This window comes from Mytilus californianus, unplaced genomic scaffold (assembly GCF_021869535.1).
Source record: "Mytilus californianus isolate M0D057914Y unplaced genomic scaffold, xbMytCali1.0.p SCAF_2, whole genome shotgun sequence".
NCBI classification, from domain to species: Eukaryota; Metazoa; Mollusca; class Bivalvia; order Mytilida; family Mytilidae; genus Mytilus; species Mytilus californianus.
In genome coordinates, this window is record NW_026262668.1 from 42,952,941 (window position 1) to 43,022,057 (window position 69,117).

General features: G+C 32.9%; 4 protein-coding genes across 6 annotated transcripts in view; 3 read left to right on the forward strand and 1 right to left on the reverse strand.

The window, feature by feature from the left end:
- Positions 1 to 805: 805 nt before the first annotated feature.
- Positions 806 to 11,316, forward strand: LOC127728783 (uncharacterized). The gene is made up of 4 exons (XM_052236399.1): positions 806 to 877; positions 2,058 to 2,141; positions 7,170 to 7,271; positions 10,973 to 11,316. The coding sequence occupies exons 1-4, from the start codon at positions 830 to 832 to the stop codon at positions 11,099 to 11,101; spliced, it is 363 nt and encodes a 120-aa protein (XP_052092359.1). The 5' UTR covers positions 806 to 829; the 3' UTR covers positions 11,102 to 11,316.
- A 1,617-nt stretch (positions 11,317 to 12,933) lies between these two features.
- Positions 12,934 to 31,881, forward strand: LOC127729868 (carboxylesterase 4A-like). Its single transcript, XM_052237795.1, has 5 exons — positions 12,934 to 13,071; positions 20,282 to 21,753; positions 22,606 to 22,817; positions 24,150 to 24,181; positions 26,706 to 31,881. Exons 2-5 carry the CDS (start codon positions 20,327 to 20,329, stop codon positions 26,964 to 26,966), a joined length of 1,932 nt encoding a protein of 643 aa, XP_052093755.1. The 5' UTR covers positions 12,934 to 13,071; positions 20,282 to 20,326; the 3' UTR covers positions 26,967 to 31,881.
- Positions 31,882 to 45,388: 13,507 nt separating this feature from the next.
- LOC127728002 (serine-rich adhesin for platelets-like) overlaps positions 45,389 to 69,117 on the forward strand; it is a 56,884-nt gene continuing 33,155 nt past the window's right edge. Inside the window, exon 1 of the mRNA XM_052235155.1 lies at positions 45,389 to 45,512. The gene's annotated coding sequence lies outside the window, so the exon portion shown is untranslated. The remainder of the gene's footprint in view (positions 45,513 to 69,117) is intronic.
- Positions 48,551 to 69,117, reverse strand: part of LOC127727986 (uncharacterized) — a 159,630-nt gene continuing 139,063 nt past the window's right edge. The window contains exons 1-4 of one of the 3 annotated variants that reach the window (XR_007993956.1): positions 58,048 to 58,456; positions 53,887 to 53,982; positions 50,073 to 50,220; positions 48,551 to 49,015 (exon numbers count right to left, since the gene is read on the reverse strand). The gene's annotated coding sequence lies outside the window, so the exon portion shown is untranslated. Of the gene's footprint in view, positions 49,016 to 50,072; positions 50,221 to 53,886; positions 53,983 to 58,047; positions 58,457 to 69,117 lie in introns of those variants that run through there. The other 2 variants (XR_007993955.1, XR_007993957.1) reach the window with 2 other exon arrangements.

Genomic DNA, 69,117 nt, shown 5'->3' on the forward strand with positions numbered 1-69,117 from the left:
CATTTAAACCGTCGGGACCTATAAGGGAACAGCCAGCAAAAATTTACCAACGAGACAACTTCACCAGAGACCAAAGGACGAGTATGTAAAAACTATAGGTCATTAAACGGCCTGTAACAAAACTTTAAATGACCCGTCATGATAAAATTGTCAAACAATTCAAGAGAAAACAAACAGCCTGATATCAATTAAAATTAATAAACGAAAAACAGATATGTCTGACATCAACCAACAACAACCACCGAATTACAGATTTCTTGCATTGGACAGATACATAAAGAATGTTGCAAGGTTAAACATGTTTGCGAGCGCTTAACTTTCTTCAAACACGCACGCAATATCCTGTAATTAAGTTGCGATATTCAAGGAGACCAGTAAAATAATTGACGAAAGAATTACACCTTATAAACTGTAAAGTGCATAACATGCCAAAATTTACTCTTAATCCAGCATATCTTTTCGTTCTTCTCACCTGAAACCATTTTGGGAAATGACAGTTAAATACATATCGGGCCTTATTTAAAAAACAGTTTAATGTTGATATGCATGTTAAACTTAAACCATGTAAATGGATTAATTTAACACTAATATAAAAAAAAACAAGGATAATTACTAGTAATCAAGTGACAAAAAATGTGAAAACTAGAAAACTAGAAAAAATCAAACGTTTTAAAATCAAGCAGTGTGAAATTTTTATATTTTCGAATATCATGACTAGATACAACATTCTTGTATGTTGGTCGATATTTGTTCAGCTGATAAGAAAACCATTACATATCTAGAAGATATCTGTCTTACGATTACTTACCAGATTGTATGTATAGCAAAGATGAGGTCTGTAATAACCGTAGTTGGTCTTCTTGCAAGTATAATTTTGGTAAGATCTTTTATTTCGACAGTTTTATCTATTTATATTTTTATGTTAATCATTACATGTAATTGAAAACAGATGTTGGGTTTCCTTCAATGAGACAGCAGCCAAATGACATAAAGAGAGCGACATCTATCGGTCAATATAATTACAATCGCGTATGTCAAGTTCTAATTTCTCTACGAGTCTAGAAAATTTGAAATCTTGAATGAAGACTATCTGCTATCAACACCAATTCCCTTTCGAACAAAAAAACGTCTAAGGTATGGCCATGACAGTTATTGGCGAGGTTCCGGACATGGAACACGCATACTTGTGATGTGTGGTAAAACTAGTTTTCTGAGCACTCGCACGATTTACAATCAGTACATAAGAGGCGCTTTCCTCTAAAATTATCCCATAAAAAATGCTTGGATTTGATACAAGAATCCTCACCGTGCTGGTATTAAAATTTCTTTTAAAACTGTTAGCGACTATACTTCGTTGTACATTTCATACAGCAACTTCATAAACAGTAAAATAAAACAATCTTGTGCTATACAAAAACTATCACGAAGAATTAAAGACGGATAAATAATCAATAAATAAGCGTATTCGTTCTTCAGAATGGTGATATTAGTTTGGAGAAATGCAGTAGACTGTTGGCTAATTTACGTGTACTAATATTATAATATGTCTGCACATGTGACAACTTTACGACAGAGGTTCTCCATCAGATAACTCGTGGTTATACAGGACTAACACCATAATTTATATATACACTTCGTCTCAAATTTAGCCTAACATTGTTAGATTCTGCAAATTTGTGTTGGCACATGTTTGTTCTTGCCTAGGCGGGATTCGAACCCTGCTTCTGTGACATTTTGGCAACATCGCCTGGATTCTGCAAATTTGCGTATGCACATGTTTGTTCTTGCCTAGGCGGGATTCGAACCCTGCTTCTGTGACATGTTGGCAACATCGCCTGGACTGTGACCATTCGACCAACTAGGCTATATAAAAATATAGATTTCGTAAGTCGAATAATGCCTTTTTTCGTCGACTTTATCTAGAGTTGAAACACAGTAAATGATGTATAATAGCAAGTAGACGGTGTACCTTTCGTCCCAAATCCAGCCATATATATGGGTTGAAGACACCCGATTGGTTTTTTTTTGCCTAATTATACATGCATTTTCTTAAACAGGCGACCAATGCTGCCATGACTACAAAGCATCCTCATGGTCACCATTCAGTTACGGGTTTATCGTTCTATTACGACATGAGTTCTGTGAGTTTTGTTTTGTTATTTTGATGAGCTTAGGGTTTTAACTTTTAAGGTTTCACGATTGCATCACGTTTAACTTAAAACTCGTTTGCGTGCCAGAAATTCAAATAATCTAAAGAGTTAATGTTTATTTTACTTTTTATATTAACTTGTTTTTATAAAATTATTTCAACAAATTTAAAAATATTGAAAGAATGGACTGGCCCGTGCTAATCATTGTCAAACAGATATTCTTATGATAGAAAAATGAGGAGATATGGTATGATTGCGAATGAGACAACTATTCATCAGAGTCCAAATGAAATTGATGTAAGCAACACGAGATACGGCCTTCAACAATGAGCTAAACTTATACCGTATAGTCAGCTATAAAAGGCCTCGACATGACAAAATGTGGAATAATTCATCGAGAAAACCAAAGGCCTCATTTAAACAAAAACAAATATGACAAACAGCAACCAACGACAACCACTGGCTTACAGGCACATAAAAAATATGGCGTGTTTATACATGTTTGTGAGCGCTCTAACCTGGGACAGTGATGTAACATCACAAAATATATGAACAAATCATAAAAAAATCAGTGGGGAATGCCTTAACTCATCAGATCGGCATGAAGCAAAAAAAAAAAACTAACATAAAGACAACACACAAAGTACTGATCTAAGTGCACTCGTATTTACTGAAAGCTAATTTAATGCCAATTACAAATAATGAATAGTACAAAGTAAATCAAGTTCTTCCAGAGTAAAGTATCAATCAGTACACAGCCATCCGATATATAGTGTAAAAGATGTCATTAACAGTCTGAGAAAAGCATGACCGTGTGCAATGCCAACATATAAATACATAATACGACATGATGACTTTTTAAATGTAAAGCAATTCATATGAAGTTATGTTTAAAATCAAAATAAATTCAATAATAGGACTTATAAAAACAATATTCAAAGATATTACTACGGTGTTAAAACGATAACCTTTAATGATAAGGTTGATTTTTTTCCATATATAGACCATTTTGATCACAAAAATCGTGAAAAGAAAAGGACGATTTGTTAACAAAAAATGATCAGCTTTTAAAAATCGAACTGTTTTCTCAAAGAAAAAGATGTCGTATTTTATGAAAAAATTCTGCTACACACGTGATCTCATTTATTTTGGAGTTCGTGCGATTTCCATTGTTTTCTCTTCTATGTTTTGGAAAAACATTACGTATGCATTAAAAAAAAACACCAAAAATAACCAATATAGCAGCCGAGGTAAATACTTCGTTGTTGTTGCTCATCTTGAAAGTTGCAAGAAGGACTTCAAAGAAAAAACTTAAACGAAAATATGCAGAGATGTGTGGTTTCTCACAGCTGCTTTAAAGAAACCATAAACTTGAAAGTAGCGTGCGACATATACATATACAAATATTTTTGCACATATATAACAATAACGATCGGGAAAGAGTATGGAACGCCATGGCTGTCTTCTGATGTTGATTGTTTAATATGTTCGGTGTTTTATGCATTATGTTCAGTAGTATTTATATTATGTTCAGTAGTTTTGACATTATGTTCAGTAGTTTTGACATTATGTTCAGTAGTTTTTACATTATATTCGGTGCTTTGGTTATTATGTTCAGTAGTTTCATTATTATATGCAGTGGTATTTAAATTATGTTCGGTACTTCTGACGTTATATTCAGTGCATTTTTCATTATGTTCAGTACTTTCGACATTATGTTCAGTAGATTCAATATTATTTGCAGTACATTATGTATTACCTTCAGTGGTCCCGGTTTCTTTATATTCGGTGGATTATTCATTATGTTCTGTAACAGCATCAGTATTATACTCGGTTCAATGAACTATGTGTTCAGTGGTTAACTTGTATCATTATGATGATGTAGTAAAAGTCGGGAAATCAATAACATTAAGTATTAAAAATGCTACCATTACTCTTCTGTAATAAATGGAAGCTTTAAGGTTACTTCAAATTTCAAATGAGGTACATAAGAAAACATTTAAAATATAAATTATTATTTTTAGTAGAAACTTGAAATTTTCTTGCAATGCTAGGCGGTGTTCTCGTAGAAGTGAGAAATAAAGTGCAGGTTCCAGTCTGGCTCGGTGAGGAAGTAAAGAATCAGATCTACTCTAACATCGTTAGGTTCATTTTCTAGGCATTATATATATATATATAAATCTTTATACATTGTTTTCCTCTAAAAAAACGAAATGCAAACAAATAATCAGAATTGAAAGTCGAATGATGATTAAATGTAACAATAACGTTAGAAATATGAAAACTTTTTATTTTAAACAAATCTTGTTTAAATGTTTTATTGTTAAAAAGTGAACGTACCGGTATATATGTATATATAAGTTTCATTCTATTCTAGCCTGTTGTCATTTTCTTGATTTTGTTCTAAATGATATAGCTCTTACATGTCTCTGGATAAAAATAATTGAAATATAATTAATTACATTGGCAATTTAATTGTAATGTAATTAATTACATTTGAAAATCAATGTAATTGTGACGTAATTAATTACATTTAAAAATCAATGTAATTGAAATGTAATTATTTACTTCGGCTTGTAATTGACCCCAGGTCTGCTTCATTGTGGCAATGATTTGGTCATTCTTAATCGTGGCAATGATTTAAGCATACTTCATCATGGCATTGCCGAGACAGCGTACACTTAAAACAGCTTTTTGAAGAATAATTTACATGTACATTTATTTTAACTCAAACAAATATGGGTCCTTTATTTAGGATGTTTTCTACGAGGCCCGTGTCGGGCCCATATGGGCTGAATATATATACATAATAGAAAAAGAACGGATATGGTGAAACGTAACAAGGTCAAATGCCCCAGCATATAACATAAATACAAAATAGTAAATTTTCAGAGATCACCCTAAAGGTCTTCGATAAACGAAAACACACCTTGAAGTGAGCTCTGGAAGGCCCAAACAACAAAGTTATATTTAATCCGCGGTTACTGAGCGATAAACTAGTTTTATCAATCAATCAATAGGAAATGTATTGATAAAGCAACCTTGGAGAATTGTAAGAAACTAGACAGCATTTCGAATAGGTCTCATTTCTAATGGAATCGCAATTTACGCATTTTCACAAAAAATCGTAAGTGTAAAGCAGTCGTAAGTTACGACGTCACAATACTTAGATCTTTTATGACGTCATATAACATTCGACTATTTTTACCATAACGATTTTTTGTGAACAGCAGGCCCCTAAGGCAAAGAAAAATGTATGTTTAGGGTTACACTGGAAGTATAAATGGGATAGGTAGCTATGCATTTATCCGGTCGTTCACTGTCGATTTATTCAACTTCCCTACAACCTCTTTATTTTTAGACGTATAATTAACCATTTGAAGTTTTGTTAGAAATGAAAACCCTACGAGATTTATATAAATAGTCATCAATCCAAGAAAGGATATACTAGTATGAAGGGGAGTGTTGAGTACCAATTGGAAGAGCTGTCTCCAGATATCTCAAGCAGGCCCGGGCGGATCCAAATATTTTCGAAAAACGGGGATGTGGTTCCGATCAAGAAACTTATATAAAGAAAGAGTGTTCCATGCTGTTATTTTCCGCTGTGTTTTGGCCAAATCTTAGAACAAAACGGTAGCCCAACCCCCAAACAATCCTGATGTATCACCCGCTATATCGTGCATTTATAAAAATGGAACCTTTCCTTGAACAAGACCGACATGCTAGAATGAAACGTTTTATTATTTAATATTTTACGGTCATATTAGACATTTTTATCTTATATCCCTCTGAGCGAAAAAAAAGCCCGCCGTATCAAACAAACTAAAAACCGGCAGCTAAGTTGAAATGAAATTAATCTTAACATATTTTAGTACGGTTGATGACAAATAAAAATAAAATTTGCTTAGACGATGGCACATATATACATGTAGTAATTTTGATAGTGCATTTTTTTTAGGAATGGTGACAGTCTATAGACTGGTGATATTGCTTTTTGTAATATCAATTAGTTTGGCTATGTGGCCACGTGTTATGATAATAGAGCTGAAGGTGCTCCAGGGCTTTAAAAGTGTATGACTAATGTTTCCTGCACCAGACCTAATTGTTGAAATTATTTTCTAAGACTTTAGCGTTTATGTTAATGTACGCGTCTCTGGTCTCTGGAACTAGGTGCCCAGAAACTAAACGCTTTTTACATGACACATAGGTGTCTATGCGACAATTTGTAGCTTATCAACTGAGAAATGATTGTAGCTAGTTGAAAGGTACATGTACACAAATGTATCTTAGGACAGAATTCATTTGTCCATGAAGAAAACGTCCGTCAAAAATATCCGCGTTCGTTTTTTTTCGACAATTTCGGTTATTGATTTCCCGACTTTTACTGCATCATCATAATGATACAACCACTGAACATATAGTTCATTGAACCGAGTATAATACTGATGCTTTTAATGAACATAATGAATAATCCACCGAATATAAAGAAACCGGGACCACTGAAGGTAATACATAATGTACTGCAAACAATATTGAATCTACTGAACATAATGTCGAAAGTACTGAACATAATGAAAAATGCACTGAATATAACGTCAGAAGTACCGAACATAATTTAAATACCACTGCATATAATAATGAAACTACTGAACATAATAATCAAAGCACCGAATATAATGTAAAAACTACTGAACATAATGTCAAAACTACTGAACATAATGTCAAAACTACTGAACATAATGTCAAAACTACTGAACATAATATAAATACTACTGAACATAATGCATAAAGCACCGAACATATTAAACAATCAACATCAGAAGACAGTCATAAAAGAGACACAGGAAAAATATAACATTCATCAATAAAAGTCAAGGAATTCAATTGTTAACATATGTGTATTATGCAAGGGTTTTTTTTACAAATGAGTTTACAAATATGTTGCCACACTTGTACATGTTTAGTGCGAGAAGATTTAAAACAATTATGACAGTGAAACATGACATGTTTATACCTTAGAACAATATGGTGATGAAGAAAGATGGATACTGTTATTTCATGGTTTTAACGCCAGACCAAGAATCAAGTGTAAAGAGTCAAGATGGGTTAAGGTTAATTGAGGTAAATCACGTTTATCATTCGTGGGATACCAATTTTTGCGGATTTCGTAAGTATACGTGAACCACGAATTTAAATGTTCAACGAAGTACAAATTATTTTTTGGTAAAACCACGATATCAAATATCCACGAAACTATAATGTTTCTCTATCCACGAAAACAAATGAATCCACAGTATATCAAAATGGATTTTCTTCAACGGCATTTGTTACTTTGCTGTAAAATTTAGTACATGCGCGATGAGACATACGTGGGAAAATCTATTGATACGATTAAGTTTGGTTGCTGTATTAATATTTTTTTTTCTAATATTGGCTAAAAGACCATCCTTATTTAATTTCGTTTAATGCAAGAGTGGTTTAAAATCACATGTCAACGACTTGAAAACGAAATTATCAATTACTGTTACTTATCGCTGTTTGTACAATTCTTATTAATTAAAGCAGTTCGGATTGTGGAATCTTTAAGATATAATTCAAAAACAGAAAGGGTCAAAAGTATGTAATTTACTAATAAAAGTATGGTAAGAAATTAAAGGAGTAGGCCCGGTAAGACCGCATTTAAAAAAATTGTTAAAAATGTAAACTTTTAGCTATTTATTGGAAAGAAAAATACTTTCTTTACATAAATATGGGCTGTTTTTTGACATTACACTGCACATGCATCAGTTACTATCATCATTAATTCATGCAAAATTACTGAAATCTTCACAATTTTAGTATTTGTGTTAATTTCAGACGGTTTTTGTCTAAAATGGAAGTGGCCGCACTTGTGTTCAGTCTTAACATTTAAATATATGTTGTATTTATATAATAGTTATTGAAAAACTGGTCATTATCGTGATATATGGACTGCCCACAGGACAGTGGTATTAACTAAGACAGCGATAATGACTGAGCCGTCCTACGTTTATTTCATTGAGGAACCATGTTTTTAAAAATTCTCATAAATTCAAATTGTTCAAAGCAAACTCGAGTTATTGTACGAGTTCTACAGGAAAGAATGAAGACCAGTCATAGTGATAACTATAAGTCACTGCCATTCATTTAAGTGCAATTTTTTCAGTATATGAATACAAAATAAAGTTTTTTATAATTTTATAATTAACGAAAACATATGGTAAACAATTAAACAACTTCAATATAAAATTGAAAACAGGAAAATGTTTTATTAAAGAGACATCTCTCTTAACAGAGAAACCACGCCCCACCGATCATTAACATGTAAAAACAGAGAAACCACGCCCCAACGGTCATTAACATGTAAATGTCCTTTAACGACCGGTTTTCTGTTCCGTTTATTAGCTCACCTGTCCCAAAGGGCCAAGTGAGCTTTTCTCATCACTTGGCGTCCGTCGTCTGTCGTCCGTCGTCGTCGTCCGTTAACTTTTACAAAAATCTTCTCCTCTGAAACTACTGGGCCAAATTTAACCAAACTTGGCCACAATCATCACTAGGGTATCTAGTTTAAAAAATGTGTCCGATGACCCCACCTGCCAACCAAGATAGCCGACATGGCTAAAAATAGAACATAGGGGTAATGTTGGCTTATATCTCTGAAACTAAAATGTTCATCAGGTTAAGATCTATCTGCCCTGAAATTTTCAGATGAATCAAACAACCCGTTGTTGGGTTGCTGCCCCTGAATTAGTAATTTTAAGGAAATTTTGCAGTTTTTGGTTATTATCTTGAATATTATTATGGATAGAGATAAAGTGTAAACAGCAATAATGTTCTGCAAAGTAAGATCTACAAATAAGTCAACCAATTGGCCCCATTAGAAGTTATTACCCTTTAAAGTCAATTTTAACAATTATTCGTAAGTTTTTGTAATCTTTTACAAAAATCTTCTCTCCTGAAACAACTGAGACAAATTTAACCAAACTTGGCCACAATCCTCACTAGGGTATCTAGTTTAAAAATGTGTCCGATGACCCTGCCTGCCAACCAACATGTCAGACATGGTTAAAATAGAACTTAGGGGGAAAATGCAGTTTTTGACTTATATCTCTGAAACTAAAGCAAATGTATAACGGTTGCATTATTTCATGCATCAATTGTAAATAAAAATATCAGGTAAGCGACACAGGCTCCTTGGAGCCTCTAGTTTCTGTTAATGACCGATGGAAATTATTACTGAAGAATAAAGAATGTCATGTGGCCCCTTGTTATCCAATAAGAGAAGCTAATTCTTAAACGATATGAAATAATTGATGATAATACATAACATATATAAAGGTTGAGACTGAACACGAATGCGGCCACTTCCTTTTTAGACAAAAACCATCTGAAAAGTGACGTTTTGTGGCATATTTGATAGATTTTTCATATATAAGCTTGAATTTAGGCGTCTTTAATAACTAAATCAGTTCAAACCTTTTACAAAAACTAATTGAATCGACTGAAGAATTAGATGTACTTCAAATTTTAGGCCAAAATAAGCCCTTATCGGACCATCTCCTTTATTCTAAGACCACCAGGTTGTTGACATAAACTAATTTATCCTGGTAAAAGTTTTTTTAAGAAAGTTAATTACTAGTTTAAACTATTCCTTTTCACATATTTCAGTTAAAATAGAAACAAAATGGTCGTATCAGTTTAAAATCCAATTGAAAACAAAAATGTACTTATTCAATAGAAAAAAAAGGATATGGGGTATCCATCCATGACATAAAATCAGTACATGCAACGCAAAAAAACATACAAAAAGCAAAGGAAAAGCGCTTTTATTGCTGTTCTTTATCTCAAACTCACAGCGAGGCCTTTAACACGGAGCAAAAACAATCTCCCACCTCACTGCAAGTTTAAGACGGCCCCTAGCACCGGTTTGAGCGGAATTATTTGTATAGAATTGGGCAATTTTGATTTTGTTTCAAATTAGTTATTATTAAGGCCCATTTGCAGATCAGGCATAAATTTGTAAACTCGTGTATAAAGATAAAAAAAAAAAACACCTTAGGTACACGGCGCGGCTAGGGAGGCTTTTTAAGGTAAAGTTAGGTTGTAATATAAGTCTGCATCCATTCAGGTCACTTTTGTGATTCCGTACCCCGTTCTTTATGTAATTTCTATTCTATACGGCGGACTTTCGGGAAATTGATATTTCCATTTGTGTTGTTTTTGATATGCATATATATAGTACAGATAATACTTATATTTTCTCGCGGTTCGAAAGTAAAGCGGGAAAATATGGTATTGACGTTATGGGTAATAATATGTGTATGGTGAAATCAGAGGGGTCGATTTAGATCCGGATATTTATGCATGTTCGAGTCGTTTGTCTTTTTCTAGCTGCCGTTCGTACAGGCATGACTTATCTATACACATGTATATATAGTTGAGGTCCGAACACCTTTTTCCTGGAATAGACTTGTTCATTGTCATAACATCTTGTATGTTCATGCTTCTCGACCAATGAAGTATTGTTTGAGTACGTCCAAAATGAAAGTTTTCCTTAAAATCAATTTGGATGAAAAAGAGTCATACATTTTTACCTTGCTTGAGATTCAATCTGTTAAGTTACCTCACTATTAAATTTATATAATTTCTGCAAAATTATTTTCTTAAAACACATTAAAAGACAAAAAAACAAAAACAAAACCAGACAAAATAATTCATATAATTGTTGAAAGCTACAAGATATACTTTGCGCCCATTTAGAATAGAAATCATATTATTAAATCATTGATTTCTATTTCTTACAGGTTAGCATGTTGACTTTACATACCACGGCTGCTCATCTTGGAATGACAGGAACAGACCATGCCCATCTGTCACACTACATATACTCTCATTTCTGTAAAAACGAGCCTTTGATCAAGCTTGTTGAATAAAAAATGCAAGAAAACGTACTTTGGAATTCGAATGATTGTAGATTTGAAAATAAGTTGAACCATGTCTTTTAATTCTAGGGAAAAAAATATATGATATAGCCTGGGATCCCAACTCATTTCTGAGCAGCTATGCGAAGCTTACATTTAGCCGAAATCTCATGTTGTTTCGGGTGACAGTCTACAAAAAGCACTGGCAAGAAGAAAATGTGCTTCCACCGTTCTTAGTTCTTCTTTCTAAGAGTTGATTTAAAGTCTCAAAATATGAAAACCTTTCACAATAAATCAATCAACATTAGCTGGATTGGACTTTTTAACGATTATTGCAATCCATTGGTGAACAGATTATCCTTTTCCGTGCAACACATTGACACATCCTAATTTTTGGGAGTTCGCATTGTCCTAGTTTATTAGCTTAATGGTGGCAATACAAAGTCAGGAAACAAACTTAAAATTGGCATTCATAATTTTAACCAGGCTCTTTCCCTTGCTTTCTTAAAATAACGCTTACTATAAAAATAAGGAGATGAGGTATGATTGCCAATGAGACAACTATCCACCAAAGTTCAAATAAAGTGTCTTACTGTTTGTGTCATATATGTGAATATGTATGTTCCTAAGATTTGCTTTCCAATAGTTAAAATGGTGAAATATCATTTCGCTTTGTTGTTACCAAGGCAACACTCTGCATTCAATTGATATAAAATATTGCAAAAAAAAGTTGGTGGGGGGGGGGGGGTTAAAATGCCACAAGTGTCCCCAAAATTTGGTCCAAAGTAGAATTTCAATCCATTTGAGTGATACCTTTTCCGAAACCTTTGACATTTATCTATCAAGAGATCAAGTAAAAATCCATGCACGTCACCCATTTTCTCGTAAAATTGCATCGCACAGTTCTAGCCAAAGATATTTGATTTCTGGACGGTACGGATATGAAAACAATCAAACAGAAAATGGTCAATAAAACATGCAAAAAACATTCTTGATAATCATATAAACCCACTGAGGTGGACTATATTATTCTTTAGCTATTATCGTTAAATCAATTATATTGCACAATAACTTTCATATTTGAAAATTTCACAGGGGCCAAATGTGACCTGTGCATTGCTACTTTACGTGTTGTTTGTTGTAAAGAAAACACCGTACAATATGAATCCCGTGCATACGAAATATTTCTCCAAAAAACCTTCATCAGGTACACTTGAGACCAAAAGTTTCGATAGACACAAAAAAGCCCTTTAGAGCATACAATCCAAAAGAGCATCAATTAACAGCCAATTGGTATCTTCTGCCTCTTTTTTAATCATTACCCAACAAGGTAGATTCTAAAAGTGGGTCAACTTGGATTAAGGGCGGGAAACGTAAATCGAACGAGGTTGCGTACATAATACACGGCCAAACGGAAGTCTCCTTAGCAGGGGTCTTACTACTGGATAGAGGAATTCTGTGTGAACAATGTAACCCTTGCAGCTCCTTGCAATTTCGATATTTTGATTTTGTTCTGTACGAATTAGAAGATTTCTGATTTTACCCTTTTTAGTGTCACTCTCCATGAACAAAGTCATGATATAATTGTTTTTCGTGTATTCATTATCATAACATATTTATCAAAATAATGTACATTTTCATAGCATGATTGACATTGTCTTTAATTGTATGTAAACTCTTTATGAAGTTAGTGTGTGACACTTGTAGTGACAAATATTTAGCTAGAGGCTATCATCACCTCGGTAATACACATTAAAGGACCGTGAACTTTTAGAAACTAACATCTTTTGATATTATAAACATAATTATATATATATATATATATATATTTGTAAGACTAGAGATCTTAATGGATAAGACACAAGAACCTGTACATGTTAATATCACCTTCTGCAGGAAAAGGAGACACAATGTGCCATTTTTTAAATCTTATTTGTTGGATGGTAAATCAGCCGTGTGAAATGACGATTTGATGGCTGCAGGTAAGGATAATGATTAACTGTCTTATCTAGATTCCACCAGAAAATCGTGTCGTTAACTTTTTTATGCATCGCATGAAATGCACGGTTTTATTTAATGACTTACTGTGTAAAGTTTTACCAAAGCAGTACGGTTAAAATACCAAATGTCTTTTATACTACACTATATATTTGTGTTTTGTCTGTCCTGTCTCGCTATGTATTATCTTAATATGTGTCTAATTATATTGTCCTCTTCTACATCTGTATGTGTCTACCTCAGCCTGGACACATAACCTCTATGAATAAAATATTGATTCTAAAATCTTGAATCTTGTTAAAATTAGAGAACTAAGAAAATAACTTTACGAGACAGCTGATGGACATTGGAGCGTCCAAGATCTACAGCGGTAATCCATCTCGTACATGTCCATATTTGGACATAACGAAATAATTATTTTTTTTTAATTTGAGACTATCATCAACTGGCATCTTTGTGTAGCTGTATCATTTATGAAAGAATTTTCCGGTTTTTTTTTCTCATCTTAACTTAAGCAATCAAAGCTGACAATATATTTGAATTACTATGTTATGTTACGTTCTTTTTCTTCTTTATTGTCTTTTCAATATGGATAATTTGTCTCCAACTTCCATACTTAATCCAAAAATAATTTGACCGGCTCTTCCTCACTCTCCATCTACTACATCCTGTCCATTTTTTCTCCTTTTCATTTCATATTAACTTTATTACATACAACTCTTGGTCATGGCCCTGGTATAGCTTTTTGTGTTGCAAGGCCTAGGGCGTAAAACACTAACACTTAATGAATATCTGCTGATAAATTTGAATAAAAAATGGTAACAGTGGTAAATTTTATTTGTCAAATAAGTTTATCGTATTAGTACAAAACAGATTGGAAACTGAGAAAAAGAAAGAATAGAAAAATCATTGTTTTGTCCTGACTTAATGATTAGAATTAACAAACGCTCTAAATTGCTAACATCCGTATTTTTTAAACAAGTTATTGAAAAAAAGGTATTTACATCGATCATGCTATTAGTGTAATATCGTATATAGATAAGAAACTGGTCAGTTATCAAGGGAATGAATATAGAGTTACATTTTTTATCGTGAATATCAAAGACAAATCTTAACTAAGCGTAAATTTCTTATTACAGAATGTAAACTATTCATAGTTGAGTTTCTTACTAGAAAACAAATTATAATATCTTACGTTTTATTCAAAATAGCCACAGGTGACAAACTGCAAAATAACAAAATAATTCAAACATTCAAAATTTCAAGATGAAAAAACAAGCATGTATCCCTCCTGAGGCTGACTTCATACCAGAGCTTTGTAGGAAGAATGAAAAAAAGCTAGCATTATGCTTCAACTTCACTTCCACTATATAGATGATGTCCTCTCACAAAATAGTTCAAACTTTGGTGACTATGTTGAACGCATCTATCCCATCGAACTTTAAATACATGATGCAACGGATACAGTTAAGTCTGCATCATATCTTGACTTACATCTAGAAATTGATAATAAGGGTCGGTTGAAAACAAAACTTTACGACAAAAGAGATGATTTCAACTTCCCAATTGTGAACTTTCCATTTCTATGTAGCAACATTCCAGCAGCGCCTGCATGTGGAGTATATATCTCCCAGTTTATACGATATTCCAGGGCTTGCCTTTTCTATCATGATTTCCTTGATAGAGGGTTGCTGCTCACAAGGAAGCTATTAAACCAAGAGTTCCAAAATTTTACGAACGCCAACACGAGTTGGTTGACCATCATGAAATATCTGTTTCACAGATGACGACGGATATGTTCCAATCCAGTCGTAATCACAATCCCGTCCTTCTTTTCCCCGAATGTGACCTACCGAATAAGACTTATCAGCGGCTTTATACTTAGATTAAATGAACAACACGACGGGTGCCACATGTGGGGCAATATCTGCCTACACTTCCGTATAACCTGAGATCACCTCGGCTTTTAGCGGGGTTCATGTTGCGAGGTCATTAGTTTTTTATGTTGTGTTTTGTACTTAGTATACTGTTTTAAGTCTTTTGGCCTTTTTATTGTTTTGCCATGGCGTTGTCAGTTTTAATTTCGACTTATGAGTTTGAATGTACCTTTGGTATATTTCTTTCGCCTCTCTCCTACAACTTATCTATGTCCTGTGAAATGACTGCGACAACTCTAGGTGACATTTAAGAAACAAGCCAGACTGTTTTCGAGTTAGACTAGTGGGTTATTCTGTATGTACATGTGAGTCGCTGTGACGGATTGTACACAGCGCAGAGAAAAGAAAAGAGGAAGACTGTGGTAGAATTAGAGGTTTAAAGAAAGGAAGCTTAAATCGGTTAGGTTAAAGAAGATTTTTTAAAGCACAATCAGTTAGAGCTGCCTTTTAATTCAACTTGTGTGTTCGAATCCCTCTAGTAACTTGCATGGAATTTTCAGATCAATAACAAAACACCTTAGGTTGCAACAGTCCGAATTAACATTTGGGATCTTTCTAGCTGACAAAATGCTTAATTGTTTAGATGAAACTTCTGTTCACTTTTTCACTCCTTGAATTATTTAAAAGAAATAAAAAAAAATTAAAAAAGTTTGACAGCTTTTAATTCCTTCAACAATATTTTTCTTTAGAAATTCCAATTGTAATAAATAATAATTACAAATACATGTATGTTTCATTGGAAAGTGTAATTTTAGTTGGCTGACAACAATCGAGAGGCACTACAATAACATATTTTATTTTCGTATAAAATACAACAGCCATGACTGCACGTGCTATCCGTGACAATGTTAAAATAATGCATTGAAAAACAAACGAAAAGCTTGATTTAACTCTAAATTTCGTGGTTGCAGCATAAACTGTAATGATAAGCATTTACTACTAAGTCTTGTTCAATGCATTTGCTATTTTAGTCAATTACAGTTGTTTGATATGGAAAACTTTCATTTTGCACTTGTGTATTGTCAGATTATTATTTGAATATGCATCTACTCGAATATTGAACTGATCACTATACCCTTCCTACAAATAGTATTTACTATTTCAATAGAATCATATGATTATACAGTTTCATTATTCACGCGAAGAACATAACGAGAATTTATAATTTACTTTTCCGGAGAACCTGAGATCACCCACGGTTTTTTGATGGGTTTGTGTTGCTCAGTCTTAAGTTTTCTATGTAATGTCTAATATACTGTTGTTTGCCTTTTAGTCGTTTTTCGTTATTTGGCATGGCATTGTCAGTTCGTTTACGACTTATGAGTTGATTATCCCTTTGGTATTTTCTCCCCCCCCCCCTTTTTAGCAGAAAAATAAATTGTAACTCAAATTGTTTCGCATAGTATTAATGAAATGGGTTGTGCTATATAAATTGGATTTAGAATTAAAAAATATTTTTAACCGAAAAAAAGGTTAACATAAAAGAGGTATTCACCGCTCTTTACGTCTAGTATAACAATTATTTTTTTAGAATTATCGGTCATATTACACAGGCATTAATTTTGTCTCTCAAAGTAAGTAGTTATCGATTTTTTAATCTCGCAAATCCATTTTGAATATACAAATCAAGATAAACAAAACAAATCCTAGGGGAATTGCATGAACTCTAAATGGATCATTATTAAAGCAGTAACATTGATACCTGATACCCCATGTAACGCACTATTTAAGACAATATATTCAAATGAGGATAGATAGTAGTTGAATCCCGCGGCTAAGAGTTATGGCCAATTTTACCCCACTTTTTTTCACTTCAGGGCCGTTTTCATTAAGTCTTAATAACTGTTGGGTATTTTTTAAAATTTGAACAAATAATAAATATCTAAGAATGGTTAAACTGCAAATTTGACGGGTTTTGCTAAATTTGGAGTATTATTTATTAACAAGAACAGTTTTTACCAAAACCAAAATCCTCTCTGAAGTAAAGCTACAATTGTCGTTCTGATACAATTATTTGATTTTTGTTACAAATGTAACAACAATGTTCGATGTAAAATTTTACAAAAACATGTAAAATAAATATCGCATAAAATTTGTCTCAAACAACAATGTTAAGTATTGAATAACATGTTAATGTAGTGGATGTTTGTTCTTTAGCGTACAGAGAGTGTAGCACTCTCTCCACACGAGTCAAGTCATCAGATTTGACGTCCTCATTCTGACTAGACGTGGCTGCGAATTAATATATCCCGCACAGCCAAAACGGACGCCACATTGGTTAGGATTTTACTGCCAGTCGGAAAAGACCAAACATGACCATATTTCTATACCCCAGTCACCCTTGGGGTGTACTGTATGTGACTGGAATAATATCCAGATTTATAAAACAAATTGTATAACAATTTTCACCGTATAGACCTGTAATTTGCATATGTGTGCGTGTTCATATATATCTCTAAAGCATAATTTATTCACCTTTGAATTTATGATATCATTACTAAACTTCATAAATAACAGAATTATAGTAGTACGTTTAATACGGGGCACTACCGATTCGATTGTATATACTAAACATTTCTTTCTGTGTGAAATCACCATTATGTACATGTATTTTTACATGTTCTACATACGTACATGTGTATTGAATCTTCTCATTAATGTTTGTTAGCCCTTCGGTCCTAAATAAACAAACGAGACTCTTAAGCAATTAGCTTTTATGTAGGTGAAAAGAAGACTTATTGAATAACAAGTAAGATAAAAATAATGAACAACTTGTATCAAACGAAATTGACAACAGACGTCATGTTTATGAGATGACAATTTGTTAACGATAATTGTTGATTGCAAGAAACACTTCCCCCTTTTTATTGAAAATGATCTGTCAAGGTGTCATTTGTTGTATTAATTTTGATGTTTACGTATTTGGATAAATAGACATATGTACGTGCTGTATATTATATGTGTAACTACGAACTATCAAACGAAAATTAGATAGTAATAATGTACACAAATACTGGTATGTCACAGATACAAGATTTTTTTTAACATATTCTTGTACACTTTTATACTGCAACCATGCTATTTACGCAGTCAAACTGTATTAACGGTATGCTTCTAAAGCCTAATACTAAGAGTTTCTTTATTTCGAGACAATGTATATATTGTGTCTATGTAAATCATTTAAGATTTGTGTTGATTTCTGATAAAAAAAATCTAGTCCAAAACTACTAATCGTATTAAACAGCATTTTAATTATTGGACATACCACTAATGAAGTTCGTCTGCAGTGAATTAATTACTAGTATATATCAGGGGCCTGTTTATCACTAGGACATGTCCTCAGATCATCTTAGGACGTATCTTTGTCTTAAGTGCGTTTATCAAACATGTCGTAACTTAGGAAAAGTCATAGGAATCGTCCTAACTTTAGGACACCTAAGTAGGTGTCTTAAGATGGTCTTAGGATGGTCCTTACTTTAAGATATATTTTATGATGGTTAATTTGTAAACAAATACGACCGCCACCTATATATGGATCCCCCTTTTTCTAAATATTTTTCTATTTTACTTATTTAATGTCTTCTTGCTCTTTTCCAAAAGATATTGCAAAAACAACTTAGTATATATATGACACCCCTCTATTCATATTTTCCTCGTGGAAAATAAGAATAGAGGGGCATCGTATATATATATAAAACACATAAAATAAATGGACATAGGTTAAAATATTCAAGAATATTTACTTTAAAAAAAAGTTCAGAAAAAGGTGGTCCATTACCCAAGCGCATGTGATCCGTTATGGAATAATTTATGTATTCCGTATTTTTATGAAAGATGCCTCGATTTGCCTTTGAACTCTGTAAAGTATAACTTTCGAATTAAACTCAATCAAAAATATATAATTGTCTTTTATTAGTTTTCACTGTTACTGCTGTTTTACAAATAATTTGATCAATTATTATATAAAACGTTGTTACATTTTTTGTGTTTTTGTTTTTGTTTCATTAAGTTTGAATGTACCGTTATTCAGATAAATATTATTTCTTTTCTTTATGATAATACTAATAATATTTCTAATTTTTAATCTTGTAATTATTTACTACTGGTGAAATTCAATGCATTCTTTTTAAATTCATATTTTTCTTTACTCTAACACTTAGGACAGCGGTTAGGACATCCTAGCTAAGATAGTCCTAAGACAGCTTCGATGTGCATGCTGAGACATGTCGTAAGTCGGTCCTAACATTACCTAATTTATTCCTAAGAGAGGTCTTGGACAAATCCTAGGACAGCTTCGATAAACAGGCCCCTGAATAAATAATTGAAGATTTCGAATGTCGAAAAATATTCAACTATTTACCAACGACACTGATAATTCACTACGCGCATTCGTGAATAAATGTATATTACGGTCACTTTTAAATTTTTTGGAGAACTCTTTGATTAATTATTCTTTTTATTACATTTAAGTTTTAATGTTTTATTATCAAGTACAAAATGCAAAGAATTATTAGTATATTTTTTTCTACTCGTTCTCACTTCGTTTGGATACAACTTTTTCGACAAATCTTAACAACCCGTATGACATCATAGGCGTGCAAATACAGGTTTGATTAAATATGGGAAATATCCATTTGACTTGGAAATCATGATAATGTTTCATTGCAACTTACATAATGAATTTCATTATGAAACATTGTACGTCAACCCTCCCATTCCATTTACCCTGGCCACAATTAAACTGGGAAGTTGTGTAACACAGCAGCAACGTTTTTTGTTTGTTTGGTCTGTCACTTTTCCAAATACCAAATTGAATTAATCAGCATGACTGTGTGTCATCAAGATAGCATGGACAGTGCAGTTAGCTATCCTCGTTTTTCATTATTTAGTTTGGAATATCGGGAGAATAGTTTGGATAAGAAAATGATTTCCGAACGTTCTTTCCGTCATCCGATTAGGATTTATGTCAGTACTTCCCTTTCCCACGTTAGTAGGTACAGACATGATCAGTAACGAGATGTCCAAAACTTGATTTACTGTTTCTTTGATGTTTAAATGTAAACACAGTCCCTAATATATGATCATATCCAGGTTTCTTATTGAGAAAAAAGGAGTATTTATGTGTTCATGTATTTCTTAACATTAAAGGTTGTTTTAAACTTTTCAAAACATGTCAAAATCTATGAAGTAGAAAATTTCTCGTTAAACATTGTTGTAATCGGATCTTATAACATATAATACTTAATTTATATTTCAGTAAAAAACATGCACAACTTGTAAATTAATTGAATTAATTAGAATAATGGACTGGTTGCTTTATATTTATGGCTGTATCCAAATTTTCTACTGTATGGTAGACGCTGGTAGGACTTCTAAAGTTGTAGTTAAATCGAGTATGGGACCATTGCAAGGATTCAAGGTTTTATCAGGAAGTTCTGAAGTAGCCGTCTTTAGAGGCATTCCGTATGCTAAACCCCCAACAGGAAGTCAACGGTTTGAACCACCGGAACCTATGTTGCCATGGAAAGATGTATTTATTGCTTCTGGTTATGGTTCTGTATGTATTCAGAGTTCTACAATAGATAACAAAACTTTCATTGGAGACGAAGATTGCTTAACACTTAATATTTTTAAGCCAATGCTTTTCATGAAGGAAAACCGGAATATTCCCGTAATTGTTATGATTCATTCGGGGAATTTTATTTCTGGATCGGGCAATTACATTAATGGCGTTGAACTTGCAAAAACACTAGATGCGGTAATTGTCACGGTGAACTACCGCTTGGGAATATTCGGATTTTATTCAATGAGAGGACATATTAAAGAAAATTTAGGAATTTTAGACCAAATAGCTGCTTTACAGTGGATAAAAAATAACATTAGAGATTTCAGTGGGAATCCAGATAATATATTACTTGTTGCAGACCAAATCATGGCATCGGTACATTTGATGAGTTCTCGTAGTAGATATTTTTTCAACAGGGCTATTTCGTTTGACGGAGAGTCGTATCTAAATCCCATTGCTGGATATAATTTTAATTTCGAAAGCCATCGTACAAGACTAGAAAACCTTTGCGGGAGTATTGAATCAACCAACAATTTACCCGTTGAACACATAGTTTGGGTATGCTTGAGAAGTGCTGGAATTGAAAATCTGTATAACTTATCACATGAATTAACCGAACATTTGTGGCACCCCTTTCGACCTGTGTACGACGGTCATGTGATTAGTATTGACTCCCATATCGTTACAAGCTTCCTGCATTGTGATTATTTAGCTTTTAAGTCAGATTTGTTGATTCCAATGTTAACAAACAGAACTGAAAATGACACATCATGTAAAGAAATTTTCAGTGATGTTGTTTCTCATGTGTCAAAAGAGAGATATAGACATAATAATCATCTGTTAGAGAACGTATTACAATCATATTATTTTCCACAATTTTCAAACCATTTATTTAACTTCTGTAAAGCAGTAAGATTGTTGCTAAACGACTTAATGACGTCAGCTATCATATCATTGGCTAATCACCATAGTCGAACTGGATTGACATTTCTAAATTTTGTGAATTTCAATGTTGACGGAACGTCTTTTTCTGAAAGTTCAATTAATATGCAAACCACCAATATAGCTTGTATATTAACCAACCAAAACACAGCGTCGTGTCAACTTCCAGTAGAAATTTCAGCTGGAATAAATAAAGTAGTACGAACTTTCCTGTATCATGGGTAAGTTATATTATGTATTATTTCTTATAATATAACCACCCCTTTTCAAAAATAAAATACTATTGAATTTTTGTTTAAAGAAAAAATAAATATTGTTTACAATTTGAAAATGTGTCCAAGTCCATACCAAAAGCAAAAACTCACTTTGAAAGAGAAAAAAAAAAAACGAAATAGAAAGTGCACCATGGAGTTACATTTGTATGTTAGAACGATTCTTAGAAGGTTTCATTGAAATCAAAGTAGGAGTTTCGTAGGAGATGTTGATTCACGACACATAACACCTTTTGTAGATATGACAAAGTCTATTTTGGTTAGGAAAACTCAGAAGATCATTCTGAAAAGAAAGAAAAAAAAACATAGTAAATGCATGATGTCACTATATATACAGAGAGATTTTGTGAGAATGTTATTGGGAATTGAAAAAAGTCACTTAACAGGCGTAACTGTTACAAGATGCCTTCCTCTTTTTTTGTGCTATGGGAAACCTCCAAAACTATTCCAATCAAAAATTGAAATAGTACAATGCAGTGAAGTACTGCAGATTCTATGAAAGTTTCATTCAAATTATTTTTTTGGTTTAAGGAGAGTTGAAAGAGCAATTTGCAGCTAGTCGTAAGAACGATCGAATGGACGCAATGATCTATCGCTATTCATCGCTTGATTCATTAAGCGGAGTTATAGAGATTTATCAAAGCTGCAGTTATTTATTTTATATAAAATTTGGAGAGAGAAAAAGTAGTTATAAGTTATGACATTATGCAAAACTGTAACAAAATACGAATGTACACAACAAAGCTTGTTCTGCTATTGTGATAAGCATGTAGTCAATAATGTTTTACTTTTCCTTACAAGTTACCCAACAGTAAATTCCAAAGTAGTTTGGAGGCCTTACACTACTACAAGCAAAAATTATTTACAAATTACGGATGAAATGTTTTACACTGGAGCCAGTTCTAACTGGCCAGCTGAACGAATAGAACGTCTTTGGTTGAAGACATTACCTGACGTAGATGTTGCAACTTCATTTTCAACGGATCCTGATGTCAAAGTCATACAGCAATCGGGTACGTTCTCAGAATGATAGACTATGTTCTGAATTGTTTTTTTTTTCCATTTAGAGTCTGAGGTTAACACTGTGTCGATTGTGAAATGATTTTAAATGCGTACAGTGTATCTGCGTTTTTTTTTTAAAAATAAATCTGCATTTTACCTACAGTCAGATTTAAGATTCATATCTTTAGTTTTGCTAAGGTATAATGATGTAATGGTTCTTTTTTCTGTCTTCTTATCTCTTTCTAAATCTACCTATTTTTTTGTTTAAAATAACGTTTCGCACCTCTCTGTGCAGAACTTTATAGCTTTGAAAAAAAAACAGATTTACAAGATGTTTGACATAGAATCTCACAATTCTGAAACAAAACTATCAAGAGCCTTTTTATCACTGCTGCATCAATGTCTGACATCTTGAAGATATTTTATAAGGTTCATATCTGATTGTCAATGTTACAATGTCTTGGCTTTTGAGGAAACTTAACTTCTGACAGATGAGATTAATTATTATCGTATTGGAGATTGAGATCGTCAAAAGAGCACACAACAGCACATACGTCAGACAAACTACATTTTATGTAATTTAATTGATATCAAAGTATAAAATCTGTAATAATTTCACTTGAATGTTACATTTTGACATGACGACACAAAAGAACTGATAAGAAGAGCACAAAACGGGTGATATCATGAATTACTCATTTAGACAAGTGTTAACAAATTTAACGATGGTCAAGAGTCATTTATTGATGACGGTAAAAAAAATTGGTGACGGTCAAGAGTGAACCAATTAGATGATGGTCAAAAATGAACAAATTTGGCGATAGCCTAGAGTTAACCAATTTGACATCGTGTATGGATTTGATTGTTGCATGATTTTCTGTTTCATCGTGATATCCAAGTTCTGTCGATCCGTTGCATTGTATCAAAAGGTCAATAAAACTTTGGCGAAAAATAAAAATGTTTATCGTGACCAAGTGTGAATGATGGTACAGATGTTCTATTTCATTTTCGGTTTGCCAAGCCAGAACACAGAGAGGGACCTAATTTGGTAAACCAAATATATTCAAATTAAGGAATTAAAAAAAGAGGATCATGTTCCTTATTTACACACAATGATTTTGATTTAATGTTAGAAAGCTTCAGTCCGATGTTGATTGTGCTAAAAGTACGTCCTTTGTCTTGTTTTCTATTAAATTTTCATTTCATTTGGTCTCTCGATTTGTTTTCTTGTTTATTTACTTCTAAAAAGCAATGTCTGTATTAGTTTCTGAATTAAAATGTTTTGTTTTTTTTATTTATAAGATTTATTTTAAAAATGAATAGTTTCCTTTCTTATTTTACAGTTGGAATGTCTTGGGGATTAACAGAGCAGCAGGTAAAGTGTTGAAATCGTATTGGAATAGAGTAACATTGAAATGTGCGATCTGATATATATTTATTTTCAGGGGAATTTTTTAAACCGTTACAAATGGTATAAAGAAATGATTCCAATTATCTCCAATGATATGAAGATTGATTGATTGATTGATTGATTGGTCGGTGTTTAACGCCACTTTAATCACCATTATGCTATTTCGTGGCGGTCATTTTTTATTGGTAGAGAAAACCGGAGAGAACCACCGACCTTCGGTAGGAAACTGACAATCATAGTCAATTAAGATTGGAGTCGAGCGCACCTGCTCAGAAGAAATTAGTGTCTGTTGTTCATAATTGATTCATGTTTGTTCTATCTGTTAGGTTTGTTAGGAGTCTGTAATTCATTGGATGTTGTTGGTTGCTGTCTGTTTCATTTAATTTTCGTTTATGAAAATTGTAATGATATTGATTTATTAGGGAGCTACCATTTGATTTTATGGGGGGCTAGGATGAAATTTGAAGAAAAAAAGGCAGGACAAGTTTTGAGTAAAAAAAAAGGCAGGATGAGCAACTTGGCAAAAAAAAAGGCAGGATGACAAATTATGTATAAAAAGTCAGGATAACCTAATAAAAAAAAAGGGAGGACCGAGTAAAGTGAAAAATAAAAAGGCAGGACCGAGATTACAACTAAAAAAAAATGAAGGACACAATTTTTCATCCTAGCCCCCCCCCCCCCCCCCCCCCCATAAAAATCAAATGGTAGCTCCCTTAGTATCATCAGTTAATGACACATATGTAAATGCAGCATCATAAACTTTAGTTTTGAAAAAGAAAAGTTATCGCCCTTGTAATAAAAGATAGAGAACTAGAGCTAAAAACATGGATGTCTAATGATTGTCTTTTACTGAGGGAAGAAGTAAGGTCTCTTGGTAAAAGATTACAAAACGATACGATATTGTCTACCTTCGTCAAACTTATTCGAATTGTTTAAAACATTTTGATAAACATAAAATGAGGTTAAAAGCAGAGTTCAATAGGACTTTTATTAAAATAATTAATAATCTAGACTGCAAAGACTCAAAGTCGTTTTTGTAATCAGTAAACAATCAACAGGCACCCAGTTTTGTAGCAGTTCAAAGCAGAGATGGGTGGAACACTACACATCTTTGTTAAAATCAGATTTAGAACTTAAAACTTTCCGGTGAGCTTGAAAACACAAAAACAACCATTGTTCTCTGGATTACCCATTTTCTTCTAATGAGGTGAAAAAGGGGATCACATACCTGAAATCTGGCAAGTCTGGGTCGTATTGAATTGATACTGAATGAGTTTATCAAATATAGTGCCACTACTAATGGTTCTTGTTATTTTAAAACTATTCAATAAAATACTACAAGGTGGGAAATTTCCCAAAATATTGAATCTTTCATATACTAGTTTCTTCGATTTTTAAATCAGATGATCCTAACGATTGTTATAACTGTAGAGGTATATGTGTCTCAAGTTGCTTCGGTAAATAATTTACTTCACTACTGTAAAACAGATTAACCATATTCATAGAGTCAAAAGAATTACTCAGTGTTAATCAGGTCGGGTTTTGAGAAGGATATAGAAAAAGTCACCAAATTTTCATTCTGAAAACTTTAATTGATAAATATTTAAATGAGTGTAAGAAAATCTGTATAGCTACTTTGTGGACTTCAAAAAGGCATTCGACAGTGTTGGAAGGAAGGCATCCATGCACACATTGCTCAAAAATGGTATAGGAGGCCAATGGTATGACTTAATATAGAATTTGTATAGTAATACAGTATATTATTGGATGGTTCCATAGTGAATCATTCAAGGCTCATACATTTAGGGGTCAATCAGGGGGATAGCCTTAGCCTCACTCTATTTAATATTTTTTGTTGATGACATAGATTCCTATTTTAACTGATCATTTAATCTGAATCAAATAAATTTTAATCATCTTGTTTGCCTCTGTCTGTCAGTCCGTCGTTGCGGCTGAACGTCCGCAATACATACCTGTCATATTTTTCTCAGTAATGTCTTGATATTTTTTGGTTGAAAGTTTCATATATCTGATATCTACACTGATATCCCCCCCCCCCCCCCCCCCCCTTGGATCCGCCGATGGTGACACATGTTTGGATCCGTCACCAGTTATCTACTTCCTGTTTGCTGCATACATATATTTTTGACATTGATGCATGTATAAGAAAATGTAATCACATTTTTTTACATATCGGAGGGAGTTAATATTTGGTAGCACGCTCCATATTGGTAAGCTACACCATGTGACATATTTTGAGATTTGTTTGACAGAAAAACTTAATATGTAGGAATTTTAATATAAAATTGTATCTACCCGTTTTTTACCGGTGTACTTGACTGTGTTTAATGTAAATTTTGAGAGTTTACCTATGCTTTGTTGTTTATTAGCAATAATTGCAATTTTATCAGAAAAATCAAGTTATATATATATTCAATATTGTGTCGCTACATCTTTGTTATCATTTAATTTATTTTGTTTATTTCAGCTTGAAGCTCTGATTTTCAGCTTGGTTTTGTCATGTTTAGTTCTTCTTTGTGTGACTTTGACATTGTTTCGTATTGTCTGTTTTGTAAATGGGAAGACATTTTACACGAAAAAGAAGACACAACCAAAGAAAGGTGTTGTTTTGACAGACACAAAAAAGAAACGAGACCCAAACAGTTCCTTTGGTTGTAAAGTGTTTCATACACAAGAAAGTATTAGTTTGAATAGACGGACGAGTGAGCATGCTGACATCGATGCGTAATACTAGTATTAGTAATTTAAACATAATTACTCTTTAAATCATATGTATTTGAAGGACCAGTTAAGGGGGCATTTCAATACGAATTTTTGATTTTGTGAAACCTTGTTCCAATTTGAAAGTATATATATATATATACAAATGTTTTACCAATCTGTCCAGAACAATTGTTAAAATTAAGTGCGATTCACTTATTACTTTTCTTATTTAGAATGACTGAAGGTCATGGGTTTGATCTTATGTTGGGTTAAACAAATATTTTAAAATTGGTACTTGTTGCTTCTCCACTGAGCAAGTAACAATTGTAGAATTATGAGCAAAAGATAGTCGACTCGGAGTAAGAATAATGTGTGTTTTCCCCTTGGTATCTTTCCCGATTTTGCAAGTTGTTTTCGACTAGAACGTTAAAGTTAGACTCGATGATCGGTCTAGTATAAAACAGGGTTCATATTCATATCACATTATCACCCGTGATCAAGTCCTGAATATAAGTGTAATATTTGCCGACGGACGTTAAACATTCCATCAATTCATCATTTCTTAGATAAACCATTTCTCGGTTCGTAGCATATTTTTCATGCCCGATCAAGTAAAACTTATTTAGTAGTTGGTTACTTTACCTTAACATAATGCAGTATATGATAGTAATATTAAGTTTAATTTGATAGTAATATTCAGTTTGATCAATAATTGAGTTGATGTAGTAATAAGATACGTATGGGTGTAAACAGAAGATATGAGCCTTGGGAGTGTATTGAAAGATCAGAAATAGTAAAGTGATGGAACGTCAGAAGGTATGAATCTCGGAAGTGTATTCAAGGACCAGAAGTAGTATAGTGATGCAGGTCAGAATGGCATCGTGTAAAGTTTTGCTCTATATCACTCCATATCATATATATAACTTAAAGGATCTTGTCTTGAATTTTGATTTACAAAAGACAACCGAGTATTTCAACAGAGAATAAAAAAGAGTAAGCTGAGAAATGAAGCCGGCAATTAAATTTTCACTTGGAGCTCTATTTCTTGTCGGCTGCCAGTGGGTTGTAATTAATATGTCTATGATATATATATATATATATATATATAACATGTCTAGATATAAGTCAACGATCTTTCTTGCGAGGGTGCTATATCGTTACGAGTAACTAAACCTGTACCTATACATGTATATATATAATATATATCAATGAAAATAAATTAATTTTAAAACATGATACACACCAGTACAATGGACACACAGTGCCTGAACCTTTATATATTCAGGTAAATTATATGGCCTTCCAAATACCGTTTCGATCCCTAACATCACTGAAGAGACATTAATTGTCGAAATCCGGATATGGTGTTCAAATTTTTGCACCCCATGTTTGCGGTATACCATCTTTTCCACAAGTTTATTGTTTTCTGTTTGGTATTAAATTAATATTAAGATCCATTTTGTTAGATCTGGTGATCAATTTATTTGGCAATCGCCAATGGCAGTCGGCAGGGTTTAAGAACATCAGTTATTCGACCTGTTAGTCAAATGCGTTTTGTTAAAATAGACTTTTTCACTTTTTTTGGTCTTTTGGAAATTGTTGTTTGAGCTGTATTTAGACCCCTCTATCAAGAAATTTGTTTTTACATGCACACGTATAAAAATTGCGGTTTTTATCCAACGCAATCATAGGTTTGAACGTTGTTTTCAATTTAGACTTTTATATATATACATATATATATATATATATATATATGAGGTTTCGATAAATGAGTTGTAGAGTCAAAGTTAGAAGTAGAAATTTGTCAGTTTAGGTTTGAATCCCTGTTGTGCCTTTTCTTTAGTATTTCAGTTTTTCTTATTTTGTGTGTTATTGTTGATATTTTTTGTAATAAAAACTGATTTCCACGTTTATTTTTTGGTTCATTATTGACTATTTCATGTATTTCAAACGAAAACAACAACATCCATTTCGTCCATTTTTTTTATAAATATAGGGTGATTTCATCTGTTTTAATACATACCTTTAAATTAATTTTGCATGTTGGTAAATCACTATGTGTAAATCGTGATGTGCCTAGAGTTATGTTTCCTGCTAGAAATTCGGTAAAATACGTAAGATATATGCTTAAAAATTAGTTCGAATATGCCATATATTATAAAATACAGATAATATTCAGATTCACATAATAATTCAATGGAAATTTCAGTTCAGTATATCTATTGAGAGTGTATGCAATTTTGTTTTTAATATGTATTTCATGATTTAAATCCACTACATATATACTCCTAATTTTTGGTTGTTTCTTGTGAATTATTCAAGATAATTAGGTGGTTATTAAACACACTGATAAAAGGGCTTCGGATCGTGGTACCCTTTTAACGAACAAACGCTTATCCATTGTTTCATACGGTTTAATTTTTCTTGTTTCTCATTGGTTTATTTGGTCAAGTGTTTTCCAATACATATTTTGTATTTTTTCACTATTTTGATATATTGACTTGACGTTACTATTTTTGATCAAAGTACTAACTGAACATCGGATGACCGCAAGTTCTGGTGGATGGTCACAAGCACTTGTCTTAGAAAAAAAAATCATATCTCTATATCTGAAAGTTGGGTTAAGGTACATAGATATATTTTTTTTCTGAGACAAGTTCTTGTGTGGATGATGAATAAATGACAGGGAATTCAACCTCACCGTAATAATTATTATTATATTGTAGTGATATAATCATTTGTTATCAGTATACTCTGGTTTGTTGTTATATATTATATTAATATTTGTATAACAGTTATATATATAGCAGATCATCTTAATAACTCTACAGGCAAATTTTCACCCATTTATATATCATTCTATTCTACTATTCTAATGATAGTGCAGTGCAAGTGCATGGTGGACACTCATCTGTAATAATTCGTGTTTCTAATAGATTGGATTTGAGTAGGCATTCATATTTTCCCGCTTTTGTTGCAAAACGTTTTCGAGATATTCTTCCGCATGCGTTAACACATATTTTCGGTATTCATGATTTCGTTATTGATATATATATTCCTCACGACAAAACATTTTCACATCATTTATCCATGTTCTTAAAAAATATTTTCATGAATATTTATTGATGAAATTAATATATAACAAGCGATAAGGAATCTTGTTTTGCACTCGATAATATCCGCGTAATTACGTTCGCGGTTATCAGTCAAACGGCAAGGAAATTTCCGCGGCAACTAAACACCGGTATGACCTCTCAAGGTCACATCCGATGTAGAAATGCTATTGACTCCATGTTACTAAAAATAGTAACATTGAGTCAATATCATTTCCAAAAATAGTAACATCGAGTCAATATCATTTTCAACCTTACACTATTTACATATGTAATATATAAATTAAGGACTTTCTTTCAGTCAAACGTTATATATGGACCTGTTAGATTATATTGAACCTCGGACTTCGTCCTCGGTCAATATAATCCGAACAGGTCCATACAAGTATTATAACGTATTGACCTCGTCAAAAGTCCATAATTGATAAATATCGCACACCTTATGATTTTGATTTCATAAGGTTCAAAACAGTTTTCGACATCATTTTTCCCATAACAGATATATTTATAGAATTAGATGCTATTGAAATATGAATCAAATATATAATTTGAGTTATTTCCCTTAGAATGTAAAATCGAATTTGTGCACATTAGTTGTCGTGTCGCTTTTCGGAGGAGGAAAATAGGCTTTAAGTCGGCCATCAGATCTTTTTCAATTATATTCTTTATAAAATATTTTTAAATAAAATGAAATTGGTAATGAATAACCTATATTCTTCATATGTTTTAAATCTTGATAACGTCTCTCAACGTTTAAAATGTATTCCAAGGGAACGACCATTTAACTTCAAGGGGGAGAAGGGTTGTGGTTTTTTCCTAAAAAATATTCTGATCCCCAATTTAAAGAAAAAAAATATTGTGGTCAAGCAGATGACAAAAAAAAATATTCTGAATCCAGATTTTCCCCATACCTTATAGTGTTAAATTAAAAAAAAAATCTGACTCAGACAAAAAACCATAACCCCCACCCCTCTTGAAGTTAAATGGTTGCTCCTTAAAATATTTTACTATTGATATCCGTCTCTTTACAAAATATGTATTACTTTCATCATGTAATGTCAAGGTGTTAAACAATATTACTGTGGGTAAAACGAGAAAAAAAAACTGCATTGTAATATATGTATATAAGCATTATAAGTGTATATATGGATATGTAGGAGTTGGAATTGCAATGGGGACGCTGAAGTGCAATGGTCACGCTGAATTACGATGGTTCTTTCGCTGAAGTGCGATGGTTTGGCATGACACTTGAATATTGTGACGTTTTTAAATACAACGTTACTTTCGCACCAAGAACAGCGTGACCATCGCGGTTCAGAGTCCTATATATATAAAGAGAGTGCATAACAATGGATATATTATATAAAGTGCCTAACAATGTAGTTTTAACACAATATTTATTGGTGGCTTTGGGCTGTTTTCTACACTTTGGTTGGTTTGTTGTCTCTTTGACACATTCCCTGTTTCCATTCTCTATTCTATTGAAATGTTAAAAAAATGTTATATGTTGCTATTTATAGGCATACCGGTATATTAGAGAAATAAATATAGGTTCCAGCTCCGGTTGGGCAGGAAGTAAAGATATCAGATCTACTCTAACATTGTTAGGTTGATTTCTAGGTACTTTATATATAATATATATTCATATTTATAATATGTCATTGCAATTTATCTACCATTTCCTTTTTACTTGATTGCATAATTGTTCTTTCTTGCAACACACAGTGATAGAGGGTATACAATTAAGAAATGAACTGAATTGTAATTTTGGCATCTAAATTTATATGTCATGATTATAAATTGAGAAATAAAAAGATATCCTGCAAATTGCCTTGTTCTGTGTTTGTTCCCGTGGTACACATTGTTGGATTTATCACTGCTACTGTGCCACTGTTTGTTGTTATGTAGGCCTTGCAATCAGCGCCATAGTATGTTTTTACTTTGATGTTCTTAAACAGCGAAGTGTTAGACTTGTGTGCTTCTACCAGTACTGGTCCAAAAGTATATTTCTTGCTTGGTGTGGCCTCTATTGGTATGTTTAGAATGAATGAATAAATAAATATGTTCTTCTCGTTTAAAATATCAAACTCAAACGACCGAATATTGGTGCGGGAGTTTCTCACTGCATTGAAGACCCATTGGTGGCCTTCGGCTGTTGTCTGCTCTATGGTCGGGTTGTTGTCTCTTTGACACATTCCCCATTTCCATTCTCAATTTTATTTTTTACAGAGTTTGTCTTTAGTGCCGTGTGGAGACAGTAGAGTGCCTCCCCGTGCTTCAGGTTTATGCTCTTATACTATACTAGATTATGGAGTGTGTGTCCGAGCGAGAACTTCTCTATGTTCATTACTTTAGGAATATTTATCAAAAAGTAGTATTTCACATTCAGCCCCATTCTTCTATTTAGTCAGACGTCAGTCGCTACCCTGATATACCCGATCTTTTGTTTTATTTTTCGGGTAATTTATGACGGATAGCGTTTGACGTCTTTAGCCGAACAGTTTTATCATATTCACATAATTCAATTTATTGTGTGCTGGTTCATATTCTGGACGCCAGTCTTTGCTCCTTTCTAATAAAATCCACATAACAAAAAACAAACATGAAGCTTAGAAATGGAAAAATATTAAATACTAAACTCGTTCAAAGGGTATCTACACGTCTCAATCTTCAAAATCGCTTATCTAAAAATACTACCATCGCTAACATTTTTAACAATAAAAATCGTGGTTACCCTTCTATCGACAAGTGTCATGCCAAAAAATGACTTACATGTCCCCGTCTTTCCACCAACAATACGGTAAGGTCTACGTTTAATGGTCGCAGATTTTCTTTAAATTTTGAAACTGATATAACTTGAAAAACAAACAGTATTATTTATTTACTCACATGAAACAAACCGGGATGCGGTATTCAGTACGTAGGTGAAACTGGACGATATTTATCTAAACGCACGCAAGAACACCTGTATCGTTTTAAAAGACCCAATAAATTCAAAAGTATCATTTATCAACATCTTAAAAAGCACAATCATCCTATTAAATATTTAACAGTTCAACCTTTAGAAGTAGTAAATAAGCAGCCTGGTGAATCTCATTCAAAGTTTGTACGATCACGGAAAATAATTGAATTAAATTGGATTAAAAAATTACAGACAGTCTACCCTCTCGGTCTTAATGATAATATCATGGGAATTGGTAATATATCAAGATCCGATTCTGTTAACATTTTGGATATAGTTTCTAAAACCGTTCGTAAAAACCGTTCTCATGGGCGTAGAAAAAATCGCAATCAAAGAAAATTTCAGACCAACCATACAAATATTTCGGACCTAATTTCTATTTCAAAAAACAACGGCAGACATTATCTATTAATCAAGCTCTGTTCTTTACCTATAAATAAATTAAGTAAAATTTTAGAGGATTGCAACACAATTTCATATTGCAGTCCTAAGTATGAAATCGTTCAAATTATAATGGCATATTGTTATTCTAAACTGTTTCCAAAAATTGATCGCCCTGAAGATCATAAAAAACATTTTATTAAAATAAAGTATGTCAATAAAGGTTTTGATTTTGTAAATATTGCGGGTATTTTTAACGACCATTCTGTTAAAGAACAAATTCCTGGATATTTTGATAATACTGAACTCCCACTTATTTGTTATATTTACAAGAAATCTACCCGAAAATTTGTGTTTAATTATATCCAAGTCTGTAAAGATGTAAATATGAGTGAAAATACACCTCCATCATGTAATTGTAGTAATTCCGAATACACTTATGGCCCCATTTCCCATGTTATTACAGGAGACCTTAACATCGTTCGCGACCGAGAGTTAAAATCATTCCTCAGTAAAGGACCTAAATATCGTCCCCCGTCAATTATTAATTGGAATGAGTGTCGTAATATCATCCACGACTCACTTCGTGCTTACTGTTTGAAATGGATAAAACGGGAAAAACTTGACAAAAAATCTTTGGACTCTTTTTTTAATTCAGTAATGAAGATAGTTGATATACGTATACTACATTTTAAAGAACAGTTTACTCTTAACAACAACCAGAAAAATCCTATTTCTCGTATCAAACATAAACTAAAAGAACTAGCCAAGGAATTTGTTTTTGTCCCGGCTGATAAAGCTGCTAATAATATCATTATAGTTTGACGTAAATTTTACATTGAGGTTCTGCAAAAGGAAATCACGAATTCACCAACATTCCAACTGACTTCATTTTCAGAAAACGATATCTGTAACAAACATAAACTATTAGCTACTTCTTTACAAGCAGAACCAAATACAATGAAAGTCCCAACTATGTACTGGCTTCCGAAGCTACACAAATCACCTTACAAATATAGATTTATTTCGTCTTCAAGTCATTGTTCCACTACTAAATTGTCTATTCTACTTACTAGTACACTTGGTACAATCAAAAACCTGATAATAAATTGTTCAAATAAGGCCTTTGAAAATAGTGGAATTAACTACTTTTGGAGTGTCAAAAACTCGTTGGAAGTACTTGATAAATTGCATGCATATATTGGTGATTTTGAATCTGTTCAAAGTTTTGATTTTTCTACCCTATATACCACTTTGCCTCATATTCTTATTAAGAAAAAATTCACACACCTAATTAAATGGGCATTTAAAAAGTCGGAATGCGAATACATATGTTCAAACTCTTTTAGGTCATTTTTTAGTAGCAACAAACAAAAAAGCTATGTCAATTGGACATGCTTTGATACTATATCTGCCATTGAATTTTTACTTGATAACATTTTTGTTCGCTTTGGAGATTCCGTATATCGTCAAGTTATCGGAATTCCAATGGGGACTAACTGTGCACCACTTATTGCGGACCTGTTTTTGTATTGTTATGAGTTACAATTTATGACTAAAATCAGCAAAGACCCATCGAAACAACATCTGATACAAAAATTTAACAATACTTTTAGATATTTGGATGATATATTGGCTCTCAATAATGACGACTTCAGTATGTATACTAAAGAAATTTATCCTGTTGAACTTACTTTAAATAAAGCTAATACTAACAATGACCACTGTCCTTTCCTCGATCTTGATATCTATATCATTAACGGGAAGCTTAATACAAAAATTTATGATAAAAGAGATGATTTTTCATTTCCTATCGTTAATTATCCATTTTTAGATGGTGACGTTCCCTTGTCACCATCTTATGGTGTTTATATATCTCAACTTGTACGATTCGCTCGTGTATGTAACAACGTATTAGATTTTAGCGAGAGAAATTTATGTATTACTGAAAAATTATTACACCAGGGTTTTCGATATCATAAACTAGTCAAAACATTTACTAAATTTTATCATCGGTATAAGGACATCATTCGTAAATATAACTCAACATGCAGACATCTTATACGTTCGGGTATTTCACATCCAATCTTTTATGGTAATATTCTTTACAAAGCACAAAAATGTCAGTATTTACCTCAAAAGCTAACAAAACCTTTAAACAGACTTATTAAGAAGGGATATAGTTACGATACTGTTGTCAGGTCATTAAAGATTGCATATTTTGGCTTTAATATTGATTCACTTATAGGGTCTTTGCATCGGAATTAAACATATTTATTCTAAAACCAGTTGTTGGCATGACACGGGTTATGTTCTTCTCATATATTTTATGATGGTATAATACATAACCCCTAACAGGAGGGATTGTGCCTGATATTCATATGATGAAGACATAATCTTTCAATCAGTTTAATTGAGGTCTGGAGCTGGCATGTCAGTAACTGCTAGTAGTCTGTTGTTATTTATGTATTATTGTCATTTTGTTTATTTTCTTGTGTTTCCTATTCTGACATCGGACTCGGACTTCTCTTAAACTGAGTTTTACTGTGCATACTGTGCGTACTGTTGTACGTTTGTTTTTTCTACATTGGCTAGAGGTATAGGGGGAGGGTTGAGATCTCAAAAAACATGTTTAACCCCGCCGCATTTTTGCGCCTGTCCCAAGTCAGGAGCCTCTGGCCTTTGTTAGTCTTGTATCATTTTTAATTTTAGTTTGGAGTTTAGTATGACGTCCATTATCACTGAACTAGTATACATATTTGTTTAGGGGCCAGCTGAAGGACGCCTCCGGGTGCGGGAGTTTCTCGCTGCATTGAAGACCCATTGGTGGCCTTCGGCTGTTGTCTGCTCTATGGTCGGGTTGTTGTCTCTTTGACACATTCCCCATTTCCATTCTCAATTTTATGTATCTCGGGCTTTTGATTTTTAACTTTTGTGGTTGAAATCTCCATTGTCGTCGCTAAAATAAAAATTTCTCTCTAAAGTCTGCATTTATTTCAAGGTTATGCTAAAAACATACTCAAGTTCTACAAATTTGTAGCAAAAACAAGAAACTGTGAACCAACTACATATGATAAGATGTGGTGCGTTATTTAAGTTGTTAAGTATGCTATGTAAATGTGTTATAATTATGACAAATAAACTCATCACAAATAAATGTACAAAGATTAAAATTTTGTACGCCGCTCGAATCAATTGCATTTTATTCTTGGGACAGAAGATCCTTAGTTTTTCGAAAAAAATCAAAGTTTTTTACAGAGTTAATTTACAATTATGACCATATAAATGATAATTTATATCAACACAGAAGTGCTGACTACTGGGCTGGTGATATCTTAGGGAAGAAAAACTCCACCAGCAGTGGCATCAACCTAGTGGTTGTAAATAAACTCATAGATACCAGGATTAAAATTTGTATGCCAGACGCGCGTTTCGTCTACAAAAGACTTATTCCTAAAGGTTTTGCAAAAGGCAGCTAAGGTAATCTATTCCTGGGGTAGAAGAAAATCCTAAGTACTAGTATTTCGAAAATTTTAACGATTTGTAAGAGGTTAATTTATAATTATACATGTATCCATGTATCATTTATTTGAAAAATTAAACAACACTAATGTTATCTTGATGATATTTTTTCGTTAAACAATCAAGAATTTTCTAAATATACTGTCGAAATTTACCCAAAGGAACTTACTTTCAGTTGATTAGATATAAACAGTAATAACTTCCTTTCCACCTTTCAGATATTTCAGTTTTACACGGGAAACTCAACACAAAAATTTACGACAAAAGTAAATTATAACCAAACCAATATTATTGTTATATACATATACATATGCACATTCACGGTTCTACAATCTGTCGATACCTATATTTCGGCATTGCACAAGGGTATGTTTTCTCTGACTGTTAATGACGTCTTAACACTAAATCAATTGGATGTTGGATGTGTACGGATTGGTAAGTTGTAGTCTTAGTTACATGATTTTTACATCGCGATGACCTTGAGGTCATTCCGATGTATTGCTATCGCCTAGATTTCCATTATGTAAATTAGTTTTTGATTTGTAACCGATCTATAAACATGATAAATATGCGCACATAAACGAGTGCAAAATTACATTCCTTATCGTTTGATATAAATACATCTCTTCAATGAATACTGATAAATATATTTTTGTTTACAACATAAATTAATAATATGAAAATGTTTTGTAGTTAGATATATATATATATATAAGTAAAAAATCATTGATAATATCAATGCACACGTACCGAAAAATTATGTTAAAGCATGCGGAAGAATATCTCAAAGAACGTTTTGCGACAATACCGGCAAGGACCGGTAACTCTGTAATTGTTTTTGCGGGAAAATATGAATGCCTACTCGTATCCAATCTTAGAAAAATCGAATTTTTACAGAAAAGTGTCCACCATGCACTTGCATTGCACTATTATTAGAATAGTAGAATAGAATGATATACAAATGGATGCAAATCATATATAAATGCAACTGTTATTTTAATATGATATATAACAACAAATCAGTGTATACTGATTTGTATCACTACAATATAATAGTTATTACGGTGAAGTTGAATTTCCTGTCATTTATTCATCATCCACGCACGAACTTGTCTCAGAAAAAAATATATCTATGTACTTTAACCTCAGTTTCAGGTAAAGAGAAATGGTTTTTTTTTCTGAGACAAGTGCTTATGGCCATCCTCAAGAACTTGTGGTCATCCGATGTTCAGTACTTCAGTACTTTGATTTATTAGTTGTTATTGGCTTTGAAATAGCTGTCAGAGTTATAAAAATCGAGTTGCGAGTTATAAAAGTCGAACAAAAGTCGAGTTGCGAGTTAAGAAAGTTAATTCAAAATATTTGAAAAATAAATTTATTTATATCACTGGTAAAAAAGAGGATGGCCATTCAAATTCTGAATGTTGGCCTTTCAAGTCTCATTTGAAAATTAAATTTATCGATTTATTGTTTGTGTTTATTAACGCCACTTTTAACACTCTACGCTGTATAATGGCGGCCAGTTTTTGTTGATGGAGGATACTTTACATAAAGTAAATCTCATCCTGTATATGATTTTATTTTTAGAACGAATGCATGATACGCCTTAAATCGTGGTGCAATTAAAAAATTAAAAAAATATACTTTCGAACGGTCTGTTTTGTACTTGCAAATATTGGACAGTTAAAAGCTATTTGGACCTAGCTTTATACAATTTGCATTTACTTTACTTTACTTTAATTATTTGTTGCAGTAATTAATTTAAATAAGTACAGGTCTTTACTGGGACGATAGCATTTAAAAATAATTCATATTAGTTGGTTCGACGTTCATCTGACTGACTTGGCAATCGGACGAAGTCTAATATATAATAGTTTAATCTATTGGAAACTAAACTTTTCTGATTACCACTTGCTTTCATCTTTTCTTAGTATGTGTTTTTTTTTTCGTTGCTGTTTTTTTACGGTGGACGGGGCAGGTGTTTTTGCTAATGAACATACAGGAACAATTTTGTTTTAATCTCAGTGTCGTATTTGTATTTGTCCCTTATTTTACACGGAAATTAGTTAGTTTTTTTCATTTTTTCCTGAATGATTGATGATTTCTAAAACAAATTATGTTGCGCCCCATACCTAAATTCATCTAATCACGTAGGGTACACAGCCATTTATGGTTACACGTACATGTACATTGGCATGTGAAAAGTGCTTTTGGTGCACACATATATTAAGTGATATTTTTTATTTATGGCTATGGGTCAATATATATAAAAATAAGGAGATATGGTATGATTGCCAATGAGACAGTTATCCACCAAAGTTCAAATGAAGTTGATGTAGGCAATTATAGGCAACCGTACGGCCTTCAACAATGAGAAAAACCCATACCGTATAGTCGGCTATATATCGATTTTGGTAGACTTCTAGTCCCCAAGGGTAGCATCAACACAGTAGTCAGTGCTTCGGTACTGACATGATTTGAACATATCTTTCTATAACTCCTCGTTGTTAAATTTAGAATTTTTTAAGAAACTAAGGTTCGAACTACCTCAGGCAAAGTTGACCTTAAGTGGATGGATTTAGCTGTAAAAGAATAGGTCACAGTTGGTCATATAGCTCCTCAAGTTGCAAGTATTTATATATCCTTGGTTTACAAGTTTTGGGGTTTGAGCGGTCCTGATGGAGTTTGAATTTCTTTCAGTATGATTTAATTTAAACAACAACAATAAAAATAATGCTATGCTACATTTAGCCATGTGTATGTACATTATAGCAATGAAATAGAAGAATCTTATTCACTTCCTATTTATAAAAACATAGGAAACTTTATTCTGTGTTACAGTTTTGCTTTGGTAAGAATGTTTGCACATATGAATGAAGAAAAGAGAACGTAAAGATATATCTTTGAGTTTAAAATTTCAAATATTAAAATTAAAACTTTCAGCCTAAATTTTTCAAATTGGTAATTTTACTTGTCGGATACTAAGTCGATGGTCATATTTATTTTCATTTGTTTCCTAACAATTTCTGATGTCAAACCAACATGTACATTTCATAGTCAAAAAAAATGTATGCCAGTGCCAAATGCGTCATCCCAATTAATAAACACACGTACTTCCTTGAAGTAAACGCCATCATAAGCAATCAGGGGACATGTCAATGAAAGTATCCTAGGATATGTCCTAAGATATTACTAAGGACATTATTTAGGATAGGATGGTCTTAGGACGAGTCTGAGACATGTCTTAGGTTGTAAAACAAAGCTATCTTATGACAGTCCTAACTACGATTGTCCTAGGACCATCCTAACATATTTATTTAATTAATTAAAATATTCGAGAATAAAATGAAATAGATTTAATGAATTTCAGTATATATGTAAAGTGTGTGTGTGGGAAGGGAGGGGGGTCGCATCTTTTATGAAAAAACAAAATTTACACAAAATAAAGTTTTAACTTTATACTAATAGATACATTATTATTATATACAATAAAAATGATAAATAAATTTCATACATCAACCCAACTAAATTGTCACAAAACTTTGTTAGAGGCTATTATCGTGCTGCAATTTAACTATATAAACTAGTTTTGTCCTTAAGTCCACTCGATTTCATTACATGTATTGAATCACCACGAAGAAGTTGAAGAAGATGAAGAACAACAACAGCTATAACAATGTCACAACATCTAAATGGGCTGTACAACAATGTTCCTGCAGTGGTATCGATACATCTGAACCGAGATTTCAAAACTCCAAAAACTCCTCTCAACAGCACATCTTGTTCTCATGTGGGAACTGTTATAACGTTGTTCTTGTCTTGTTGTTAGGTTTAAAACTGGTGTAAGGAGTCAAGGTCGAAGAGGATATCCACTGTCCCCAGGAAGCCATACATCGCGTATGTCTCCGTCTTCAAACATTTCACATAGCCTTGAATTGAGCAATGCAAATGAGGCATGTGTATTACCAGGCCACTTTGCAACTATGTTTAATAACTTCAAATTTGAGTCATAAAAACTCCCATTATATTGAGCGAATGGTAATTTTTCTGTTCACGTGTAAGTGTTGGGCTTTTGATACGCACATGAGTACCATCTACAGCACCAATGACATTTGGAAAATTAGCGATGTCATAAAAACCTTGCTTTAAAGCATGAAGAGATGTTTGGTCTGTGGGCATCGAAATGTATTGATTGCAGACATTCTTTAAACATTGTGTGACGTCACGTGTAATGTAAGAAACACTTGCTCTTGATATACGATGGACGTCTGCATTAACCAGCTGAAAGCTCCCAGTCGCATAAAACCTTAATAGATATAGGAAGATGTGGTATGAGTGCCAATGAGACAACTCTCCATCCAAGTCACATTTTGTAAAAGTAAACCATTATAGATCAAAGTACGGCCTTCAACACGGAGCCTTGGCTCACACCGAACAGCAAGCTATAAAGGGCCTCAAAATGACTTGTGTAAAACCATTCAAACAGGAAAACCAACGGTCTAATCTATATAAAAAACGAGAAACGAGAAACACTTATGAACCACATCAACAAACGACAACCACTGAACATCAGGTTCCTGACTTAGGACAGGTGCAAACAAATGCAGCGGGTTTAAACGTTTTAATAGGCGCCAACCTTCACCCTACCTGAAACAATAGTGTAACATCACAACATAGAAAGAAACACTATAAAATATCAATTGAAATGGCTTAACTCAATCAAAAGACATATTAACAAAAACAAGTGAACATGCACTGAACGAAAAAATTTGATCTATGACACAATGTAAATACAAAATTAATAAAACAAGGGGGTAAGATGTTTAACAATATCAGAAAGACAACCATAACCTTGGACAAAATGCCGCCAAATAAAATAATGTACACATGTAAATAAAATTAATTTTGTTGTAAGGTATACATGGAGTACGGAAATAATTTTTACAAATTAAATAATTTTGTTGTTCTCATTACGAGAACAAAAGAGAAAATGTATCGTCATACTAAACACTTATCAAAGGTGGTATATTAAAAATAGTGAGACTAGATATAAAACTGAATAAGTAAACATTAAATAACAAAAATACATTACAAATTGTATCAACAGGTCAAATTAACACGAAAGTACGATCTGAGAGTACTCGCAGTTACTGAAAGCTAGTTAAAAGCTAAAAACAATTAATAATAAAAAAATCATGCATCAAAGACTAAAATCACCTTAAACACATCCCAGGGATTTAGTGTTTTAACGTCATGGACAGTCAAAGAAGACATGACTTGTGCAATGCCAAAATAAAAGTATCGACAGGCAGTAGGATAGTTAGGAGTTAACCTGTTAATAAATATGTATAATTTAATATATAGAGAGAGTAATCTCTATATAGAAAATGAACGTGGATGTGTATTTATACATTCCAAAAAAACGTTTGAAAAGAATACAAATTTAGTTATGTTTTAATCTGCTGATGACAAAATCGATATTTGTGCCAATGTAAACTATATTCAAAGATCTAATTACAACATTGGTAAGATAACCTTTACTAATAAGTTTGTTTAAAGGTTCGATGAGTTTACACGGATCACATAGTGATTTCCGCGCTTTTAGTACAATATTACCGTAAAATTTAGGATGTGAAATACCGTTTTTAATAAGTTTTCTACAGGTACAGCCAAATTTACTATCTATGAAAGAATTTAGTAAAAGTTTTAAGCAATTTATGGTAACGAAATCCCTGACTTAATAATTTACCAGTGATGCATGTATTACGTTCGTTAAAATCTATGACATCACTACACACACGGGCATAACGAACGAGTTGGGATATATAAACACCGTATGATGGAGCCAAAGGAACATCGCCGTCTAAAAAGGGAAAATTAACAATAGAGAATGAAAAATCGTCTCTTTTGTCGTAAATTTTAGTAGGGAGTTTCCCTTTAAAAATCGAAATGTCTTAATCTAGAAAAGGACAACTACTGCTGTTTATATTAGATTTATTTAAAGTAAGTTCCTTTGGGTAAATTTCGGTAGTATATTTAGAGAACTCTGGATTATTTAACGAAAAAATATCATCAAGATAACGGTGAGTATTGTTGAATGTATCAACCAAGTGTAACAATGACGTGTCTTAACTGAGTTTGGTCATAAACTGAGATTCATAGCAATACAGAAATAAATCTTCTATTAAAGGGGCCCAGTTAGTGCCCATAGGAATACCTACTACCTGTCGATACATTTTATCGCCGAAACGAACATATATGTTGTCCAGGAGAAAATTTAAAGCTTCAATCATATCTTCACATTTCCAGTAAGTGTTTCTAGCATACTTTCCTTTTTCGTACATGAAAAGGCTTTCAAAGACTTAAAGCAAATAAATTTGCAAGGCTACCATTATTTGTAATGAGACGGGAATTGCATGGGATCTTTTAGTCGGCCTAGCGAGTTCATTTTGAAACTTTCTACAAAGTTCTAGTATCATTGGTCTAGAAAGTCTATATTTACGAATAATATCAACATCGTCCAAATAATCTAATGGATTGTCTCTGTCCCTAAACACCTGTTTCTGCGAATGTTCTTTGCTCGTCGTCTTACATGAACATACACGGCGGTCATATATGTTGTTTTTATTTCAACTTAGGACATCGTAACTTTTAGGACTATCCTAAGACCATCCTAAGACACCTATGTATATATCCTAACTTTAGGACCAGAATTAGGACATATCTTATCTTAGGAGACTTTCGTTAACCTGACTTAGGACTGTAACGTGTCATAAGACACGTTCTAGTCTTAAGACAGCTTCGTTGACACGGCCCCTGCATTACAATTAAAAATAATGTACCTGTTACACGGGTATTCAAATACTTATTTTTCAATACTTGGATCCGTGTTGTTTTGGTTCATTTGCTGTTTTATATTAAAGAATTAAAATATGTTCTCAATCTAATAAGAATATTGTACATACGTACGTTGTGTGAAGTTAATTCTTGCTAATCTGCTGAAATGTTCTGATTTATTTCTTAAATCAGACCGATTAATGAGAGAAGCGCCATTTATTCAGTAAATAAAGACCATTTTCCCATGAATTTATTTCACATCTTGGCTATTTTCATAAAGTCTTTCAATCTTTATTAAATTCACAGGATCACAGTTTCATATGTGTACTTTGAGGATAAAACAAATATTTTTACGCATTTCTAAACAGATTATCAAAGTATAAACGCCTAAAGACCGAAAAAAAACCACGCAATTTTGACAAATTTTTAGTATTTAGTAGTTTTTACAAAATTAAAGCTGAACGTTGTTACCCAAAACCAAAATTATTTATACTACAGTAATAAGGTAAGTCTTTCGGATACACATTAATTCATAAGTAATTTGGTAAGAGACGTCCTTTGGTGCAAAATTTTATAAAACATATGCATGTAAAACGTTGTATCGAAATGCCCTCAACAACAACCGCTGAATACTATTTTTATTTTATAATACGAAAATAACTCTTTATAAATTTCGTGCGTCCGAAGCGCTTTTCTGGATTTACCTCCATCAGTAACTCTCAAATATTCAATTTTCAAAGGAATTCATAATTTTGGATTTTTGTAGTATATTACAAACAATTATAAACAGCAATATGGAAATTGCAAAGGATAAAGAAACTAGAATACACAATTGCAAAACAAATAATATTGTAGCCGTATTTGCCATTTTAAAAGCATTCTATAGTTCCATATCCTGCTGAACGCAGAATAATCAATTTTAAATGAATGAAGTGTAACACTATAAAGTAATTGCTGCATTGTATACTTGTGAGATCGTACTTACAATTCAAATTTAGATTGGACCCTTTTCTACTGTTGTGGACCGTACATTTATTTGGAACTCTAGCTAGGTGTCTTTTGGTGTATTGTTTGTGTCGTTGAGTTTCTGTTTATTTGACGTATATCCACTTTTTATTCGTTAATAGTTAAGACACATAATTGTGCTCTTGATTATACCGATAGTCTACATTTATCCCCCCCTAAAACAAATCAAGATTTTGAAACTACTTCCATTGTTTACTTTAGAGTTAAGAAATAAAATTACATCAACTCTTGCCTGATTGCGTATTTCGACATCAATTATCCATATTTAATTTATGAAATGCATTAACAACCTGAATGTTCAGTAGGATATGCTTTCAAACAGTTTCCTCCTTTTTAAATCTTAAGAAATTTGGCCTCAATCATAATATAAGATTTATTACATTTAAAAAAAATCTACTTTAATAACGTTTTCATCGTATCCTGTTTTGGTGTCTTGACACAACAGGCGTATTGAACACCGATCATGACTTTTGATTAAGAATTACAGTAATATTACTTTTATATATCATCTAAAAATAACAGCAAATGCTTCAGTAGTTTGTTACTTACAAGTAAAAATGATTCGTCCAACAAATAACACTTCCTTATTAAAAGCAATCAGTTTTCAGTGTATACTTGTAATTTCAGATTTCATGATGTCGCAATAAGTCGTCTTGAGAATAAGGGATGCTATTATTCGAATTTTCCTATTTAGTGATACTATGGATGTGGGTTATTTCTACAACACAAAGTAAGTATTCCCGATTCTAATTACGTAATAATAACGACAGATCCTTTTTTTGTGTTTGCGACAATGAACGTAACTGGGCGTTATGCTAAATAACAAGAAAAATAAATGATTGCAATGCAATAAGCTTAATGGCCTAAAGCGTGTTTAGCTGTAAGTTAAACGAAGACCTTTGTAAACAGTTTGCTTGCCACATCTTTCGTGGATATAATTTTCACAGATTCGATACTTGTGAGCTGCAGAAATACAGTCATATTATTTCAATAATAAAATTTATTGTCAAAGGCTGTTGTTTCACCCTTTAGTTAACGCAGTGATATTAAGGCACTTTACAAGAAAAATGCGTAAAATTGCATGTTATATGGAAGTTCATATCATAAGAAAATGGCAAAAAAATCAGGAAAACAGAGATCGTAGAATGAAACAAAAAGACCTATATTTAATCTTGCATGGGTATTTCATATCGAAAGTGAAAGTAGTCACGTGACCCGAGTTGCCAATGAAGGTTGTACATTACATTTTCAACTCAAAAGTCCAGCGTGTTAAAGGAATATTTGAATGTTAAACAAAGTATCAATACATTCGTTGGAATGTATATTTTCTAAAAAGTGCTATCCAAAGATTGAACTATACTGTCTTACGGTAAAAATTAATATAAATCCGATGAAAAATGTGACTTTTTAACGAAATCCCCATTTGATACTATGATATTTCAAAGATATGAACGCATACCAGTGTTTGGATAGCAGTTTTCTTTTAAAAGAGATATCAGTCGTTTTAAATCATGTCCAATCAAGTAAATCCATCGTCAGTAACACGCTGGACTTTTTAATTTTTTAATCGTGTACCGTTTTATATATTTTACGTTCATTATCAACAAACGCTTTGATGACGTGATCGGCTGTACTCAATAGCGGACAAAACTCCGGAAAAGTATTAATGCCGCGTATTTTAAACTACGGACTTCAAGTAATGTTTTATTTGTATTTACTAATACTGGAGATATATTTGTTCATTTATTTATTAAATATATATATTTGCAACTTTTATCCTTGTAAGAATAAAAAAATAATTTGTTAAAAGACCTTTTAAAAAACAACAGTATTTTCCCAGATTTGCTTTTAGATGTGCATTTTTTTTTTATATTGTTCGTTTACACAAGATAAATTTGTGAGAAAAAAATGTATAAAGGACTCATGAATCCCCTCCTTTGAGTCTCACCTGTGATTGCTGCCATCAGTGTGTGTGTATGTGTGTGTGTGTGTGTGTGGGTCATCTGTGTAATGTTGACTTCCAAAATATTATAGCACATCCGAGATTCTCATGACTATTATCAAAATATAAAATTAAGATATTGAAACGTTCTCTACAAATGCTATTTCTTGAACATGAAGAAGCTATAAATGTCCAAGAATCACAACATTTCATGAAGCACCCCCCTTCCCACCATGTATTAAAATGTAAACTGAAAAAACTAAGTCCATTCATCAGTAAAGTTGGGTATTAAAAATAAAAATTTTAATTTTGCTAGATATTATCTCATACATATAAAGAAAAGAGCTAATCTGCCCAATAAAAAGAATAATCTATGAAGGTGGGGGACTATCTTAATGTCAACTGTAAAAAAAAAATTCTTCATTCGTGAAATAGAAAAAGAAATAAAAAATTGGCTGTCGAATTGTCCCAAGTTTCGTAAAAACTCTGTTTTTTAATTGTGCAACACCTACCTGATTCCAGTCATAATTCTTATTTGTCTGGATATTTGCCCGGATAACAGTTGACCTGCATTTTTTAGACAACAAAAATTTCAGCAGACACCACTCTCAAAGTCAGTGTGAAAAATTATGTACTTTGGTAAATGTTTGAAGTGGCAGAAATTGGTAATGGAAAAGAGAATATAGGGAAGAATCACGCAACTATGCTAGGCTCTCAGAATATGCAAATTGTTTGCTGTACTATATAACACTCCCACAACTGGTTCAGTTGTTTTTTTAATTATATTTTCTACTCCACTGATCCAGCAAAATTTACACTGTTCAAGAATTTAAATAACACACTGAAATCATGTGGTCAATATTCAAGTGAAATTTATGAAATTGTTCTATGCTTTGTTCCACTACTCTTCCAGGTTAGAGTTTGAGCACTCACAAATATGTTTAACCCCACCACATTCTTTATGTGCCTGTTCCAAGTCACAAACCTCTATTGCAGTGGTTGTCGTTGGTTAATTTCAGTCTTATGGAATTATATCACATTTACCAGACTGGGGCCTTTTATAGACGATACTACAGTATGGGTTTTCTCATTTTTTACAGTGGCTAAGTATATTTGTTTACATCTACGTCATTTAAACTCTAGTGGGTAGTTGTGTCAATGGCAATGTAAGACTTCTCATTCTTTGCAGTATATGGAGGACAAAACATTAATCTGTTTTGTTACTCAGCTCAAACAGGATAGAAATGAGGCAGGCGAGAATTCAAATTATACCCGTGTTTATGTCTTGAACAAATATCGTTTTATTTTATTTTGAGACCATGTATATATATATATATATAAAATCTACGATGTATATTTAGCAATTATGCACCTTGATCAACTTAACAATCACACCATTGTCCTTAAACTAGATTTTTAGAGATTCTTTCAGTGGCAATCATATCACCTTATTATTTTCATGCCCAACCAATATCAATAAAAAAGTACAAAGTGGATGTACTATAAGCATGAATAATTGGTATGGGATTTGCACATTGTTGAAGGCCGTAGTGAACTGCAGATGTTTTTAAATTTCTGTGTCCTTTTGTCTCTTGTGGAGAGTTGTCTCATTGGCAATGATACCATATTTTTCTTATTTTTATAAGGAATGCAGATCATAATATGAGACATGTTTTTTTTGTTTCTAGTATTTATATTTTTTATACAACATATACATGAAATACCATTTTACTCCATATAGAAAAGAAAATCCATAGATTTATATTTCAAAGACCTCCACTCTTGGTAATAAATTTTCTAAATAAAAAAAACCAAACAAACAAACACAGTTTTTCTGATTCATTGATCATAAACAAATATTAATGCAATTTTTTAAAAATGAAGTAAATATCATTATAACAAATTAATTGGGTCACAATAACTTATGGCCTTATGCTATAAACTAACTATTCATTGAGTAATAAACAACTAAGAATGTCCAGTGTCATCTTAAAATTAAATTGTAGCTAATATGTCTCCTGGTTTAATATATTTTCAGAAAGCTTTAAAGTGTAGCTTTAGTTTAAAACATTTCATAAAAGTTTACATCTGTACTACAAGCATATAGTTGTATTAGTTCTTGATCTTTTTCATTAATTCTGTCTTGAACATTACAAAGATTTTTTTCTTCTCCAGAGATGTGTCTAATTCTATCTGTCGAGTGACGAAGAAGTGTAACAATATGAAATTTAGGTTACACATAAATCATTGTAATTAGTAACTGGAAATGTACACTCAGGTATTGTGTAAAGCTGAAATAGAAAAAATACAAAAATTACTAATCACATTAACCAAAACAGAACATTACCCCACAAGCAATAAACAGAATGCAAGTACAGCAGTTTTAACATAAAAGTAAAAATCTAGGTAAAAGACAAATAATGTGTCAATAGAGCATCAAAATATAACCTCAAACTGTTCATGCTATGTCCCATTCAAGGAAGAGTATGAGGAAAATCTTTTTACATTATAAAAGGCATAAGAAAATATATTACTGTTGTGCATTTTATCAGGATTCATTTTCTTTCTTTATATTTTCCTCAAATCACAGGTAATTTGAACTTTGTCATTTGTTTAAATTTGGTGAAATTGTTCATGCTAGGTACCTGTATATGGTTTTTCAAGCACACACTTGCAGTTTTTAAATTAGAACTTTACTACTTTGAAGGATGTTTGTTCTTTAACAATACATATGCAGATCAATAGTTTGTATATAATAAGGATTTTGATGTTCCTTTAATTTTCCACAAGAACTAGTAATTTTCCTAATGCAGTAATGACAAGTCCTGTATATTCATTTATTCATTTGTCCTAGCTATAGCTAGTAAAAAAAAAAAAAAAAAAATAACATAATGAGGCACATTTTTAAAGATGAAAGTATCAGAACTATAGAACGGCAGAATCAAAATTGTTAATAAGAAAAACATTCTTCTTAAATTGTTAATGTGCGAAACATGAAATATTGCTTATTATGTCAAATTTTAGTGTCCCATAACTCTTAAAAGAAATTAGTGGAAATTAATGCAAAGCCTAATTCTTTATAATTTGGTAAAATTAAAAGTTAACAAGATTTACTGACTAAGATTGTTTTTCATTTTCTGTCAGTTTACAGACATATTAAAAAGAGCAGGGTGTCAAATAAAACACTTATGCACTGTACTGTAGTGGTGAAACAGGGTATGTCATTCGACCTGAAAAATTCTCAATTCGACCCTGAAAAAGGCAAATTTTTTTTAAAGTCTTCTTCTTTTATTGTCTCTACTAAATAACAAATAAGTATAACATCAAACTTTTTTTACAACCACTTACCCTTGAACAGTTACTGAGTTCAGTTTATGGAAATGAATGCACTAGCCCATCTGACTCCGTAGGTACATTTTTTGCAAGACCGCTCAATCATCAGGTTTTCAGATGAATTGAAAAGGGATACAAATCTTCATTCATTCATTACTGTTTCCTAAAATAAAAAAATGTTATAGATAATTGCAAATAACTGTAAAAAATATTATCCTAAACCAGATTTAAGCATATCTACTAGTATTTATACAAGAACATATATATATATATATGTGATATATAATCATGTAAATTCAGAAATTATTGCATGCGTTTATTATTGCGACCATTGAAAACAGAAAAAAAGTGCAAGATTAATTATTGCTCTTTCAGGAAAATATGCATATCCCTGTCCCAAGTCTTAGTCAGGAGCCTGTAATTCAGTGGTTGTCGTTTGTTTATGTGTTACATATTTGTTTTTTTACGTTCATTTTTTGTGCATAAATTTGGCCGTTAGTTTTCTCGTTTGAATTGTTTTACATTGTCATTTTGGGGCCTTTTATAGCTGACTGTGCAGTATGGGCTTTGCTCATTGTTGAAGGCCGTACGGTGTGACCTATAGTTGTTAATTTCTGTGTCATTTGGTCTCTTGTGAAGAGTTGTCTCATTGGCAATCATACCACATCTTCTTTTTTATATATACAGTTTGTTTAAACATAACTGTTTCCAAGCAACAGAAGCCGGATACCTGAGAATATTAAATATTCCTACTATAGCTTTCTCTTTAGATTATCTGTATACCTGTATTTGTATAGTAAAATGTTCAATAATATTTAATTATATACTCCTAAATTTGAACCAAATCTATTGATGTGATTTGATGATTTTTTTTGTATCACAAACATGCCTATATATAGATGCATACATCTACATCATTTGGTCTCTGGTGGATGGTAGTCTCATTTGCAGTCATACCACATCTTCTTACCTTTATATTAATAGATTTTCTTATGTAACTATTTGTTATATGAATGTAATGCTCCATATATGCATATAGGTCACTGTACAGCCTGATTTATGTACATGTACAATAACAATAAATGAATAAACAGCTTTGCCATGAGTGCACATGATACGCCCGTAGCTATTTCAAAGAATAAATTTCAATAACTTCTTAAATGTCATATCAGAAATTCATGAAAAACTAAAGGGAGGTTATCTTTATAGATATAAACTATTCACCAAAGTTTCATGATAACTGCTCAAAGCATAATTGTCTGAAAACTGGAAAATCACCCCTTTTTTATGAATAAAATCACATAACTCTGAAACGTAAAATCTTAAATATATAAAAAACAAAAGGGAGCTTACGTCAACAGATATAAACAATTCACCAAAGTTTCATGAAAACTGCTGGAATTATTTTTGAGTTATTGTCAGATAACTAAATATCCCCCTTGTTTTAATGAATAAAACCCCATAACTCAGAAACGTTAAATCTAAAATTTATAAAAATAGAAAGCGAGCTCAAGTCAATAGATATAAACAATTTACAAAAGTTTCTTGCAAATTGGTGAAAGTGTCTTTGAGTTATTGTCCGAAAACTGGAAAACCACCCTTTTTTAATGAAAAAAAACCCAAAACATGGAAACTTAAAATCTAAAATTCATTAAAAAAGGAAAGGGAGCTTAGACATGTTAGATCAATAGATATAACCAATTCACCAAAGTTTAATGTGAATTGGTTCAAGTGTTTTTGAGTTATTGCCGACATATTGATGACAGACGGACGGACAGAGGTATACAATAACACGTCCCGTTAACAGGCGTAAAAAAACAAATATGATATACAATAAAATGCTCCGCTGGGTGCAGCTTGATACGACCGCAGAGGTCGAACCCTGAACAGTTGGGGCAAGTATGGACACAACATTCAAGCTTGATACAGCACTGAATTTGGATTGTGATTAAATATTTGACACAGCATAGGTTTCTGACACAGAATGAATGTGGTCTAAGAACTTAAATTTTTTTAATTTACATATTCAAACCATATCATTATTATTTGCTTTTATATATAAATCAGAAATAACCAATTTAAAATGGAAAATCTTAAAGAAAAAAAAAAAGGAAAAAAAAAATCCCTCTTCCAAATTTTGTGAACCCCCTTATGATTCATCACCCCCAAACTCAATCCCAGCCTTCCCTTTGTGGTATGGTACCTTGCAGTACAATTTCAGAGAGATCCATACACTTGAACACAAGTTATTGTCTGGAAACTAGAAAAATGCTTGTTTTTAGGCCCCTTTTTGGCCCCAAATTCCTAAACGTGTAGGGCAATTACCCCCAAACTCAAACCCAGCTTTCCCTTTGTGATATGGAACCTTGTAGTACAATTTCAGAAAGATCCATACACTTACACACAAGTTATTGTTATGAAACTAGAAAAATGCTTGTTTTTTGCCCCTTTTTTGGCCCCTAATTCCTAAAATTTTGAGGCAATTACCCCCAAAATCAATCCAAGCATTCCCTTTGTGATATGCAACCTTGTGGTACAATGTCAGAGAGACCCATACAGTAACACACAAGTTATGTTTGGAAGTTACAATAAAATTCTTCGCTGAGCGCAGCCTGATACGACCGCAGAGGTCGAACCCTGAACAGTTGGTACAAATTTGGACACAATATTCAAGCTTGATACTGTCTGAATTTGGATTGTGATCAAATTTTTGACATAACATAGATTTCTGACACAAAATAAATGTGGTCAAAGATCTTACAAATCTATTGCGCAATACTGTGCAATTGAAGATTTCTTCTTGAAACTTTTCAAAAATTCAAAATTTGAAAAATTTTGAAAAAAAAAATATGAATCCTCTAAAAAAAATTGGAAACCCCCCCCCCCCCCCCCCCCCCCCAACTTTTTGAAACCCCCCTTGGAGCAATAACCACAAAACTCGATCCCAGCCTTTCCTTTGTAGTATTGAACCTTGTAGTACAATTTCAGATGATCCATACACTTAAACACAAGTTATTGTCTGGAATCTAGAAAAATGCTTGTTTTTGGCCCTTTTTTGGCCCCATATTCCTACATATTTGGGCAATTAACACCAAACTCAATCCTAGCCTTCCCTTTGTGATATGGAACCTTGTGGTACAATGTCAGAGAGATCCATTCACTTACACACAAGTTATTGTCTGGAAACTAGAAAAATGCTTGTTTTTGGCCTCTTTTTGGCCCTTAATTCCTAAACTGTTGGCCCCATAACCCCTAAAATAAATCCCAACCTTCTACTTGTGGTATTAAACATTGTCGTACAATTTCAGAGCAATCGAAATACTTATATACAAGTTATTTTCCTGAAACTAGAAAAATGTTTGTTTTGGGCCCCTAATTCCTAAACGGTTGGGCCAATCAATCCCAACCTTCCTTTTGTGGTATTGAACCTTCTTAAAAAATTTCATAGAGATCCATTTACTTAAACTAAAGTTATTGTCCAGAAACCAATGTGTCTTCGGACGACGACGACATCATACCATTATAAGATCCCCAAAAAATTTTTGCGGTCATATAAAAATGCTTATTTTTGGCCCCTAATTCCTTAACTGTTGGTACCATAACCCTCAAAATCAATCCCAACCTTCCCTTTGTGGTATTGAACCTGATGGTAAAATTTCATAGAGATCCTTTCACTTTAACTAAAGTTAGAGTGCGAAAACCAATGTGTCTTCGAACGACGACGACGCCAACGTCATACCAATAAACGACCGCAAAATTTTTGCGGTTGTATAAAAACAAATGATAACCAGTTTTAACAAGGAGCAAAAAGAAAAATGCATCAATTTACCTGTTTAAATAATAAAGCTTTCCTTATTCCAACCATTGCTTTTAATACTTCATCAAAGTGGGACTGGCACTCTGTATCTTGTATTTGACAGGTCAACTAAAAATAAGAGAAAGTAATTATGTAATACATAAACAGATCCTTTTTTTTTACAGATGTACATGTTCATGTATAAGGACTGCAGGCTTTATTTTGAACATTTCTCAGTAGCGGATCCAGAATTTTTCATAAGTGGGGGCCCACTGACTGCCTAAGAGGAGGCCCGCTCCAGTCATGCTTCAGTGATTCCCTATATAATCAACCAAATTTTTCCCAAAAAAGGGGGGCCCGGGCCCCCTGAAAAACCCTCTAAATCCGCCTCTGTTTCTAATTGATCCCTTTCAAATACTAACTTGTTCATTAAGAATTGGCAGAATCTGATTTCATGGCTGTCATGGTTTAATTTTAGTCACTGACAACTGGACAAAAAAGTTCTAGATATCTTTTTTTCCCTGGTGGTCCTTAAGGAAAATCTGCTGGTCCTCACTTTATTTCTATTGCAAAATACCAAACTTGCATTCAATCCTTTGAAAATTATTGGTAGTCAAAACCTGCGGACAACCACTTTTTGAGAACTCTGGTATTTTAATACTATTTGTAAGAATTAAACCCTACACCATGTACACCAACATGACCAACCTTTGTTAAAATATATATTTAATTTAAAACCACAGCAACCATAAATAATTTCCTAAGGGAGCAACCATTTACCTTACAGGGGAGGGGGTTATTGTTTTCGCTACCGTTAGCATCAAATGAGCCTTGATTTTTTATCTCATATCTCATTTTGTAGCTACTTGGCATCAAATGGAGTAAAATGTTTATCTTTAACGTTATTTACACAAATATTTTATCGTCATTCGCCATTTGGGGTACTTCTTACCCTCTTAAAGACCTGTAACTCTGGAATGACACAGCCAAAATGTTTAATATAAAATCTTGATATTGTTGTGATCAAATTACATCAAACATAAGTAATCTTACAAAGTGTTGACAGACAGATGGACATCATGGACATTGGTACAGTTAATATGTCCCGTCTTCGACAAGCGTTTCAAGTGATTGAAAATTTGGTAACAGGAACCATGTCTAGATAGATCATTTTGGAACAAAAATCACTCAACAATAAAAGAGTGGACATGAATGCCCCAGCTCAACCTTTTCAATTTTGCAAGTTAAAAAGGCATACTTGCCAACTTATCAAAATGCCCATGGGGGTTTTGCCTGAAAGATGGCTCTAATAGTCCGATAAAACCTTCAAATGTATTTTAATGTTGTTTTTTGACTTCTCCATACTTTTAAAAGCCTATAGCAATTGTAAAATTAACTGTTTTGTTTAAAATTGAACACTAAATTGCTCTTACAAAATTTCTATTTGAGAGCTTTCATGATGGAAATCCCCCACAAATAGTGACAGTTTGCAGGTATGAAAAGGGGCATAACTCTAGAACGGTAAATAAATCACAACCGAAAGTCTGTCTGCATGTTGTGGTTCTTAGCAATTGTGTATGAGTTTCATAAAATTTTTCATGAGACATACTAAAGTAATTGCGGAAACTAAAATTTGACAGATAGTCAAGGGTAACACTAAATACCCTTGTTGCCTAGAGCAGGGCATAAAAAACACCCACAGATTTTAGCAATTCATGTGTCCAATGTAATTTGTATGTTTTTAGGGAACAACTTTAACCTTTACTAAGATTATGAAAAACTCCCAAGTACCTATAACATTTATAAAAAAGTACTACCGGTACATTTTTTAAACCATTTAACAAAAAATTAACACACACATTTTCTGTTGCATTGTAAAGTCAAAATTTGTCTGACTTTTGTTTTATTATACGGCAATACAAAATCCATGGATAGATCCAGGCCTCATTAAAAATAATACAACATGTATGTGGTTTGATTACAAATCATTTGCCAATGAGACAACTATCTACCCGAGACCAAACAAAGTAGATGTTAGCAACTATATGACACTGTATATCATGTACTTGTATAAATTTATTCTGTAATTTGTTGGTCTCTAGGGCCTATAGTGTTTAGGATGTTCCAAGAACTATATAACACTAAGAAAATAATACAAGCAATATTTACAGAGAAGGATTTAGGGGGGGGTGGCTTTTGTGGGAAACATGTGGTCGATTATATAGGGAATCACTAAAAGCATGACTGGATTGGGCCCCCTCTTAGGCAGTCAGTGGGCCCCCACTTATGAAAATTTCTGGATCTGCCACTGATTTAGTGTTAATTTACAACTACATGTACCTCAACATGCTCAAATAAAGCAAGCCTACATTGTTTGTATTTAAGCCAAGACTTAACAGGCTGGTACATGTACAGTAGCTCTGCTTCATGATTCAACCAAAATGAAATTTACATTGTACAGTATATATACCCAGCTAAAAATTGATTGTTCCTAGATAGAACCTCCCCTCCCCCCCAAAAAAATAATATAAAGATGAATGGTTGGTACATGCATATCCAATAGTTGTCAAAGTAAAAAATTAAGCTTTCTCTTAATCTTTCCTGTTCATAAATCCTGAATTTTAAGGCCCTACTTTTCTAACTCAATATCAAATATTTAGGAATCAGATTTTCAGTAGTTGTCGTTTGTTGATGTGGTTCATCATTGTTCATAAGTGTTTTTCGTTTCTCATTTTTTATATAGATTAGACTGTTGGTTTATACCGTTTGAATGGTTTTACACTAGTCATTTTTGGGGCCCTTTTTAGCTTACTGTTCGGTGTGAGCCATTGAGGCTCCGTGTTGAAGACCGTACTGTGACCTATAATGGTTTACTTTTATAAATTTTGACTTGGATGGAGAGTTGTCTCATTGGCACTCATACCACATCTTATATCTAATTATGCTGATACCCGAATGTGAGTTTTTATAATTGTGATACTCATTCAGTCGCATTATTCACATTCATTAAAACCTCGCAATTCTTTCTGAATTTACAGTACTAAACAATTTACTGCCTTGACAATGTTTGCTATGACTGAGGTACACATGTATATAAATATCTGATCTGCATGCATGCAGTGTTATTTTAATTTAAATACTGATGATAACCATATCTTAAAAGAACATGTCAAGGTGGGCAGTCATGATTAACAAACTACATAATATATGTATTAGTCCAATTATATATTGTCATGAAAGGCTTCTTTATTTTTTTGCTGTGATGCCTTCAGAAGGCTTCACAGTAAAAAATCAACAAATCTGTATTTCAAGAAATCATAATATTATAATATTTGGACTATGCATTTAAATTGGTCAATTCATTCAACAAGTATATATATTTGCTATTGGTCATATTGATGACTTTGAGTACATGTGAAAAATACTATTTCTAAGATAATTTATCCAAGGTGCAGGCATTTTTCAGATAACGGTGCAAGGTCAGGGATTAGTCCAAATAATTATGACATCTAAATTATGAAAGGATTTCATGCTGTGTTTTGCTTTTGACGCTTTCAACTTCAAGTAGAAATCTATAAAAAAAGGGCGTTGAAAAATACCCAAAGCCTTCAGCAAAAAATATTATAATCTGGACTTGAGGCTGGAATTGGGGGATCCCATCATGGTCTGTGGCAGTGCCAGTGTGGGCTCCAAATTATTAATTAAGGGATCAGGGTTCCATGTGTCCCAGGCTCCAAATAAGGGGCTCATGGTTCATTCGAACAAGGTTATGTGCCCAAGGCTCCCGTGTTCGGTCTCCATGCTTTGGAGGTAGAGATCCCGGCTCAAGCAATGTGGGTACCGGGCTCCGAAGCAACTGTGGAGCCAGTGTTTAAATTTACCAGACAGGTTGCCTACAAAACGTAAATTAGGAACGAATTACAGGGCGAGTGTTGAGAATGGGATCTTGACAAGATGCAGAAAACTTATTTCATTCGATATTCTGTTCATTTACTGACTAGATTCTATAAATTATTCTAATTTCATATATTTTTTGCAGTCTACTTTCGTTTTGACCACGTGTATATCATACTTGCTAACACTGAACTCGTTTTTTTCTTATACTGTGCCATTTTTCGCCATCTGAAAGGAATGATCAACAAAAGAAACAATGTATGTTTCATAAATTTTACAAATTTCGTGTCTTAAACTTACTTTTCATGTTAGATTTTCACGTAGAAGTGAAAATATTTTCCGCAGCAAGGTGCTTTCCATTCTGCAAACCACAAACATCTTTACGACGGCGATCGTCTTCTGATTGGTTGATCCTCAAAAGGAGGCGAGTCCCGCAAGTGGACAATCTCCGCAAGAAAAACAGCTATTGTAACCGTTTACAATATAATTAAGGCACAAACATACAATATTCGCGTTTCAGTAAATAAATTAAATCATATTGATACCCGTTTTTAATTCAAATGCATGTATGTGATTTGTTATCATACATTTTTATCGATAGACGCAGCTTTCGGGCTCATCGCCATTAATGAATATATGAATATTAAATGAGGTCTTTGCGGAGTTACCTCCCCCTGACCAAATCTAATCGAAATTGCCTTAACATCACTGCGAATATGGCGGCTGGTGGGTTTGGTGTCTGTGGTTTTTGTTTTATGGGACGATAGATCAGTACTTCAATAAATCTGTCTTACTTATACCGCAGAAATATGACAGTATTCATTTATTCCGTCATGTTACTAAGCTATCAGTTACTGATTTTTTTTTTCTCGAAAATTCAGTTCGTTAGTTGAATTGGCGAGTTAATTAGCACAAATTTATTTCAGGAATCTTGAACGCACAAAACAAAATTGTAATTTAATTGACATTGTATTTTTATGCGTTTTTTAACTGTGCAAAATCCTTTGCAAAATTTGAAATCATTACTAGTCATTTTATTTACATCCAACCTCCTTTGTTCTAACAGGGATGATCTGAGTCGGATCACCCCTACCATATTTCCCTACCTTGAGTTTTGTTGTTCTGCATGCTTTCTTTTGTTCTGTAACATTTTGGCGGGAATGCTGAACACACAATAAAACTTAGAAATATATAATCGGCTAAAAGACTAACTTTCAAAATTATGTAGAAAAAATCCACAAAATTTCCAGTGTCTTAGCGGGGAATCGAACTCAAGACCTTTAGCATATGAAGCCCCGATTCTTACCCATACACCAGGACGACTGGATCCAAATTTCCTGTTAATTTAACATATTTAAACGTTGTATCCGGGCTCATAAAAGGGTATATACTATATAGCAATATATAAAGTATGTTATAATTATTGTATGGCATTCTGAACTAGATGTTATGAAGCGTAAATGTTTTTTTCATATAGTCCAGAAGAGCTGGGATGTAAAATAGTTATTCCACTCGGACTTGGTGTGTCAGTGTAAGATCACCCTCCGGCCTCCGGCCATCGGGGTGATCTTTCACTGACACACCGCGTCCTCGTGGGATAACTATTACATGACTTCTAGCTTGTTCAATTCATTCGTGATGGTACGAACAGAATTTTAGATCAAAACTAATGAGCAGTGTTTAAAACGCACTTAGTATTAACCCACAAAAAATAGGAAATTGTATGAATTTGTACGGAAGCCGATAAGGGTCATTCGAAAAAAATAATTTATGTCGTAATTACGACATAGCATGCCGTAATAACGACATCACTATGTTGTAATAACGACATCGCTATGTCGTAATAACGACATCCTTATGTTGTAATAACGACATCGCTATGTCGTAATAACGACATCCTTATTGTCGTTATAACGACATCGCTATATATATAAACAAAGAGTAAGTATTATGATTCCCAAGAGACTAAATGACACAGAAATTAACAACTATATATATATATATACATGTATATAGGTCATCATAATGCCTTCAATAATGAGCAAAGCCCCCGCATCGTCAGCTATAAAAGGCCCCGAAATGACAAATGTTAAACAATTTAATTCAAACGAGAAAACTAACGGCTTTATTAATGTACAAAAAATGAACAAAAAACAAATATGTAACACAGCAACAAACGACAACCACTGAATTACAGGCTCCTGATCGCTATGTCATAATTACGACAACCTTAGCGTTGTCACTTTTTGAGGCGATAGAAAATTCAAAATGGTCGTCAGTGAGGGCAAAGTTTGTAGCGTAAACAAATTTATCACATACTAGAACTTTATTTTATAATCAAGTCAAATGAGACCCAGTTGAACAGGGGAGCGATTCAGGCTCCTTGGAGCCTCTAGTTATGTTTGGCATGTACAGATTCGTGTAAAATATGACTGCATTTCCATTGCAGATTCTGAAGAAGATGAATTTTAAGCTTTTCCAAATAAAGACTATGTTAAACTTTGGACTCCTAGTGCTCAGCAGCCGGTTGTACGAACGTGTCATTAGTCTAATATGAGTCATTACGTCTTCATTGGCCTAATGCATCATAAAGGCTTAATGAAGACTTAATGAACCATTAGGCTAATGCCACGTTCGTACAACCGGCTGCAGACCCATGGACCTATGTACCTTCATTTGTACACAATTGCATCTTAATGGTCTACTGATGCTTGATGCAAATTATAACTGCATTGCTACTGTTAGTTCTTAATGAGATTCTTACAGCGTCTTCCCCATTGAACCCTGTATTAAACTTTGAACCCAAAGTTCTTTAAACCAATGTTCCCCAGGACAACTATTCCTACAAACTTAGGGGAGGGTTAGGATCCCGTTAACATGTTTAACCCCGCCACATTCTGTATGTATGTGCCTGTCCCAAGTCAGGAGCCTGTAATTCAGTGGTTGTTGCTTGTTGATGTGTTACATATTTGTTTTTCGTTTATTTTTTGTACATAAATTAGGCCGTTAGTTTTCTCGTTTGAACTGTTTTACATTTGTTATTTCGGAGCCTTTTATAGCTGACCATATGGTATGGGCTTTGCTCATTGTTGAAGGCTGTACGGTGACCTATAGTTGTTAATTTCTGTGTCATTTGGTTTCTTGTGGCAATCATACCACATCTTCTTTTTTTATATTTAATCCTCATCATATAAGGATCATCCATTCTCTAAGATTGATCCAATATGGCCTGGTAGTTCTTAAGGAGAAGATTTTCAAAGCTTTTTCCATTGGGGCCTATGTTAAACTTTGGACCCTAATAATCGAGCCTAATGGATCCCCTGACCTTCACCTATCACCTAAGGAAGTTGTGTCTCGTACTCGAAGTGGTATGCGAGCGATTGCCATCGTTTGTTGTCCGTCGTCGTCTGTCGTAAGCGTGTTTTAAAAATCTCCTTTGAAACTAATGTGCAAAATTCTTTAAAAGTTAGTTTGATTTTTCCTTGTTAAATGTTTCCTTCACAAAAGGCATGCTTTGATTTTCGACTCCTTAAAAACACAGCCGCTGTTATTAACTTGAAAAAATAGGACATAATGGTCACACATTAGTTTTTTGATAATGCCTCGAATATCGTTACATTTATCTCAAATCTGTTGAGGGTTCATCATGACAAAATGGACCTATGCCGAAAATTTCAGAAAGATCAGTTTGACCCATACCTGAGTTGTGTCCTCTAAAACATTTTTTGGGATAGCTACATGTATTGTCATCACTTGAAGTCCGTCGATTTTGACCGGCAACCAACAGCATGGACACTGTTACTAAATAAAGGCAACAGTAGTATACCGGTGTTCAAAGGTCATAAATCGATTGAGAGAAAACAAATCCGGGTTACAAACTAAAACCGAGGGAAAAATATCAACTGTAAGAGGAAAATAAACGAACAACAGGAACACTAAATTGAACAAAAATAAACCCTTAACATACATAGAACGAACTATTTGATAACAACTGTCATATTCCTGAATTGGTACAGGACATTTTAAGAACAAATGGTGGGTTGAACTTGGTTTAATGACTAGCCAAACCTCCCGCTTTATGACAATGTTAAAAATGTCGCTGAAATGATAACACTACGTGACAGAAATACAGATCAAACACACGCAAGAACAGTCATCACAGAGAAACGCACAAACAAATAATATACTACAGTGTAGTAATAGTCGCAAAACATGTAAACTCCAGAACAACAACGAACATATTTCATCAACGACAAACACCACAGGATATAAAAAACAGTTACGCGCTAACGTAACTCACATGCAATCTCGAACTTTATGCAATTATTTCCACAATACTATACAAATAGACCACATAGCGAAATAACAGATTTTTGCCTCGCCTGAGATGAACGTCAAAAATAACAAAACAAAGGAATTGATTTTTCGGCGACGGCGGCTAAACTTTTATCAACATTTTGTGATTTTTGTAATCTTTAATAAAAGTTTAACGGTAACTACAGACGACGACGGACGACAAGCGATTGCAATAGCACACATAGTCCTTCGGGTACTAAACACATCTTCTTGATGTGATCTACATACATGCCAAATATAAATAGAGGCTCCAAGGAGCCTGAATTGTTCACCATTTCAATGGGTCCCATTAGACTTGATCATGAAATAAAGTTCTATTATGTGCAGACATATGGAGTAACTAACTTTAATATTAATTAAGCTGGATTAAATTCAGTGGTTATCATTCTCAAAAATGAATATGTTTACGATAGGGTTTTGATACAAACTTTGCCCTCACTGGCCATTTAAAAATTCGGATCAGCTCAAAACGTAAAAACTCTTTTTAAGGACCTGGATACTAGGTACACATTGTATATTTATACTAAGTTTAAACTCAGTCATTTCAGCGATCTTGAGAAGAAGATTTTGAACATTGATTTTTTCAAAGTCCCTTGGCGGTCATGTGTTTTAACCAATGGGTAACTAAGAAGCAACACTTGAATAGGACCTTATAGTGCACACGTATATCAAGTTTGATTCAATTCTGATAAGTGGTTCTTAAAATAAAGATGCAAATGTTGTTTCCCATAGTGTGTCGATGCTCACAAAGTAGCAATTCTAAGGTTGTCGTTATAGATGATATAGCGATGTCGTAATTACGATATAGATGTCGTTATAACGACATCCTTATGTCGTTATTACGACATAAGGATGTCGTTATTTCCACATAATATGTCGTTATTACGACATAGCGATGTCGTTATTACGACATAGCGATGTCGTTATTTCCACATAATATGTCGTTATTACGACATAGCGATGTCGTTATTACGACATAATATGTCGTAATTACGACATAAATTAATTTTTTTGAATTACCCTTATCGGCTTCCGTAAATTTGTCAGTGTTTGCAGTTACATAGATGTAAACACATGCCACTTTTTGACATTGGTGTTGAATCGGTAGAAATTTGCAGCACTAGCTGTTTGCATACAGAACGACCACATAATGGCTGGTACACACCGTCAAATCGGCACTTATGATATTGTTTGAAACCCGACGGATACGATTATGCACCCATTTTGCACAAGAAAGGACATTGCTTAATTTTCTTTTGTTTCTTCATTCTATTAATAAAATAGGCTGTTAATTGTTTCAGCTGTCTAAATATTATCGAAACAATTCAACATAACTAATGAAATATTAAGGTAGATAGGGTGTCTTCCTCCATCTTGGATTTTGAAATACCAGAAAACAATCGGTCTAGATCTTTAAGAAAATGTGCAAATTTTGAGAATAGTAGTTAATTCATGTGTAAGAATTTTCATTTCAATATAGAAAATGACATGTTTTATCATATTTATGGTTGTATTTTACAAAAAACAGAATACTTTTGTTTGATTCAATTTTTTCCAACTTTGCCACATAAGGGGAGGCAACTCAAATGTAAGGGCAGATAATTCAGATAAAGTTACTTTTACAATAGAATGTGTTAGGAATTTACCTATTTTATTATGTAGCAAGAAAACGGGTCCCGTGACCCCATTTTTTCTTTTTCTTATCTGAAAGCATAAAAATAGAGTTATCTTCTCATATTTTATCTCAAAATTCTATGGTGTAGTTTTCGTTTTATGGCAGAAAATTGGGTTTTCCATGCATAATCTATACAAAATCTGTCAATTTTGTACAACCTGTAGCGTGAAAATAAGCCCCGTGACCCATTCTTTTTATTATTTTTTTTTAAAAAGCTTGATATTAACTACATTTTGGCAAATTATTAAAAAATTCTATGGATTAAAATTTAGACACCCCATCTACCTTAAGGTACATTTCCTGATGTTTTACATTGTTCATTTCTTTTTTTATCAGAAGATCTTTTTATTTACCTTTTGAAATCATCAATAACGTTTTAAAGGGAAAATTCGCGATTTTTTACTTATCATCTTATTATGTTCATAATACCATTAAAAACATATTCACCAAGTTTTATCTGGATATGAAAACTAATAAAGAAGAAAATTGGGAATTATTAATTCTATTTATTCAAACTTCCTGACTTATGTGACGTAGTTTAAGTCTTTTTGCATGCCGGGAGTGGATTAATCTCATTTAAAGTCTTGTTCGTTAATCATCTAATAACGCGATTTAAAGCGCATCAACGACTTTTGGTGTAGCTATTAACCAACTAACAATTCAGAAAGAAAAGTGATTAGCCGTGCATTTTTTTTAAATTAAAATTTACGATTTATATTTTTAGGGTTTCTGATATGATTATAGTAATAAAAGCAAATCATACAATAGATTTTTTTTATGATTTTTTTTTCGACGGATATTTTGAACAACATATATAACTGATAGTATAATAGAAATTCACGTTTGTATTCTCCCCTATTACTTCAGTCGAGGATTTGTCTTACTTTACAAATCCTTGCATCAGTCTAGTACTGTGTAAATACAATGCATGTGTATTATGCTGACACCACCTGGTAAAGGCGTGGTTAAATTCACGGTAATTAAAAGATTAGCATTATGTAATGTTAATCCTTTGATCTTCACTAGAGTGGTGTTTGTCCTCAAGGGTTCACCGTTGCAGGTATGAGACAGATTTTTTTTAATTATTAAGGGAGGAATATAGTGGCAAAATACTTTAATCGCCGTTATATATATATTTTTTTAACATTTTGCATTTGCTCAGTTTTTAAATAAATAGGTGAGTATTTTGTTGTAACATCGAAATTCTGAATCACTTTTAATAAAATAATTATATAAATATTATAAATGGCACACGAAAACGAGCGTATATATCAAAACAGTACTATTTTAAATTATCATCGGTAACCTTGAATATTTAAATGTGCAGAGAAAATTATCAGTTACAAAAATATAGTTTTGTCGTCCAAAGCGATCTTCATTTACCTAATCAGGAATGCCCTTATTAAAATATTATAAATCTCACAACGTATTTATATAATTCTTAAGCTATTTGACCAACGATAAAAAAAAATAACAGAATCAATCTAACGTCAACTTTCCTTTTTTAAATGGAGACAGAACGTCGAAATCAATTTTCAATGTGCTTGATATCATGTACCTTTGTAAGACTTATCATTCATTCATAAACCCACTCTAAACCAGAGACATATATACGTCTGTTTAAACTGACAAGAAAACTCCTAAAGCGGACAAGCAGTATATTCTGTAAATTTCTGAGATTTAATACAAAGAAATAAAAAAAATCCCGAAATGAATTTGATCCTGGAAAATATTCACATCCTCATTCGGTCTGAAAAAAAGATACGAATTTGGTATACAGAACATGCAGAAGTGTGAATGTTATAAAACCTAATTGTTATATCAGAAACCATTATAAATATGAACATGTATACGTAAGACCTCATGGGACGTCACCTAACCACACAGTATATCTTACAATGTGTATATTCCTGCAAAAATAAAAATAAAATGAGAAAAAAGAAAGAGATGAACGGTAAGTCACATCAGATTCAGATATTTATATAGTTGCTTGTCGTTAAATAGAGATCTAGTGTATACATGTCTCTGCGTTAACTTATAAAAATAACAGGAAATAATAAATTTGAAATATATTTATGATGAACACTTTGCAACTGCGACACCCCTTTTTATCACAGCGTACATGCATGCATTTAAATGACTGTCCGTTATGCCATTTAGAATGACAATCGTACGTACAATCCTATAGTTCATGGTGAGTCCTTTTCTATCAGATATGCGACTTTTCGTATTTATATTTTCTCTTATATTACCGGTACTGTCATTTAATATCTAATGCATAAGTGCAATATTAAGAGTGGTTAAATCCCCTACAAGCTAACTAAATAAATAAATCAACCCTCTAGCTGACCAGACGTTAATACAACTACCATCAGTCTATCCGGAGTGAAGTTTCTTTATTTCTTCAAATAGGCTTTTGGGGATCATTAGTGCACGTCCAGTGGCATATATATATAACATGCATGTCGGACCAGGAAAATGTGATGATGACGAATTTCTTAAACTGTTCGAAATAATCTTATTGAAATGTAAATCTGTGATTTTACTATGTCTATAGCTTCGATGAACCAAAGAAAGTTAGATATCGACCTGTATTTAAATCAGATTGGTTCTGGATGTTTCTCTCGTATATTCAATATACTTGTATGATATTAGTTCTATATTGCGACTATCCATAGTTCCGTATTAAACCTTCCATCTAGGCGTATAAACCAATGATCGACAAGTGCCGTACATTTTGTTAAATCAATATTTGTATGTTTCAAAATGTCCATAATTATTGACAACGGGTAAATATACTTACATTTTCCCCAATTTACCCTTGGAAAATGTGTAAATAGATTTTTATTTCATCAAATTTTTTTTTTTTATTATTTAAACTTTCATAAATATCATTCTTTACACCAAAAATGTTATTTATAAACAAGCGTATGAGTTTAGCAATGACTAGTATATCACTATCGGATACGCTATACAAAGTTGTATATTACACCTGATAGATTCAAAATGGAAGTTACATGTTATCGGCCGTGTACACTGATCAATACCCCCAGAAAAGAAGTGATGCACGAACTTGTTTTATGTAATTGTGTAATAACAGTTTTAAAGCCCGACAGGAAATCGCTTGAATACCTGTACGTGTCACCTCACAATACCTCTGGGAACAATTCCTTTAGCCATTCTGGTGATCAGGTAAGGGAAGGTCCGAATTTATTTTAAAAAGTTTATTACATAAAACAATTATGAACAAACTAGATTTTCAAAAACAATTTTACACGGAACACTTATTTATAACTTTGACTTTTTAACTAATTTCAATTTATTGTTTTAAATACTTCGTAAACAAAACAGTTTCAAAACGACAGACCACACTATTAGTACTAGTTATTTAAAAAATAATATATATAAAATTACATTTTCCGTATCAAGTTAGCTAGGAAAGGTTGCACAACCATGTCTATCATAATCTTTTTTGTGACCCGGGAAACTGCTTTCCTTGTCGGATAAAACAACCGTACGCTTGACAAGATATCGACACTCAATTACGGCTACGTAAGGTTACTGCTTGTTTTGGTCCTTTGTGGTTTATAGATATATCGTGGTCAATATTCGGGGAGGATGTCAAAATGGCCGCATGCGGAGAATTGATACTCTAAATTTAAAATCGATGGTGATCTCTTAACTTGCAGAATAAAACTTTAATATCTATGAATTTGTGCTTTTTTATACATAATGAACAGAATATGAATTTTTCATTTTTTTGCGAAGTTTCCCTTTAATATAACAATAAAACAAATAATGTTTAATAGAAAATTCTAATATGACGTGCTTCTTTCGCTTTGTAAACAACACCGTGATAAAATTCTCGATATATCTATACTAAGCGCAGACTCAGAGATGTGCATATTGGTGGCTGTTACTATTTACCTCCCACGTAAATCCACATGTATCGTAACCTATGTGCAAAAACTATGTCGATTTCATTGTGTCCAAATTGAAATTGAAAAAGAAACTACAGAACTGTTATTCCTATTATATTGAATAACAAAAATAATTAATGCACAAGAGCTTAAAAAATGTATAAAATCAAAATAAAATAAAATTCCGCCAAATTTCATGAATGATCTTGGCGCATTAAGTGGGTCTCATTGGGGTCTAAGCGTGACCCGGGATTGCCGATTTTGTGTAAGCGTGACACGTGAAAGTCAAATTATTATGCCGTGAAAACGGGAAATGAAGTCTAGCGGGACACGGGAAATTACAAAAAAAAATGAGAATTGCTTACGTACATAGTGTAAGCGGGATACGGGAATCTGACAAAACAGTAAGCGGGATCCGGGATCAGGACCCCCCATTAACGTCATGTCATAACATGACGTCATACGAATGAAAACTCTAAAGCTGAATGTTTTCCGTTACGTATACGCCCTAAGTTCGGATAATATTGCATTAAAATGGATTTTTTAGGTAGGTGTTGTTTCATTTTCTATTCCATTGCATTATTCGCACATTTGTGGATTTCAGCAAGTCAACATGGCGGGTCACTCCTTAGTTACGACATGTCAACTCTGGATTTGACAGTAAATAGTAGCCAACGAAAAATAAATGTTTGGGTTAAGAATTATGAGAATTGAACACATTTTTTCTACTGCTTATTTGAGAACTAATTCATGTAAGATTTAGATTTATATGAAATTTGTAGCTAATATCTTACAGGGGTAAAATAGAACAGCCATACACACGGCAATCTTACGTTCGCTTCAGTTTTTAAATTACCGTATTTGTCCTATTAGAATCGAAATAATTCATGGAAGCCATAGATTTGTTGGACATTTACACATGGCCTGGGCCGTGATATTCCAATTTTATCCTCAGCGTCAGATACAAAGTAGTTACTGTATGTTTAATTTTCACCACTAAAATTAAAGCAGTTACATGACTGGTTGGGGATAGTTTTACAAGGTATGCCTTAATGAAAATGATACAAGTCATCATGGACCGTCCGTGAATACGACAGTACATGACGTATCTGAGGTCTCCGTATGAATTGTAAATAAAACAGTAACAGACGCGGAATTACAATGATTTTGGTTATGCAAATTACAAAACTCATTGGTCGAAATCAATACTTGTTAGCTTATATCTTAAGCAGTTCCCGGAAAATATGACGGTTTTTGCTTAAATTCAATGAATAAAAACATCATTGAATAGCTTTATACAAAAGATCGTATCATTTCTATATTTAAAACAACAATATTAGATATTATAACATTGATCCGCTTCGCCTACCCCTTTTGTCTAAAAAGTTAAACAGAATTCCGGTCAATTTAAGAATTTTT

Bases quoted from the DNA above. Each gene is read 5' to 3' on its own strand.
- LOC127729868 (XM_052237795.1), top strand. From the start codon at position 20,327: ATGGACTGGTTGCTTTATATTTATGGCTGTATCCAAATTTTCTACTGT. The intron at 21,754-22,605 runs GTAAGTTATATT...TTTCCTTACAAG, and splicing joins CGAACTTTCCTGTATCATGG to TTACCCAACAGTAAATTCCA. The intron at 22,818-24,149 runs GTACGTTCTCAG...CTTATTTTACAG, and splicing joins CAAAGTCATACAGCAATCGG to TTGGAATGTCTTGGGGATTA.
- LOC127728783 (XM_052236399.1), top strand. From the start codon at position 830: ATGAGGTCTGTAATAACCGTAGTTGGTCTTCTTGCAAGTATAATTTTG. The intron at 878-2,057 runs GTAAGATCTTTT...TTTCTTAAACAG, and splicing joins TTCTTGCAAGTATAATTTTG to GCGACCAATGCTGCCATGAC. The intron at 2,142-7,169 runs GTGAGTTTTGTT...TTTATACCTTAG, and splicing joins TCTATTACGACATGAGTTCT to AACAATATGGTGATGAAGAA.